This window comes from Cajanus cajan, chromosome 2 (genome assembly GCF_000230855.2).
Source record: "Cajanus cajan strain Asha chromosome 2, NIPB_CcT2T_4, whole genome shotgun sequence".
NCBI classification, from domain to species: domain Eukaryota; kingdom Viridiplantae; phylum Streptophyta; class Magnoliopsida; order Fabales; family Fabaceae; genus Cajanus; species Cajanus cajan.
This window is the reverse complement of record NC_138518.1, coordinates 71486659-71558747: the sequence shown is the minus strand read 5'-3', so window position 1 is coordinate 71558747 and position 72089 is coordinate 71486659. Positions and strand designations below refer to the sequence as shown.

Sequence of the window (72089 nt, the reverse complement as noted above, 5' to 3'; positions counted from 1 at the left end):
TGAGATTTGAGATGGAAGACTTGAATGTTGTAGGTTTTGGTGTTTCTTGAGTGTGTTAAGAGAATGGTTGATTTGAAATAAATGTTTGTTGCATGTGATTTCTAATGAAAAATGGAGCTAGATGAGGTATATATGTTTTGTTTGGTGTTGCATGTTGTAAATTTTTTATGTTTCAGATGGATTGAACAATTTTGTGATTTTTCTAAGTGCACAAATCACCATCGCATCAACACAAAAGATTGATGGCACTGGATGTGAGGAAAGAATTGTCTCTCACTAAAATAGGGACAGGCGTGGAAGTTGCCATGCTAAGCATAAGGGTAATAGAGAATCTTTGTCTTATCCATGTCGAGCGCATGTTGAGTTGTATCAGGTGTGGACGAGCTTGAGAACTCTCTCCCTCAATGATGTCGGGTGCAAGTTGCATATTTACAATGTGTTGTTTTTGAGCTTAGTGTTGGCATCAACAAGTTTGAAAGGCAAACAACTCTAGTAATTCAAACTTACATCATAACCATGTCATTCAACAATATAATTACCAAAGCGTATGAACAACAAACACGTCACACCATATGCAATGCATACACTTTGACTAATGCGTCATCATGCATTTACCTATGAGGATCTCCTACAACACTTGAGTAATTTAAGTGGTTTGGCTCTACTGAACCAATCCAATTATTTTCACGCTTCACACGCCTACTAGATCGATAGCTAAATTAGGATATCAATCCTTACACGTGATTTTTTGGATGTCACCACTCAAATTAGGAAAGTCTAGTACCACTATCAAGTATAACATAGTTTGGGTGTGGACTTACCACGACATTGACATGCATTAACCAAGTTTCCCATGGATTACAGCCCAACTAACTATCCTTGTGATCTCTTCAGTAATCAATTAAGAATTGTAGCTCTCAACTTTATATCTTACTCTAACATTAATTAAGGATTTAGAGAAGACTCACTAATCAACTCCAAGAGTTTAACACCTACTTAAGGAGGGTTTTTCAACAACTAACCTCCTAAAGTGCCACACCAATATGCTCACAATGGGATATCCAACTTTCACAAACAATCTCTCTTTTGATCCTAAGTCAATCAACATGCCTAAATGTTTGTAGCACTATCAACATCAACACCTCAATAGGTCTGTAGACCCCTAAAATTGTACGGGTCGGAAATAAGACTCGAAGACTCTCGAAGACCGATGGAAAGTCAGCCGAAAGGACTCCTAGAAGACCCTGGAAGACCCTAGGATGATTCTTCATAGGTTTAGAAGTCTTAGAGTAGCTTAAAATAAGGATGTGGGAGGATTGGAGCTCAATACGGCCTCCTAGAAGTTCAGTACGGCCGTACTGAACAATTTGAACTACAATACGGCCGTACTGAAACCAATACGGCCGTACTGAAGTTTTTGAACTTCAGTACGGCCGTACCAAATTCAATACGGCCGTACTGTAGTTCAAAACTTCAGTACGGGCCGTATTGATGTCAGAGGCCGTACTGCGCCTCACTCCTATATATAGGACGTCATTTGGACGTCATTCCACACATTTGGACACTTTTTCCAGATTATTGGACCCTCTTGTTGAGCATTCTAGGGTTTTTGAGCAGTGTTCTGCCCTAGAAGTCTCTCCGAGAGCCGATCCGACGAAGTTCTTGAGTTCTGAGCATTTAGCTTGAGGATTCGAACTAGTCGAAGGGAAATCTTTTCGATTTCCATAGTAAAAATTAATTTTTAGGGAAGGAGCGAGCAAGCGTGTAGTGGGAAGGAGCGCCAAAAAGCCTCCTAACGTCTGTTTAAATATATAAAAGCACGCTTCAAAGGTTTCTTTTTCAAAATCCTTCCTTTTACTGCTTTCTGATTATTGCATTGCATATTTAGAATTTTCATCATGTAAATATTCCGCTTATAATCGTTTCTAATAAATAGGGGTAATTTAGTAATTTTACACTGTTATTTATGAAATAATCCGTCATAGGGAACCCGAAAGGGGCGTTGTGGGGTGCTAACACCTTCCCCGCACGTAACCGACTCCCTTACCCAACTCTGGTTGTAATGGCCAAGGTTGATTTGCGAAAATCAATTGCCTTATCCCTTTTTCCAATGTTTTGAGTAAAACATTGGTGGCGACTCCAAGAACCCTTCTTTTTGTAAACCACTAATCCATGGAGGGTCCCGCTTGGGATTAACATGGATTGGTGAATCATTTAATAAAATTGTTAGTTCGATGAGGTCTCAGTTTAAGAATAAGTCGTTCTAACAATCCATCATTTTTCAAAATTTAAAAAGAGTCCGACCATCGTCGCGAATGCCAAGGTCCGTTTCGGCGGGTGGCGACAGATGGCGACTCCGCTGGGGAAGCCTCGAGAGTCAGTCCCATTTAGTGATGGATTATTTCTAAAATAATAGTTTAAAATTACTTCATTACCCCTCGCTTGTATGATAATATGTTTTATCTAGCTGGCTTTAATAACTGTTGTATGTTTAAATTTTCGCAATTGTTTGAAATACAAACTGCACACAAACCTTTGCACACAACAGTTCCCTCTATACCCGGGGGCATGAGTGGAAAGCCATAGGGAGTGGATGTTAGTACGGCCGGTTGTCGAATGGGTCTATAGGTGCCCGTAGACCGTTGTCGGAAAGCATCACTCAAGGTGAAAACCATGAACTCAAGTCCGACAGTGCGTTGGAACTTTCCATCGACTTACGACGAGAGGAATTGGGTCCCTATAATGGGGGCACCTTGGGGGCCTCAGACCAGTGAGAACAGTTAGAACCTCCTTGAATATGCACTTTTCTGCAGGATACCCCTACCTCGTGATTCGCTCGTGACTGTTCGTGGATGAGTGAATTGTATGTGCATTGTTTATGTGACATTGTTTGAGCATACATTGCATTCTTTAAACATACAACATTCCATTTTTTTTTTAAAAAAAATAATAATAATAAATAGGAATAAGAATCTTCCCTTACATGGTGTTAACATCTACCTTCATCACATTCATATAGGTAGTTTCCATTTTCACCCAAAAATAAATAAATACAAAAACAAAATACCCAAGAAAAAGAAAAAAGGGTTATTTATCCAAACCAAGCGATATCATGCATCATCTTAGGAACATCCTAAAAACATGATAATGCTTAGTTGAATAAACACAATGCATGCATATTCAACGCCATCATCTCATATCATGCATTCTTATCAAAGATCATGGAGGGATCTAGGTTTGCATTTCATACATCCCTCCTAGTAATTCATTAATAAACATAAATAAAAAGAAAGGATTAAATCGATGCGTATGTTCAGAATGGATCGCACGCCATTTGTTATTAAGTGTAAGCCAACAACCGCGCCAAGCGAACGCACATCAACTCCGTTGTTGGTAATCAAGACGAATAAAGGGGAAGGTCCGACACCGTTAAGGATCACTGCTCCAAGACCTTTTCCCTACGAATCGAATAAGGCTGTGCCATGGATATACGACATCCATTCTTCTGCCGACAACGATATCTCTAACATCGCTGGACTTGGGGGCATGACTAGGAGTGGCAGGATCTACACTCCCGAAGATCTTCATGATAAAGCTCCCAAGAATAAAGGAAAAGAAAAAAAAAAAAAAAAAAAAAAAACCGAGGAAAATAAAGAATCCGAGGAGGAGACTAACGAGCTGTTAAAATATATCCGACAGAGCGAGTACTCCATCATGGATCAACTTCATAAGACGCCATCAAAGATTACTCTGTTGTCGTTGATCCTATGCTCCGAACCGCATCGGCAAGCTCTGTTGAAAGTCTTGAACGAGGCATACGTGTCGCACACTATCTCCCAAGACAAATTTGAGGGGATTGTTAGTCACATCACGGCTAATGATCACCTCACTTTTACCGATGAAGAAATCCCCGCTGAGGGACCGAACCACAACAAGCCCTTGCACATCTCTGTAAAGTGCAAGGAGTATCACATCGCTAAAGTCTTGGTGGATAACGGATCTTCCTTGAATGTGATGCCAAAAAGAACGTTTGATCAAATGGCAATCAAGGGAATCCAAATGCGCCCGAGCAATATGATCGTCCGAGCTTTCGATGGTTCTAAAAGAGAAGTGGTGGGAGAAGTCAATCTTCCAATCCAAATTGGACCCACCATCTTCAACGTCGAATTTCAAGTGATGGACATTACTCCCGCATACAGCTGTCTCCTCGGCCGACCTTGGATTCATGATGCGAAAGCTGTTCCCTCTACGCTCCACCAGAAAGTCAAATCCATAGTGGGTGACAAGCTGGTGACTGTACAAGCTGAAGATGACATACTCATCAGCAAGCCATCTGCCATACCTTATGTGGATGCAGCAGAAGAAGCTCTAGAAATCGCCTTCCAAGCATTGGAGATTGCCAATGTTGAAACGTTTCCCCGAGAAATGAAGAAGGTAGCCCATATGCTCACCAAGAATGGATACTTGCCCGGACAAGGACTTGGCAAGGATTCCCAAGGGATTCCCGAGCTACCCATCATCAAGGATAATCCGGGGAAACAAGGGTTAGGATACAACCCTAATAAAGATCAAAGGACGAAGAGGAACCAAGACCCTTCTCGACGTTCTTTAAGCTAGATCTTTAGGAAGGCCGGTTCACAAGCGTCAAGGCCGGTCGTCGTCATCAAGTGCTCTTCTCCTTCCGATAGGGATGTATAGACCTGATGACTGTTAGAGATCACTCCTCGGGGACAGCCCGACCCCCGAGCCTCGATAGGGCACATGTTTCCATTATGATTATAATAAAATTGTTCTTTATTCTTTTTCATTGCTTCTTTTCTCGCTTATAATAAAATTCTAAAGCACATTATTTTTAACCCTGTTTGAATAAACATGAATGAGGTTAAAATCGTCTTAATAACAATAAACCCGCATCATTTTATGTGGAAGTGTGTGTGACAACTTGGAGCACATTTCCTTGGCCTCGACAAGTGCCATCATGGATAAAAAGAAATCCTTTAAAATAAAAGAAAGCTCGGCAGGAAACCCAAAAAGGGGGCTGTGCAAAAATAAGAGCAAAAGACCCGCTAGGAATCCCACGAAAGGGTGACCTAGGCAAAAATTAGGGTTGCAAAAATGAACAAAAATAAAGGTCCGCTGAGACACCACAAAGGGGTGTTTTAGGCAAAAATAAGGACAATCAAAAAGCAAAAGAAATCCATGATGGTACCTTGAGCCGAATTCAAAAAGAAAGGTTCAAGGAAAGCTATCTAAGTTGTCAAATCACAACGTCAAATAACAAGACTTTCTTAACTTCATAAGTGTTTAATCAAACAAGCCTAAACACATGAGCCTACCATGGCCAGCCATTCTTACAAAAACCATTTTCAAAAATAATCCCCTCTAAAACACAAACTTTTGAACAAAAATATCTTTCCCTTCTTTTCTCTTGTCCCAAACGATTTTAGAGTAATCTAGCGGAAACATGGAGATATAGTGGTCAATAGGAGGGTTGATACATCTTCTAAAGGAAGAGAAGGATCATTGGGTCGATGACACCAATCTCGATATAACACGCATCATTCCTCGGTTACAGAAATCGGCAGCGCACAGCCCGTCTAGAGGAATGGCAAAAATCCAAGCAAAGAAACGCATCGGTTAATTCTTTTGAAAAAATAAATCAAATAGAATTAGGTGCATCATACCGCATACATGCATACAGATGATAGGTGTACTGGAAGATCACTTATTCTCTATTTATTGAAAAAACCAAAAATCAAAAAAAATCAAACTTCAGAAAAAACAATGCGCCCGTACCATGTTCAGTACGCCCGTACTAAAATTAGGGTTATGAACAAATTTTTAACTCAATACAGGCGTACTGAAATGGATACAGCCGTATTGGCCTTTAGTTGCACATTTAAAGACCTTATCATGAGGCAATCGCATAAAATAGAAAAATAGAAAAAAAAAATTGCTTGTGTATGACAGCAGTCAACAAAAAAAGCCAAAAAACGACAAAAAAGGCAAAAATTCAGAAAATCAACCGCATCACACAGAATAACTGAGCCTGGAGAGGCTTGCCGAAATAATACTCCCCCATCGTACAGAATAACTGAGCCTGGAGAGGCTTGCCGAAATAATACTCCCTCATCATACAGAATAACTGAGCCTGGAGAGGCTTGCCGAAATAATACTCCCCAATCGTACAGAATAGCTGAGCCTGGAGAGGCTTGCCGAAATAATACTCCCCAACCGTACAGAATAACTGAGCCTGGAGAGGCTTGCCGAAATAATACTCCTCAGAGACATCTCAGCTCACACTCTTGGACCAAATCCCCAGTAAGAGCTATCAAAGCAAGATCAGTAAGATCCCCCAATGGAAGCAATGATCATCCAAACGAAATATCCGAGTCAAAGGACTCAGACTTCCTCAGTGGAAGATAGCTTTCCAACTCGAGCGACGAGTGAAGCTAAGCCTGAAGAGGCTTTCTAAATAATACTCTGGGATACATAAGATCTTCAATCCCCATTCGCCTACTCAGAGGCACTCCTTCAAAAAAACAAAAAAAATCCAAAAAGATCAATAACCATTCCCCAAGCGGAATCCGGCACTCAGCCGAACACCAAACATAAAGATAATTCGCCTACTCAGAGGCACTCCTTCAAAAAGACAAAAATCAAAAAGATCAATAACCATTCCCCAAACGGAATCCGGCACTCAGCCGAACACCAAACATCAAGATAATTCGCCTACTTAGAGGCACTCCTTCAAAAAGAGAAAAATCAAAAAGATCAATAACCATTCCCCAAGCGGAATCCGGCACTCAGCCGAACACCGAACATCAAGATCATTCGCCTACTCAGAGGCACTCCTTCAAAAAGAGAAAAATCAAAAAACATCAATAACCATTCCCCAAACGGAATTCGGCATTCAACCAAACACCGAACGTCAAGATAATCCGCCTAACAGAAGAGGCCAATCAAAATCAACACGACAGAATCCCCCAGCGGATAACAGCCTACACAAAGGCAACAAAACCAGAAAATCAAAAAGACTCACCCGAATAAGGATAACCGGGATACTCCACCAACGTCGAAAGGACGTCAGCCAATCATAAGGCATCGCTCACCTCAGGAAGAGCATCTTTGTGTCTGCATCCCCACGGAATCAGAATTTCCCAGTGGGCACCAACTACGCAATAGAGAGTTGGGACACAAGAACCTATGAGTAACTGCACATCCCCTAGACGGATCCCTGCGTTATCCAGCCCTCAGCGGCATCAAAATCAAAAACAACCGTCGAAGCAGCATCGTGGACTGTGGAGACAAAATCATCACAATAGAAACCCCCAGCGGATAACAGCCTACGCAGAGGCAATAAAACCAGAAAATCAAAAAGAGTCACCCGAATAAGGATAACCGGGATACTCCACCACCGTCGAAAGGACGTCAGCCAACCATAAGGCACCGCTCACATCAGAAAGAGCATCTTTGTGTCTACACCCCCAAGGAATCAGAAATTCCCCAGTGGGCACCAACTACGCAATGGAAAGTTGGGACACAAGAACCTATGAGTAACTGCACATCCCCTAGACGGATCCCTGCGTTATCCAGCCCTCAGTGGCACAAAAATCAAAAACAATCGTCGAAGCAGCATCGTGGACTGTGGAGACAAAATCATCACAAATCCCTGGAGAGGGCAAACTCACACTGCCAACGTCGTCAGAAACACGGAGGCAGACCCTGGGGAGGGCAAACCGCAAACCCTGGAGAGGGCAAACTCACACTGCCAACGTCGTCAGAAACACGGAGGCAGACCCTAGGGAGGGCAAACCGCAGACCCTAGAGATGGCAAACTCAGCTGCCAAGGTTGTCAGAAACACCGAGGCAGAGCCTGGAGAGGCGGTACTCAGCTACCCCGACGTCAGAAACAACGGAGGTATGCAACTGTCAAGGTTGTCAGAAACACCGAGACAGAGCCTAGAGAGGCGGTACTCAGCTACCCCGTCGTCAGAAACAACGGAGGTATGCAACTGCCAATGTCGTCAGAAACACAGAGGCAGAGCCTGGAGAGGCGGTACTCAGCCACCAACGTCGTCAGAAACACGGAGGTGTGCAACTGCTAACGTCGTCAGAAACACGGAGGCAGAGCCTGGAGAGGCGGTACTCAGCTACCGAGGTTGTCAGAAACACCGAGGTATGCACGAGCCTGGAGAGGCGATGACTAATACTCAACCTGGAGAGGCTACTCAACAATTTTCCACCAAAAGACACTACAAGTCGGAAGGATGGCTTATTCCCCGGACAATTGGGTCAACTCCTTTACTTGTCAACCGGTACACCAAAAATCCGTTTGACTAAGTAAAGGGGGGGCAGCTGTAGACCCCTAAAATTGTCCGGGTCTGAAATAAGACTCGAAGACTCTCGAAGACCGAAGGAAAGTCAGCCGAAAGGACTCCTGGAAGACCCTGGAAGACCCTAGGATGATTCTTCATAGGTTTAGAAGTCTTAGAGTAGCTTAAAATAAGGATGTGGGAGGACTGGAGCTCAATACGGCCTCCTAGAAGTTCAGTACGGCCGTACTGAACAATTTGAACTACAATACGGCCGTACTGAAACCAATACGGCCGTACTGAAGTTTTTGAACTTCAGTACGGCCGTACCAAATTCAATACGGCCGTACTGTAGTTCAAAAAACTTCAGTACGGGCCGTAGTGAAATCAATACGGCCGTACTGAAGTTTTTGAACTTCAGTACGGCCGTACCAAATTCAATACGGCCGTACTGTAGTTCAAAACTTCAGTACGGGCCGTATTTATATATAGGACGTCATTTGGACGTCATTCCACACATTTGGACACTTTTTCCAGATTATTGGACCCTCTTGTTGAGCATTCTGGGGTTTTTGAGCAGTGTTCTGCCCTAGAAGTCTCTCCGAGAGCCGATCCGACGAAGTTCTTGAGTTCTGAGCATTTAGCTTGAGGATTCGAACTAGTCGAAGGGAAATCTTTTCGATTTCCATAGTAAAAATTAATTTTTAGGGAAGGAGCGAGCAAGCGTGTAGTGGGAAGGAGCGCCAAAAAGCCTCCTAACGTCTGTTTAAATATATAAAAGCACGCTTAAGGTTTCTTTTTCAAAATCCTTCCTTTTACTGCTTTCTGATTGTTGCATTGCATATTTAGAATTTTCATCATGTAAATATTCCGCTTATAATCGTTTCTAATAAATAGGGGTAATTTAGTAATTTTACACTGTTATTTATGAAATAATCCGTCATAGGGAACCCGAAAGGGGCGTTGTGGGGTGCTAACACCTTCCCCGCACGTAACCGACTCCCTTACCCAACTCTGGTTGTAATGGCCAAGGTTGATTTGCAAAAATCAATTGCCTTATCCCTTTTTCCAATGTTTTGAGTAAAACATTGGTGGCGACTCCAAGAACCCTTCTTTTTGTAAACCACTAATCCATGGAGGGTCCCGCTTGGGATTAACATGGATTGGTGAATCATTTAATAAAATTGTTAGTTCGATGAGGTCTCAGTTTGAGAATAAGTCGTTCTAACAATCCATCATTTTTCAAAACTTAAAAAGAGTCCGACCATCGTCGCGAATGCCAAGGTCCGTTTCGGCGGGTGGCGACAAGGTCAACAAAGCATGTCTAAATGCTTGTAGCACTCTCAGCATCACATCTCAACAACATATAACTATATACATTATCCTAGGTCAATGTAAATAGAACTATCAACAAAAATCAATTTATGGCATACCAATGCATCTCAACAATCCAACTATACAATCATTTATATATGTTAACCTTGATTAATGTACATAGAACAATTATCACTAATCAACATACAACATGTAATAGATTCACCTAACATATCCATGTTCACCATTTAACTCATCAAACAACAAGATAACATCCAGCAATTTATGCCCAACACCAAACACCCTATGCCTAGTGACATCAAGACAGGGAACTTTTTACCTTACCCCATGTTCAGTGTCATACAACTCATGCTTGATGTGGATTAGGTGGAGAACCCCTAGGTCCTCACACCTAGCATGCCAAGGTTCTACACCCAACCCCAAACCAACTTGAGACAATTATCTTTTCTCATGTCTGATTCCAATCCTTTAACACTTGATGCCAATCCAAACAAAGTGAATTCTCTCACCTCACACCCAATGCCATTTAAAACACGCTTGGTATGACCAAGTTATAGGTTATTCTTTCTCTTCATGTATAATGCTACCAATCCTACGCTTATCGTGAGCAAGACAGAGGCCCCTAATTTGAGCCACACTATACCATGAAGGCGTGTCCGACACGAGGGTGAGTTCTACACTTGCAAAGTCACAAATTTGGCTCAAACCACTTGAAAAATAGAAAATTCCAAGCATGCAAAACACAATAACACTTATATACATCATCCACAACTCAAATAAATAACCAAGATTCACCTTCATGAACTCAAACTACCTAAGTTAAACAAACAACAATCCATACCTTTGAATCATTCTTACAATCAAGCATTAAACAAATTCAAGGCACATACAACTCATCAATCCATTGAAGATCCAAATTCTAGCTTCCCCTACCTCACCAATCTGAGAGGGAGAAGGAAGAAGAACTTCAAGCTCTCGTCATGAGAACTTTGCACCAAAAGAAGAAGAAAAAGAAGAATCAGTACTCCAGAGTCTCTCTCTCTCTAGTATCTCTATAAGATTTTGAAAAACTAAATTTATATATGAGACTAAATTCTCAATAGAAATCTTATATATTTCTCCTCTAAAGATCAAATTGAACCTCTACCTAGAAAAACCCTCTAAAACATTCTAAGACTCCTCATAAGTTTCTTAACTTTCAAAATCTCTCAATCACGTCTCAAAACAACTCAACGCATAATTATTACTAAAAAAACATATTAATTAACAAAAAATTTCGATGTTATACAATACATAACCATTAAAATTAATCCTAAATATATAGTTATTATTACAAAAATAAATAATCTTAAATTCATGATTAAAAATAATAGGATAAAAAATCTTTATATTATTAGTGTATTCTAATTAATTTTTTATTCACTATATAGAAAAATAAGTTTTAAAATTAATATATGTAAATAATATACATATACATATACGTTATCCTTTCCCCAATCATATAAGCAATATTTTACCGAAGAACAAAATTTAGATGAAATATTATAAGTACTTTTGTAACTTTGTTTTTGTTTTTAACTAAAATTTAACTTAATAATCTACATCCTGTCAAAAGAAAACGTATTAAAAATAGTTAATTAAACAAATAAATTTTAATTGAAATGTTAAAAATATTGAGCGTATTACATCAACATTTTATCCTAACAAAAAGAGAAAATAATGGGAATTCAACAGTCTTAATGCAAAAGTGACTGTTTGCCTTTTGATTTTTCTGCATCTAGAGTGTTTTGACCGAATCTCATCTAAACCAAAAAGTTTAGTAAACCACTCATGATTTATGTATGGCCTTTCCTTTTTCATTGTCTCCTTCATACCTAATGACTTCTCTAACTTTTATGCTTGTTGACGGTCAACTTAATTTTTAAGAAATTCATAATACGAATTTAACTCTTATAAAGCAAGGAGAGTTACAAAATACTTTTTCTTATAAACAAACCAAAAAAACTAATTTTATAAATATTTTAAAAAATCAGTTAACTGCATTAAAGTTTATTAATATCATAATATTTTTTAAAATTATCCTTATTATAAATTTCTTAGAAGTGGTGTAATTAAAGAATAGACATTAAAAAAATTGTTTTATAAGAAAATTAATTAATGAAAAAAAAGTAATGAAAGAAGTAAAAAAATATAATGATGATAACAAAGCAAAAACATAATTGTTTTTTTACTTATTATTTCAATTCTTAACATTAGCTAATCCTATAATAATGTAAAAATAGTTAAAATTTATTTATAAAATAATTAATTTTATAATATATTTTAATTAAAATTATTGATATAAATTTAAATTTTCCAACTTTATTTTCTCTTTGTTTAAGAAACATAAATTTCAAATAATTTGGATCATTTGATTTGATGGGATATTAAATATATATTGTACATATAAAAAGGAGTATTATTTTTGGTTTCTACTTTTCTTAAGACTCATTTATCATTTAACTTATTTATCTATATTCATTTAAACTATTTTTATGTTTACCTATATTTGTCATTCTAACAAGATATTTGGTGAAGGATTTTTTCACTCTTGGCAAGCGGACCAAGCTTCGTTGTAATAATTTGATATCGTCCTCAGGGATTTGGGGATACTAGTAATTTCCTTTCTTGTTTACAGAGAACATGAATGAAATATTGATTTAAGTTTAAATTAGAGCAATTAAAAGCAAAAGTATGAATGTAACAGAAAACCTTATATGAGAAATAGATTGGATTCAAATGTACTTTCTAACTCTTTTAATCTTCATCAAATAAATATGACTTCACTTCTATCACTTCCATGTTCAATAATTAGCTCAACCAGATTCCTCAAAATTGAGCCCTAAGGTGGTTAACCCTAAACATGATTCCTCTATGATTTAAGATTAACACCTTGCATTAAGACAATAACTTGAACCAAAATGGCTAATAAAATCAAGTCTATTCCTAGAACAAGAGATTATTAGGTGAATGATTCAGTTCGGGTTTTGAAAATGTTTCCCAACAAAGTTCAAAAACCTAAAATCATAAAACGGGTGATCAAACCGTATTAAGCATTAAGAGAAGAATCAAACACAAGTAATAGAACTGAATATCATATAGATCTAAGAAGAAATAGAGTTAGTAGTTACATTGAATCCAACCCAAGAGAAACTAGCCACTCATGGTGAGGGCCATAGCAAATAACAAGATGAGATTACACAATAGAAGAGAAGAAATGAAGATGGATCCTCGTTCCCAAGCAAGCCAATCTTCAAGTCTAATCTTCAAGCTCTCCTCTTCTCCTGGGCGATCTTTCTCTCTATTCTTTTCTTTTCATTTCGTTCTGTTTCAATCGGTCCCCCTTTTTCCTTCCTTTCGTGCCCTAAAAATACCTCCTGTCCAAGTAAAAGTTGAGATTTTTAACCCAAGGCTGCAGCTCTGGATTGGGGGCTGTAGCTCTGAATTTCTGGACTGCCCAAAATGTTCCAAGGCTGGAGCTCTGGTTTCATGGCTAAAGCTTCAACTCTCTGGAATACCTCTTTGTTTCGAGGCTGCAGCTTTGGCTTAAGGGCTATAGCCTTGGATTTCCAACTTCATCAAAACCTATACAAAAAGGAAATATTTTCAGCCAAAGAAACTACACTCTTGTAACTCCTTAGATTAATCTTAGTTCATCTATTTGAAGGGTCAAATACAACCAAAATTACTTACATCTCTCCCAAAAAGAGTGCCAAATTAAGCATAAAAATATGCAATTTGAGCACTTATCAATATTCTATTTCAGTAACTACACATTATCTTCTCTAATAACAATCACTGTTGAATAGAGGTATCAAATAGGTTAGACGATCGATCTAACCTAGCTTAACCTATATTTTTTTTAGGCTTCCAATTTTTGCTCCAACCTAGCTCATGTCAAGCTATCAAGACAAATTGACCTAGTTAAAAAAATACATTTAAAAAAATTAAATCTATTTTTCTATAATGAAAAAAATTATAACATTATTATGAAACACCTAATAGCTTTACATGCATAGAACTTCTCACATCCATTGCATTTGTATTTATCCACCTCATCAACTAGATCAATTTTTTCATAATAATTTCATATCTCGAGGTATTAGGCTTAATTTTCTTAACTTTTTCAGCATCTTGGTCTTCATCATTAATATCCCTACTCTTACTTTTATTGTGACTATATGTGAGCACATGAATGAGTGTGATTGTGTCTTTGCCTTCTTCAACAAATAGAATAGAGATGACGAGTCACGATCAAGTCATCAAGGACATCACCAGAGTAACGAAACTCTTATACAAGTTAAGCCTAACTCTAAGCTTGTAACCACAATTCTATAAGTAAACATAAAAAAAAGTGAAAAACTCTTACTATTATTATTTTATTTTATTATTTTATAATACATCACATTTTTACATATTGAAAATAGTCCAAATTATTTTACTTATTAATTTAATGTGCCAACTTGTAAGCATGCGTGTCAAGCTAACCTAGGCTCATTTGGCTTGTTGGACTTAGTTCGCTAGGCCAAAATGACTTGGTTCTATTTAAGTCATCCTTTTTAAGATCCAACCTAGCCTTATTTGCGGGTTTACCGGGTCGGCTCATTAGAATAGTCCTAAATTGACAGCTTTACTATTGAATAATTGTCTTCTCCCACTAAATCATCATTATATTTTTAATAACTTTTTTATTTTATTTATTTTAAATAAATATGTAGAAAAACAAAGTGACCTTTTTACTATTTTATTCCATTTAAAAAATAGATAGAAAATATCATTCGTATTTATTCTATTGTAACTGTTATAATACATGAATTAGAGGTGGTAAAATGGGCCATGACCCATTGGCCATTAAAAATTGGTGGCAAAATGGGCCATGACCCGTTGGCCCTTTAAAAATTGGTGGCATCAGGTGTGAGGAGCGAGAATTGTCTTGGGTTGAAGCCACATTGGATGAGGAGAGATAATTAAATCGAGTTGGATTGGTGCCAAGCACCAAAGGAGTGGCATTGGGTGTGAGGAGAGAGAATCATCTCGGATTAATTAGGGGTCAGGCATGGAACTTTGTCATGCCAGGTATGAGGGTCTTGGGGTCTTTTCCTAATCCATGTCGAGCATAGGTTGTATGGTATCGAGTGTGGGCAAGGCAAAAAGTTCACTACCTCAATGGTGTTATGCTTCGAGTATGGCATCAAGCGTAGATTTCTTTGAAAATATTTATTATTTATATGATTAAATGGTAAGCATGGATAGGTTATGTGAATCTATTGAATTTTGTATATTATTTGATGATGTTGTTCTATGTATATTGATTTGAGATAATATATGTAGATGATTGTATGGTTGAATTGTAGAGATGCATTAGTATACTATGAATTAATTATGTTGTTAGATCTCTATATTCATTGACTTGGGGTAATGCATATAAATGATGGTTGTTGAGGTGTTGATGCTAAGAATGCTATAGGCATTAAAGCATGTTGATTGACTTAGGGCTAAATGAGAGAATGTTTTTAAAAATTGAATATTCCATTGAGGGGATATTGGTGTGGCATTATGGAAAGCCAATTGTTGAAAAAACTCTCATTTGTAGGTGTTAAACTCTTAGAAGGTGAGTCTCTTTTAAATCCTTAGTCAATGTTGAAGTAAGGTATGAAGTTAACAGTTGCAATCTTTAACTAATTACTAAAGAGGTGCATGGTATCGCTAGGATATAGTCAGTAAGTTAATCCTATAAGTGACTTGGTTAATGCATGTCAATATTATGGTAGGCCCACACCCAAGTTATACTATACCTAATGGTGATACTTGTTGAGATTTCCGTTGAAACACTTTTGTTAATATTTGTAAATTCGTTTAATTCTATCAACGGTCTCAAACACGGCAAGTATACCGGCCGTTCAAGTAGTAAAAATATCGTATCCACAGGGATTAGAAGGTAATATAAGCATTTATTGACTATTCGTGACTAAAGAATAATTCCAATTTCATAGTTTGTGCAGTGAATTCAAAGTTGTGACTATTGGAATGAAAGCTGTAAATAAATATTGTTTTGTGAGTGGAAAGGGTAAGGAATGGTATTGTGGTATTGTGAGGTTGTGGGGGTCAGATTTCACCAAACGTAACACTAATGTATCCTTAATCTCTTGTTGAATTCATTGCTTAGTCAACCCAAGAGTTTACTCAAACCTAATCCCTTAGAGAAAGAGCCTAGGTGCGGATATTGAATATCAATCCCTTGAGTACCCAATATCTACACCCGCATTACGGGCTAGGGTTTAAGACTACTAATGGGTCAAGCTCTATCCCTAGATACAATCACCACTAGGCATATGTTTCAGAACTAGTTTCAAAGGTTATTTTCCAATACCCATGGAACCTTAAATCATGCAAAGGGTGATCAATCCAAAGCAAGCATTACGAATAGAAACAAACACAACAAAGAATAAAACAACATGTATATATATCATTAAAACCGTAAAGATTACAATAGAGTACGTTGGTTACATCTAACCCCACAAAATGGGTGAAACCACTCAACATAGAGGGCAAATACAAAATAGAGATGGAAGAGGAAGTGAAGAACCGAAGGAAAGATCCGCACACGGACGATCCCAAGCCCTGGGAATCCCTTTCGCAGCTCCTGGAGGCGCCCAATGTGAGAATGGAGAGAAAGATCCCCAAAAATGGCTTCAAATACGAGCCTGGGAGATCAGATTAGGGTTCCGCGCCCGGCGCACAATTCTTCGCGCCCGGCGCAAGTTCTTCCAGAGAAGTCAAGCACTCTCTGTCTCAACACAAGCCCGGCGCAATTCCTTTTGCGCCCGACTTAATTCCTTTTGCGCCCGGCTTAATTCCTTTTGCGCCCGGCGCAATATAACTGGCAGAGATGAAATACTCTGTTTTTGTCACGCCCAGCGCAGGTTATATTGAGCCCGGCGCAGAACCTCTTCTCTGCTCCTTAGCTTCTTAGGTTTCCAATCCTAAGAATCTTCAATCCTCAAGTCACTAGCTCAATACCTGCACAAAAAAATGAGGTATATTAAGGTATTGTTAGCTGAATTTGGGTTAGTTATATCTGCACACAAAATGAACCAAAAAGAGAACAATTATATTGCAATGGTTCAAAGGATGAGTGGAATTTGTTCAATAAGTCTCATCCAAAAAGAGGTAAAATTGAGACTTAACAACTCCCCCAAACTTAGAACCTTGCTTGTCCTCAAGAAAAAGGTAATTAATCTAGCAGATAACAAGCAATGCAAGTGAGTCAATTTCTACATCCTAGTTTACTTGTATCTTCTTTTCGCAAGCATGAACCTCAGATGAATTTCCAATCACAATTATTGCAATAGAACATGACAAGGTGCAAACAAAGGTTTCAAAAGAGATCAAAGAGCTGAGAAGAGTAATGACTATATGTGTATGCATCCTCACTAGGAAAATGTTTCTCTCTATGCACACTAGTGTATCAGGGTGAGTGTTTCTCTCTAGTCTACTACTCACGCCACATAATTCAACTTTGCTCTTCGTTTCCAAATGAAACCAGTGGTAAAACAAATGCAGACACTTATCACAAGGTCTTTATTAGGGCAATCTGGGTCAAGCAGGGTCAAGCGGTAGCAGTTTTATGGTTTTTCAAGGATTGAAGGTGCTATAGCTTAAGAGAGCAAATAAGATTTTACAATGATGTCCCTCTCCATACCCCATTACAACAATTTGGCACATGCCCTTTACCTGATCCAAGCCATTAGCCTTTATGAGATGCATATTTATATTTTTGCATCTTAATATTTTTGTTTTTGTATTGCTTTGTTTTTCTCTTTTTTTTTTTTTTTTTTGTAATGGCTGACCACATACTTTCTTCTTCCCAAAATTCCCCATTCTTCAACTCCCCCAAACTTATTTGATGTCATCAGTTTGCTCTCTTAACCAAAGCAAGGGTTATGGTTAATTTTTCATGGTTTGGGACAAGTGGAAGGTGTGGTGTTTAGGCTTAGAAAGGTATGGGTCAAGTGAAGAGTGGAGATGGCTTTTTGGCTTAGATGGTTACAAAATAGAGGAGTATGAATGCCTTGATCATATAGGTGCACAACATAAGCAAACCACCAGGGAAACTCAAGCAAAGTCTATCATGCAACTTAAGCGTAGTTCACTCATAAGTGTTTTAGGCTCAAACCTCACCCGGCTATGCATCCATAAATTATCAAACTCAGCTCAGTTCTATGATCAACATTGAAACCCGTATGCAACTAGTCATGAACTAAAGATCTAATGTGACTTGAAAATGTCTAAGGTACACACAACATAAACATCAAGCAAACTATAATCCAGAATCGACCACAAGCAAAACAAGTATCAACAAGATTAAAAACCATGCTAAGGCAGACTATTCACAAAAGAACCAACAAAGTAATCGTCAAAAAGACTATATATAAAAACAGTTAAATACTTAAAATAAAAGACAGAAGAATAAATTGCAATAGACAAAGGTAAACTAAGGTAGGCTCCATCTGCTTCCATCTATGGGGTCTGGTCATCATCATCTCCAAGAGCTGCTCCACCATCATCAACTCCATCAACCTCAGCAGCTCCACTCCCCCAAACTTAGGAGCCTGGTCCCCAGGCCAACCAGTATACGCCTGAAAGTCCTGGTAACCAGAAGTGATTGCAGAGTGTACTCATGAAAGAACATGGTGAGCACAAAAATTATACACAGTGATGACCAAGCAAATATAGCAAAAATGGAGAATATCCTTAGACCAAAATTAAGCACAACATGCATGCACACGGAAATGAACTATAACAATGCAACATAAAGCACACAAACATACAACATACAACAGAACATAAAGAAACATGATTGAAAACAGATAAATATGGGCTGTCAGGAATGTGGTGCGTCGGGCTTAACACAGATGCGCCGGGCTTCATATCAGTAAAAATCAACGAGGTTTCAAAATCTGATATCACGCCGGGCGTGCGTTAAACGCGCCCGGCGTGGTGGTTCCAGAGACCAAAAATTGAGTATTAGGCCGGGCGCAAAAGAGTCACGCCCGGCGCGTAGTCACTTTAAAAGGTCAATTTGCCCAGGTTTTAAATTAGGATCAGGCCTTATTTCCACCTAGACACAGAATTGCCTCATTCCTCACATTCCAAACAAAATGTACCCTATATTTACCCATTCAAACATGATTCTAACAACTAACACATAACACAAACAACATATACCACAAAACATATAACACAAAACACAACACATAATACAAAACAACACTTATAACACAGAACAACATGCAACAAAAATCTAAAACACAGTTCAGATCTCTGGGTTGCCTCCCAGGAAGCGCTTGTTTACTGTCCCGAGCCTGACGGTGGCCAACTTGAAGTGCTCTACTCTCCTTCTCCTCCTGTTGCTCTTGTTCCTTCTTGCTTTGTGCTCAATCTGAGGATTGCTCAGCAACTGCTCAGATGAATTGGTCAATCTAGTTCACAGTTCCTTGCATACAAGAGAAAGCAGAGGATTAGAGCGCACAGGTTAGCTTCAACAATTCATTACCAACACACAAATAAAAATAACAATAAAAACAAAGAATAAGTCACAAATAGCTACAAATACTAAATCGCCATTCTAATCCCCGGCAACGGCGCCAAAAACTTGTTGAGATTTCCGTTGAAACACTTTTGTTAATATTTGTAAATTCGTTTAATTCTATCAACGGTCTCAAACACGGCAAGTATACCGGCCGTTCAAGTAGTAAAAATATCGTATCCACAGGGATTAGAAGGTAATATAAGCATTTATTGACTATTCGTGACTAAAGAATAATTCCAATTTCATAGTTTGTGCAGTGAATTCAAAGTTGTGACTATTGGAATGAAAGCTGTAAATAAATATTGTTTTGTGAGTGGAAAGGGTAAGGAATGGTATTGTGGTATTGTGAGGTTGTGGGGGTCAGATTTCACCAAACGTAACACTAATGTATCCTTAATCTCTTGTTGAATTCATTGCTTAGTCAACCCAAGAGTTTACTCAAACCTAATCCCTTAGAGAAAGAGCCTAGGTGCGGATATTGAATATCAATCCCTTGAGTACCCAATATCTACACCCGCATTACGGGCTAGGGTTTAAGACTACTAATGGGTCAAGCTTTATCCCTAGATACAATCACCACTAGGCATATGTTTCAGAACTAGTTTCAAAGGTTATTTTCCAATACCCATGGAACCTTAAATCATGCAAAGGGTGATCAATCCAAAGCAAGCATTACGAATAGAAACAAACACAACAAAGAATAAAACAACATGTATATATATCATTAAAACCGTAAAGATTACAATAGAGTACGTTGGTTACATCTAACCCCACAAAATGGGTGAAACCACTCAACAAAGAGGGCAAATACAAAATAGAGATGGAAGAGGAAGTGAAGAACCGAAGGAAAGATCCGCACACGGACGATCCCAAGCCCTGGGAATCCCTTTCGCAGCTCCTGGAGGCGCCCAATGTGAGAATGGAGAGAAAGATCCCCGAAAATGGCTTCAAATACGAGCCTGGGAGATCAGATTAGGGTTCCGCACCCGGCGCACAATTCTTCGCGCCCGGCGCAAGTTCTTCCAGAGAAGTCAAGCACTCTCTGTCTCAACACAAGCCCGGCGCAATTCCTTTTGCGCCCGACTTAATTCCTTTTGCGCCCGGCTTAATTCCTTTTGCGCCCGGCGCAATATAACTGGCAGAGATGAAATACTCTGTTTTTGTCACGCCCAGCGCAGGTTATATTGAGCCCGGCGCAGAACCTCTTCTCTGCTCCTTAGCTTCTTAGGTTTCCAATCTTAAGAGTCTTCAATCCTCAAGTCACTAGCTCAATACCTGCACAAAAAAATGAGGTGTATTAAGGTATTGTTAGCTGAATTTGGGTTAGTTATATCTGCACACAAAATGAACCAAAAAGAGAACAATTATATTGCAATGGTTCAAAGGATGAGTGGAATTTGTTCAATAAGTCTCATCCAAAAAGAGGTAAAATTGAAACTTAACAATACTGGACTTTCGTCATTTAAGTGGCGACATTCAAGAAATCATGTGATAGGGATTAGTATCCCAATTTAGTTATCGATCTAGCAAGTGTGTAAGGCATAAAAATGATCGACTGGTTTGGTAGGATTAATCCACTTCAACTGCTTATATCTTGGTGTACGAGATCTTCATAAGTGAATGCATGACAACTAGAGCTGTCAAAGTGGGCCGGGACCCGTGGGCCAACCCGGCCCACCTTGAAAACGGGCCGGGCCGGGCCAAAAAAAATTGAAGTTTTATAGTAGGTGGGTATATTTCAACCCGGCCCACTTTGACCCGGCCCACCCGGGCTAAACCCGTGGTGGGCCGGGTGGCCCACCAACCCACCATTTTTTTTTTCAATAAAAATTTGAATATGATTTGTAGTTTATTTTGTATGATGATATATTGAAAATTTTTATTTTAAACTTTTATCATGATTTGTATTTAATTTTGTATGATGAATTATGACTTATAACTATTAATGATGTTAATTTTATGACTATTATGTTAATTTATAATTAATTTAAAATTTTGAATTTTGTTAATAATTTTTTTTTAATTTTTGGTGGGCTGGTGGGCTGGCCCGTATAACCCACCAACCCGTGGTGGGCCGGGCCGGGCCAAATTTTTTTTGAAAAAATTACAAGTGGGCCAGGTTGGGTTGGCTCGTTTTTAAAGTGGGTCAAGGTGGGCCGGCCCACATGGGCCGGGTTGGCCCGTTTTGACAGCTCTAATGACAACGCATTAGTTAAGGTGTATGCATATGATGGCGGTATTCTTTGGTATTGCTCATATGCTTTGTTGAGGATGTTCTTAAATGGAATTGACGTTGTGATATATGAATGTTCATGTGTTTGAATTGCTTACTCTTGTAAGGTGTTGAATGCCAAGTTGAAGTGTTAAGTTGTGGACCATAGTGTGATTTTGTTGTATGGCTTACATGTTGAGGTTGTTGATAGTATAGATGCATTTTCCTTCTATATTGGCTATATGGTTGTTTCTTTTGAAATCTAGTTTACCCTTGCATATTTTCCTGATAGTTAGACTGTGATGATCATATTTTTCATGAGAGTAAGGCAAGGTTAGCTAGAGTCAGGCAGTGGTCTTAGTGAGGCGATATTAGTGGCTTGTTTTGCTACTTTTTGGTTGGGTTACTCTAACTTAATCGGATGTTTAGATGTTTCTTGACCAGCAACCTAAGTTTTATAATTTTCATTACTGAATTAATGTACATATATATATTTTAGTTTAGTTTATATATATATATATATATATATATATACACTATAATGTACATATTCAGGTATTGTGACTATATTAATCTTAGGTGTGTTAGTTATTTTCCGCTACTAGCCTACTAGTTAGTGATTTGTACGTGAAATGATCATTGTAAATCGTTACATTAATATAAAGTTAAAAAATGGCTAAATAACTCAAATTCAAACATGCAAATAATGTAGTTTAATATACCAATTAACTTGGCCACTTAATCAAGTGGCTAGTATTCGAATTCTTAGTACTATTATGTTCGTAGAAAATTCAAGATAAGAGTTGATGCTAAAAAAAATAGCCTAATACCAAAAATTAGTAATAATTCCTTAAATTAAATGATTTTTAATCTTTGAAATGTTTTTTAACATTATTTTTAAATTTTTAAAAATTAAACTTCAAACTTATTATTTCTAGTTCTTGATGAAAATTTAATTTTTTTAAAAAATTTATTTTTTAGGTAATTATAATATAAGTATAAAACATCCACATCGAAAACAACTGATCTTTGTCGAGAACTATGAACACATATAAAATAAGTATTTCTTTCCTAACCTAATTTATTTCATACATAATATCAATATTCAAATCTTAAACAATTTGAAAACACGTGTTATATTTAATATATTTTTTGATGAAATTTTTTTATTTAATATAAAGAATAAAAGTAAATAAAATTAATAATAAAAAAATTAAATAAATTATTTATTTAATATAAATATTTTTTTATACGAAAATTGAGCTTAAATTTTATTAAATTCATTTCTTGTTATGAAAAAAAAAATATTTTGCTCCTAATTTTTTGCCACAGTCGACAAGATTGGCTTTTGCTAGCCTTAGTGGGAAAGAGTCATGTTAACGGGATTAAAATGTTATTTAATAATTTTAAGCACTCTTTAATTAAGCTTTTGCAAAAGAAGACTAGATTATCTATATTTATAATATACATTTTTTACGGCATCAAAATTCAAACTTAAAATCACATATTATTTCCATCTCTACACTAAATTAAGCTTAGTGATTTTTCTTATTCTATAATATGATAGTGCTAATTAAAAGATCACACTACTTTGAATTTGGAAAAAATTTCACTGCACCAAGGATATTACTAAGAAATTATCATAAAAAGAAAATGCTACAACTATATCTTTAAAAGAACCATAAATAATCTCCATAAAAATAAGAACCATAATTAATAGAGTTGAATCCATGTCCCGTACACATATTCCAATGAATTATTCAAACTTTTGAAGTACTTCCTTAATTAATTGTGGTGGTGGTAAGGACATCAAGATCGAAACTCCCTTTCATCTTCTCTCTCTCTGTATAGTATTCTTTTATTCATTCTCTTTCTCTCTGTTTGTAGTATTATTTTTAAAATAAAAAATAAAAAATTTTCTGTCTCTCTCTATGGTATATCACAACGTCAAAAAACCTTTTGACAGGTTGACTTTATAATTTGTTTTGAAATATCAAGTTGACTCTTGTTAAGGTTATGTTGGACATGTTGTATTGTATAAATAATTGTGAAATAAATCAGGCTAGGTCTTTATAGACTTCAAAATAAGCAAAGTTCCGGTGATAAATAGCAAGAAATGTGGTGTGTATTAACTTAACTATTTTAAAAATGAATAAATATAAACAAATTATACTAAGGCTTAACTTGAATTAAAATATTTCAGAAATTTAATTTAAGTATTTTAAATCAACAATAAATATATTTTTACTTTCTTATTTCAAAAGAGTCAAATTCGTATAATGTTATTAAACATCAATTTTATAGCAAACCAATCAAAGATAAAATACTATCCCCAAATGCAAATGCAGTGTGAAAGTTTGAGTTATGACAACCAGAACAATTGGTCTAATTAAATGAACCAAGGCATAGATATGCATAAGATGTAACTTTAGTTTATAAATTTCTATATAAAAACTTTTGGAACAAGTTTTGATATCCTTCTTTTCCTTATTTTGCATGTTTACCCGGATTAAAGTAAGAGGCACAAAATATTTGTACATGATCATAAAATCAATGTGTTGTAAAATGTAAAAATATATAAAATCAACTTTTGTCCAAAATTTTGCGCTTTTTTTCTGAATACTATAAGAAATTAAAAAAGATAAAGAAAAAAAACTTACATTATAGACGTTTGATTAATTAGTATATAAGTAAATGGCTCGATAAACAATTTGATAGCTTACGAGACATAATTGAATATATATCATAGTCAAGCTTAAGTTCAACTTTGAATTCTGTTTTGATTATATTCTTATAAAAATTAACAATAGAGATTACCTTTAAAAACAACAAAGATTTAGAGTCAGCTTGTTTAAATTAAAAAAAAAAATGTTTCTAAAAATTACTTTTTTTAAAAAAATATTTTTTTAAGAATTAAATAATTGTCTTTAAACAAACGGTCCTCAATTAACAGAATTTTTTTTATATATTAACATTCAATGATGTTGCAAAATATATTATTTATAATTTTAACTTTATTTATTATTTTATTCATTATGTGGATAGTCATAATGGTGTGCATATATAGAGAGAGGAAAAAATTATAAAAGTACACTATTAAATATTAATTAAATGGTTAAAAATTTAAATTAAAAATGCCTCTAATTTTTTTAAGTGGTCATATTACTATTAAATATATCTTTTTTAATTTTGACCATTAATTTATATATAGAGAGACAGAGAGCAATTCAAATAAAAACATTTATTAATATAAAAACATAAAAAAAAAAAAATTAATATTAATTTTTAAATTAAAATAAAAATTTAGATTATAAAATTATATATAATGTTCTCAATGATAACTTTATAAATAATTTTATAATCTAAATTTTTTATTTTAATATAAAGATTATATATATATATATATATATATATATATATATATATATATATATATATGTATGTATGTATGACTTGTATTTAAAATTCTTATAAAATGAAATTTGTTCTCACTTGATACATCCTCCTCTCCCTCTTTTTATGTATCTCTTTATATAGAGAGATAAATATAGATGAAGAGACGTATTAAATAGGAGTTAATCTTATTACGAAAAGAAATAGAACAATAAATATGACCATTAGATTATATATTTAGATTATCAAATTTAAACTAAAAAATATACACAATTTTTCAGATATTCACATGATTACTAGTTATATATTTTTTTTAAGTATGATCGTATGATCTATATTTATAATTTTATTTCTTACATTAAGAGAATTCTCACTTTAATTATATATTACATATATTCATAATTAAGCTGAAAAGCTTGTATATAATATTTAATTTTCTTATTTTTTGTCTATTCCATTTTTTGTCAATTAATGAAAACAAAACTACAGATATGTACATTTGAGAGAATTAATTGGTCTAATATCATCAAAAAAAATTCAAACCCTAATAATCAAGGTAGATAAGTATCTCTAACTACTACTTTAATCCCTCAACTTTCTTGCCGCAAATTTGGGAGAACTGATTAAATTAATTAAAACATGATAAAATCTTGACTCTTCTATCTAAAACACTATTTTTAATTTCTCAATTTTTTGTGTGGGATTAATCACATGAATATAATATTTTAAGATATAGAATGATCAAAACAATAACTTTTGAACTTCTTAAAATTTTAAGGCTTATTAAAATATATTTTGGGTCATAAAGAATAGTTTAAAGTTGTAGTATTTGTGCATGAAGCTTTTATTTTCTAAGGAGGGGAGGGGGGAGGTAAAAAAATATAGTGAATAGAGATGTAATTTGAAGCTAAGTATAAATAACAATGGTTGGTACAGAAAATATAATTTCTGAAGGAAGTAATGGCTATCGGAACAACCGTGCACCATATAATTGTTTTTGGGTACGTACACGTATTTTTCTTGCAAAAGCGTTAATTAGATCGTTATATCATATCTAACACTATAATTAATATAAGAGCGAGTTCTCTAGAAGCGATAATATGCGGCACTGAAATTCAATGTGTGGTTGTACAGTCTAACGCTATACAGCTTATGAAATTAAATACCATCGACTATGAATGGCTAAACAAAATAATAAAAAAATAAAAAGTAGACTCTTTGATAGATGAGTATAGCTAGTTTAATTAAGACACCCATATGACTTGTATATAAACGAATTCAAATGAATCCAAGACAAATTATATAGTGCCACAAAGTTTTTCCAAAGCATTAATCCATATATATATATGTTGTTCTAGATTGCAATGCATATAGTACTAGTTAGTGCTTAATCATTGTGTTTGCATCTATTTCAATATTGTCCCTTTTATTTATTTTGGTACATATATGGAGAGATTGAAGGGGAGGATAACGTGCATCAACCGTACAATAATCTCCATCTAGGTACCATCACTATAATAAAATTTATTCAATAAATTAATTGTTTTATTTTATTATTTAATAAAAATATTAATGAGCTATTAAAAATTGTAATTATATCACACCAAAATTTACTATTAGCGATAATTATTTATTTAGAAAAATTTAAGTCCTACATCAACCAGAAGTAAAATAATTAAAGAGTATATAAATGGATAATAACTCTCATCTTACAAGTTTGTTTTGTAGGGTTAAGTTAGACCTATAACTTACTATTCTAAATTAGCATCAGATTACCCGTCATTTTTAAACTCAATAGTCCCTAAACTTGAGGGGGTGTATTGGAAAAAATTCAAATCTCATATTGAATATTGATAAAATAATTAATTAGGAAATAAGACAATTAAAAAATATATAAGTAAGACAATCATCATCTTATAAGTCCCACATCGAGTAGAAAGTAAAAAATGTCACAAAAAGTTATACACTTTTTTTTATCATTATAAGAATTTTTACTAGTATTCAGAATAATTATCACTAAATATTTTAGCGACACTGCATATAATGGCTATTGTAAAAATGCTACTAAAAGATTTTGTAGCAATTTTTATTATCACTAAAAATCATATTAAATGTCACTAAAAATCTATTCTAGTGCATATTCCACCATCTTCACTCATTTGTGCTATGGACATATATTTACAAAATAAGTTAATTAATTATTGACATTGGATTAGGTGAAAGGAGGAATTTAAGTCATTTTCGAAATGTCGTATATGTTTAAATATGTAGTTCAATACTTTTCTTAGATGATCTTAATAAAGAGTTCGCTTCTCGCGTGCATTCCCTAGGATAAATACTTTGATTATACTGTATTGTACAAGGTTTTAACCCAAATTTAAAAAGAGTTCAATTTTATTTTTTTACAAAATTTATAGTGTACTATTATTAAAAATCATCGTTGATATTATTTTTAAAATAATTATTATAAAAATTAACAAGTTATTACTCTACATAGCAATTTATAGTTGAAAGATAATGTAAAGTTTATATTATCAATATATAAACTAAGAGTTAGTCATCCATACACTGTTAGTGTAAAAAAATTTACATTGACAACCAATCATATCTTTTGATAGGTTTTATTTTATTTTTATTTCATTAAATAAGCAAATGAGATGACAGTATTAAAAGATATGATTGATTGCCGGTATAAAAAAAACTTTACACTACCATTGTATAGGTGATTAACTCATAAAGTAATTACTCTTAAAAAAATATATTGTATCACTAATCATATTAAGAGTGTGCTTAAGTGAATAGTTTAAATAAGATGTTATTGCATAAGATAAGAGATTATTATAAATTTCATGATGAAATTTATTGAAATAATAAATTTTAAATGAATTTATTTTAATAAGTTTTATAAAAAAAACCATTTAAATAAGTTAGAAAGAACTTATTGATAAGTTAATGATACCATTGAATATGTAGATTAATTATAATGTAATTACATGTATCGAAAATTAGAAGAGAGGAAAAACTTAATATGGTGCCCAAATATGATTATTTTAGATAAAATTATTTTTGTAAGTCTAGACAAATTATGCAAAATCTCTTCTGAACTTCAAAGTTTTTTTTTTATTTTTTATTTATGAATACTTCAAAGTTATATATATATGTGCCGTGACAGGAATCAGGAAAATAAAAATAATAATAATATTTGTGGGACATAGTTAAAGAGCATACGGAAGTCATCTTCCCAAATCACGATTCTAACTTATTGACTAACAAGTTCATGATGCATGGCTTGTAATTATGTAATTCGTATATGAGACCTAACTTGGAATGTTTGTGTGGATCAAGTTCATCGAACACGAATGAGAGTGAAAAGCTCACCAAATTTAATTATAATTAGGCAGGGATCCGCTTTAGCAGGTGTTTGAAAAGATTAATTATCTTTTAAGAGATTGGATCATATAAATAATTTTTTTTAATAACTTTTTTTTTGCAATACTCTTAGATGAGAAGTATAATATTGTTTTCATTCCTATATATATGAAATAAATATTTAATTCATTAAAATTAATGAAAATAGTTAAATTATTTAGTTAATTGTCATAAAAGTTTATTCTAAAAATACTCATAGAATTAAATAGTATTAATAGTAATTATATTTAATAACATTACTCAAATGTCAAATACTAATTTTTTTCAACCAGCATAACTTATAATATTATACAATTTTTTAATACTCAAATAAATTTAGTGTAAAAGTAATCATCAATTAATGCATTTAAAAATAATATTTTGTTATAATTAGAACTAAAATAAAACACTTTATACAATACGTTATAATTCATACAATATAAACGTTTAACCCCAATTAAATACGCAGAGAGCATAATTTCGAATTCATATATAGCTACTAAGACTATAAAATTAAAGAAAATGGTAGGGACCAATGCAAAAGCAGATGTGTGAAAAATCTCCATTTGTGTATAATTATATCCCAAAAGATCAAAGGTGCCTTCATTGTAAAGGGCTCATTTGCCAATCTAATAAGAACAATGACATCCAATTTTAAAGAAGATCCAAGGCCATGAGCGAAATTTAATAATGTCTCTTCCATACCTAAGATCAAAATGAGAATGCTTTTGCTTGAAAATCATGTCATTCCTGTGGGTCCAAACGAACAAGAGGCTATAAATCCAAATCGATCTTTTTTAACTTGTTTGCATTATTCACTAGTTCGTGGTGCTGAATGAAGTGATGATTACAATTTTCAAGAACATCATACCCCAAGGCAGCATAGCAATAGGACCAAGTCAAAGAAGAGTACCAACACGAGGGTGAGTCATTACAAACACAGTTCAAAAGGTGATGGTCCCGAATCATATTCCTCCAAGCAAGATTCATATTTTAGCTCCTAATCTTTCCATAATTAATTGCCAAGAGAACACCAAGATGATCTTCATGGGATAGCACATGTACAACACCAAAAAAAATTTTATTAAATAAACGTTTTATGTAGGACTGAAATTTAGAGGCAAGGCACTCTTTTTATATATTTAGCAAAAAAGAAAGATACGTATAGCAGTTGTTCTTGACTATGATCCAGAGTTATCAAGTGTCCACACCCATTCAATCCTGTTACCTTTTCATTCTTGCATTAAGAAATTTGGTAGAGAGCTAAAAATATTATAAATTATCATGACCGGCTCAGGTTTGGAAGCCGAAAAGGAGTATTACAATTTGTTTCCAATCTGCTTAATTTGTTATTGCAAAAGAGAAGCAGCCAGAAGATGCTAGAACAATTTGCAGCTTGCATGTCTTTCCACCAATGGGAATCAAAAGAATGGTTTATTTATTTAAGCCAAAATTTAGAATTATATACCCCCACGTCTCAAGGGAAAAATCAAGTTAAATAATCGTATGGGAAAAATTTTGTTGGTTATAGGGACTGTGAGTATAGGTGACAAATATATGCCATAAATATATGAATCGAATAATTTTTCAATTATAATGAATTTGATAAAAAATAATTTATTTAAATTTATTAAAAAATTACTTTAAAAAATCAATCTATTCATTAACAGTTTGTTTAAAAAAAACTGAAAAAATTAAATTATTTTAATAATTAATTATTATTATTATTAATTATAATTAGAATGGTCAATATCATGGTTAAAAAAATATAATCAAAACAGATTTTTTTAGGATAAATTTATTGAAAACGATTTTGAAATGTCTATATTCGTTTGAATACAATAACAAACAAACAATTTTTATGTAGTTAATTAATTATAAGATAAAAAAATTGTTAAAAAATAATCACTAATTTCAAATTTTCATATTCATAAAAATAGGTTATTTTTTTTAAGAAAAAAGTTGTTTAAAAAATTATGCTATTGTGCAAAACAACTAGCTTATTTCATAAACAACTCCTTTTCTTCTTTTCTAGAAAAAAAAAATAACAACTAAAAGTTGGGAAACAAGTTTTCTCAAGCACACTAACAATTTTTTATGGATGAATATTCAATCCATCCATGAAAATAATGATGAATGTTCAATTTGTCCATAAAAATAATCTTTTAAAATTAAATATTTTATTTCTTTGTCCTTTCTTTATGAATCATTACATTCTTATAGCCTTTTAAAATTTACATGATTTTTATTTGTATCAAACATCCCATATTAGAATCTAATGAATTTTGAAAAAGTAGTGAATAAATTACTTATCATCCATAAAATTAAATTAATAAATTAGAGATTTAATCCACTATTTATTTTTATTATAATATATGAATTGGATAAACTTTCTTGCAGATAAATATCAAACAAATGATAAGTAAATGGATTTTTTTGTCATTTCTAACTATGAGTATATAACTCACTTTCTGCGTATTATTTTAGTTTTAACTACAACACAATAATTCTTCATAGTTGTAATTGTTTTAGTTACACTTTTGTAACCAACCCGTAGCTGAGCCTTTATATAAATATGTCATTGTAATAAGTGACTTAGTGTCTTTTGTACATTTACTCATTTTCATAATGTGCAATTTTTCTTTTCTATATATATGATAACCATAACTCTTTGATCCTCTCTCGTGACTTTCCTCACAAATGAAGAATCGATTTTAGTGGTTGTTCCAACTTTCTCCCCAATCACGGAAAAACTCGATGAGAAGAATATTTAATTGTGGCATTGACAAACCGAACATGTTAACATGTTAATCATAACTAGTTCGAGGAAGATTGCGATCAAAATCATGAAAATCCTGATTCTTATGCTTGGGGAAATCAAGATCAATTACTTCTCCCGTAATCGTCACTCTCAACCTTCATGCATGCTCTTGTATTTAATCATTCCTATAAATTTTGGGACAAAATTCACTCCTACTTTCATTATGAAACTCATACCAAAGCCAAACAACTTTGATCTAACTTTGTCATTCGTCACTAGACAATTGAAGAGTACCTACTTTGCATCAAAGCACTTGTTGCTCTTGCCTCCATTGATGATTGATAATTGTCAAATTTGTTAATATCTGATATTTAATTTAGGTAATTATCTAGCATATCTTATATTTTAGAATTTTTTGTCAAAAAATTAATATTCTAATTTTGTCCAATTAATTAGTAGAGTTCTTTTAGTTTTAAGTATTTTTTTATTTTTTTTGTTAAGTTTTGACGTACAGGGAGGAAGAGCTAATGACAAAGGAACTAATGTTGGAAGCATTCACTCAAACCAAGAGGGAAGCGCTTTCTAAGCGACTTCATGCTCGCACAAAGCTAGCCTTTTAGACACTCTTAAAACACCATAAAAAACTCACTCAAACAAACCATTTGAGCGCTCTAAACGAGCTAATATAGTAATGCAATTGTGGATACGTCATTAAACTCACTTGAGTGAGTCAACCTGTTGCTCAACCAGGCTTGTGCAAAAAAAAGGCCACTTAAGACTATAAAATTAGAGCTTGAGGGATGTAGTGACTAACTTCAGCTTTTAGTATTACTCATAAAGATCAGAGAGAATGAGTGTGATAGCCTTGCAATCATGGATCCTTTAACAATCTTTGTTTGTATCTGTGAGCGAACTCCTTAATCATTTTGTTGTTTGGGATTGACGTAGTTACCTTACTCCATGTAACTCTTTCTTGTTCTATCCAATAAAAAATTTTATTTAGTTAAGCGAGCCATTTGAGTGCTCTAAACGAGCTAATATAACAATGTAATTGTGGATACATCATTAAGCTCACTTAAGTGAGCCATGTTGCTTAAGCGGACTTGTATGAAAAAAGCCCACTTGAGCTGGAGGGATGTAACAACTAATTTCATTTTTTACTATTACTCATAAAAATTAGAGAGAGAGAGAGAGAGTGATAGCCTTGCAATCATGGATCCTTCAACGATCTCTATTTGTATTTATGAGCAAATTTCTTAGTCCTTTTATTGTTTAGGATTGATGTAGCTATCTTACTCCATATAATTCTTTCTTGTTCTAATCCAATAAAAGTTTTTATTTAGTTAGTTGTTGTTCTTCTATCCTTAATCCAATAAAGGTCTTAACATGATCTTGTAAAATTAATTGAGATTTGGAAACCCCTTTAGAACTACGATTTGAAGAGTACAATAATAGTGCTTATTACAAAGAATAAGATAAGTTTTATTAGTCAATTTTTATACCTTTGATCTTAACGTAGATTGCTTAATAAACTTCACTAAAGAATTGATAATTCTCTTAAATAACCTAGAATTTATGGCCTAAGAGATTAGGATTAAAATATTTTTATTGGCTATTGAATTAACCTAATAATTATTGAAATTGGATAATAATTAGAAAAAATATGTGTGAGGAAGATTAGTGAAATCAATTCTGACACCTTTTATTCATTAATTTTTAATTCTTATTTTTAATCTATTTTTTATTCTTGAAACTATAAAATTACGTTCTTTATTTTTTGTGTTCTTAAAACAAATATTTCTCTTTATTCTCCTTAATTAGCATTAAATTAGATTAACCAATCGTAACGCAAGTCCTTGTGAATTTAATACTTGAACTTCTCCATGCGACAATTAGTATCCTTATCAAAAGCCTATTATAATGATTCTGCTTTACATTGCAAACACTTGGATTTTATTCTTATTATCGATGAATTATTATTATTATTATTATTATTATTATTATTATTATTATTATTATTATTATTATTATTATTATTATTATTATTATTATTATTATTATAGTTTTCATATTTTTATTTAAATTTAAAGATATTGATGCGTAGGAATTTATTTTGTTTGGGGTTAAATGTTGGAGTTGGGATGAGAAAAGTATTAATATTTGTGTGGACTTTTGATATTATAATTTGTTTGGGGTCTCCATTAGTCACTGAAGATTCTCCCCAGGTATTTACATCTTGTAAGCACTTGCTTGTCTTTTATTTTAATTTTTTGGGTCAAACAAGCACTTGCTTGCAGTGGACTCTTCAATTTTCTCTCATTCCATGGGTCAGTGAAGAGTGAAGACGAACAAGGAAGCGCAGCGCAGGTAACTACAAATCGCACGAAGGATCGATGCATGCGGCAACAACAAAAATAAGTAATTAATAAGTGTGTAACAATATTCGTGATAAGGTTAATATCGTTATTAATGGTTAATTAGGTGCATGAACAAAATGAGCTGTCAATATAAATTAAAATAATGTTTAATTAATTAACTGGCATGGAAGGAGAAAGGAGAAAACATAAGATTAAATAAAATAGGGTTGGTATTAGTTACAATAGCCTTAAGTAAGTGATGAAGATAACCGTTGATATATTCTTGGAATGTGACCTTATAAGACTTTCTCCATATACGAGCGTCACTATTAATTGGACTGTGCCCCCAACTTAATTGCAAACTGCACTATCATCTCTATCTATCTTCTCCGGCATCTATGGCAAACAAACATACGATACTCACACCAAGTATGGATCAACATATATGCTAGCTTTCAATTTGAATTTTTATGTAAAGGTAGCCTTCAAAAGTTTGATTATTATTATTGGACCAACCAAGCATAGTGTTAGATTGCCTTTACGTAAAGCATGTGTACTAGAAAAAGAAAAACAAAGAGAGTGAAAAGGAAAGGACTAAAAAGGAGATGATGAAATCCAAATTAAGGAGAACAAGGGATGAGACACGCCATGGCCATGCAATAATAATGTTAAATGTTATGTTCATTGCCAAACCTCAATAGTAGCAATGCCATAAATTGCAGATGCTGACGTTGTCACCTCGTCATCACACACCGTCTACGCCACGTGCCTACCACTGTGTCGGCTACGGTCAAAAGCCGGTGCCACTCCCAAACACGTGTGACCTTTCTATTATCCCCAAACCAAAATTTGTATTTTCTAATTTATAAGTCCAAAAGTTTGAATCATTGACTTCAACAGTCACTAATCTCACCCTCACTCCACGCGCCCTGGCACCACCTCCAACCATACGCGCCAATTTTAATTCGAACCTTTTCACACGTGATATATATATATATACATATATACATTGTGATGTGTGAATATTGTTGCCTAACCAAACCTAATTTAACTTTTACACGTTCTTATTGTAAAATTGATATTCTACATTAGAAATAAAATGATACGAAATTTAATGAGAAATAATTTATTACATGAACGGAGAGTTTGATATAATCAAAGTAAAAAGTTTAAAGTAATAAATTTTATAATTAAATTGTTAAAATGGAATTAATCACCAACTATATATGTTCCTTGTCAACACTGCAGAAATTTTACAGGATTGAAAAGTGTTTAATTGCAACATCCACTTGCACATGTCTAGAAAAGAAGAGATGAGAATCACGTAAAAACAAGATCGATATCACAGTCAACCATGCTTTATTTGACTATTCTTTTCCTAATCAACCCAAAAATTGGAAACACAGACCAGCGGCTAAAGATTTTAACTGGGTGGGGACACCTTGGATTCTAATGTATTTTATTTTTTACACATACAATTAGTGGTTTCATGGATTTCGGCAAACAAGGAGAACATAGACAAACTTTTTTTCTTTTTTCTTCTTATTTTTTTTTTATCTGGGGTTTGAAAAGAAAAGTTATTGTTTTGTAGAAGACTCCCAATTGGACTGAATAGTCAAGCAAATTTAAAAAATGAATCACATTTTTATTGCCAACTCTTTGAGTTTCAAAAGGCTAAAGATTCTTCCTGCCAAATATTATTAATTGAGATTACAAGAGTAAATTTATATATATAATTAATACCTATTATATACCAAATACTACATATTTTGTCTTGAGCAGAGAATTCCTAAACTATATTTTAATAGGTAGCTGATGAGAGTGATTTAATGAATTGGTCATGAGGTTAATTATAAAAAAACGTATTAATATTTAATTAACTAATTACTAGGTATGGTTTGTTTTCCATATTTTGTTAATTTATTTATCTTGTAGACTTAACAATAGACATTTGATTTTATTTATTTATATAGGCCAGGCTCCAGTGACAATCACCCTGTCTGCATAACTAATACGGATCAGTTTCCTTAATGGAAGTAACATGGACTGAAAATGTTTCCATATGAGAAAGCACTTTCTGGTCTTCTGATTGGAAGGTATTTTGTCAACCTCCTTTTAAAAGTGACCATAGCAGCTCTCCATTCAAACCCAAAGACTTTTTTTTATTTTTATTTTTATTTTTTTTAATCTTATAAATACAGATACACATTAATAACTCCAAGAGATAAGCTACAAAGTAAGTCCCTACGACCTCACACTACTCTTTTCTTGTGCTGCTTCATTCTCCTCCTCTCTCTCTCTCTTCATGTCTGTTGAACCTAAAGAACTTTACTACCAGGACCTTGTCCTAGACCACAACCAACAAGGCACAGGAGGATCCAATAGTAACACCATGTTCCAAAAGCACTTTTCCTCTTCCTTGATTCCTTCAGGTTCAACACCCTATGAGTCACAAGCCTTTGATCCCTCTTATTTGAGCTTCACCGAGTGTTTGCAAGGGGGCATGGACTACAATTCACTTGCAACATCTTTTGGCCTTTCTCCTTCTTCATCTGAGGTTTTTTCATCTGTTGAAGGCAACCAAAAGGTAGCAGCAACAGAAGGAGGAGATGTAGGTAGAGGTGGTGGTAGTGGTGCCAGTGAAACCCTTGCGACCCTTAACTCGTCTATCTCTTCTTCATCTTCTGAAGCTGGGGCTGAGGAAGATTCAGGAAAGAGCAAAAAAGATAGGCAAGTGAAAGCAGAAGATCAAGGAGGAGAAAACTCTAATAAGAAAGGGTAAGTAATTTTTTTCTCTTCTCATTTTCACATGAAACCCTTTTCTTCCTTTTTTCTTATTTTGGCTTAAATGGTGCAACTTAGAATCTGTTTGGGGGTAATTTTATAACAGGAACAAGGATAAGAAGAAAGGAGAGAAGAAGCAGAAGGAGCCAAGGTTTGCCTTCATGACCAAGAGTGAGGTTGATCACCTTGAAGATGGATACAGATGGAGAAAATATGGACAAAAAGCTGTCAAAAATAGCCCTTACCCGAGGTATATATATATTTATATAAAACAACTTTTTCTCCTTTAATTTCTTTGGACCTAATTAAGATCAAAGTCAAGTTCACACACAAATTCTCCCTTTGCTTCTTTCTACAAGAAGGATGATGTTAGTTCCATCAAACTCATAGATCCTTACATTTCAGATGAATCTGTTTCTAACATGACTTAATTACTGGATGAGACATTATTAATATTCCACCTCCTTGTGAAAATCAACAAATGAAACTACACAATGGCTTGAATATTGTCTTTATTTAGAAAATGTAGTAATTAATAAGCAAAGTGAAAAATGGTACTTAGAAGTGGGAAAGTTTGATGATGATTGTGGATGAAAAATGCAGGAGCTACTACAGGTGCACTACCCAGAAGTGCACAGTGAAGAAACGCGTGGAGAGGTCCTTTCAAGACCCAACCACTGTGATAACAACGTATGAAGGTCAGCACAACCATCCGGTCCCCACATCGCTGAGAGGGAATGCGGGCGCAGGAATGTTCACACCTTCTTTGCTAGCCGCACCAACTCCACTCGCAGCCGGGTCAAACTTCCCTCAAGATCTCTTCCTTCACATGCATCACCATCATCACATTCACAACACTCTCTTCAACACACAATCAACAAACCCTACTACTATTACTACTACTCCCTCCAACATTTACTCTTCACACCCCAGTAACATTGTTAACAACTCTCTTCTTCAAAACCAGTTTCTTCCTGATCAATATGGCCTCCTTCAAGACATAGTCCCTTCCATCTTCCACAACAAGACCCACCACAATTAATGTTCCATATCCATGCATGTAACTCCATCTCTCTCTATGGCTATATATATTTATATATCATCATATCTATATATATCGGTTTTGGACTTGTTTTTGGTCCACTTTGTAAATATATATAGTTAATTTGCTGAGATAGTTTTGTTGATTAGTTATGTGATTCTGATTCTGACTCTTCACGATACGTGTTTAATTAGGCGCACAAGTACTACTTGTTAGAAACAAGATCTTTTAGTATCATCATATGTGTGTCCATGCAGACCATTTGGGATTTTCGCATCCAATGGCTACTGTGACGATATTGATCTCATTGCAATATATAACTTGATGATGATGAGTTGGAAGACATTAAATTATTAATATAACTCTCCATTTTGTTTTCCTCTTGAATGCTAGTTCTCGGGAGATTAATTCTAGAGAAGTTGTAGAATTGTTGAAATGCATGTTTTGACTCTATGTGAACATACACATGCAATTATATATGTAAAGATTTGATCATAAGGATTCTTGAGGCACCATCATATAAAGTTTTATTTAGAGATAAAATTCTTTATAGGCATTTATGGAAATTTTTTGAAAAACAAACCTGATGACATTAACTTATGTATAACATATAAATCAATTTTTAGAGGAACTAATGCAAGAAAAATTGTACATATATATTAGTTTAGACATAATAAGTTAATTCAAGCTAATGTTGTAAGCTAATTTAATTTTTATTTTTTACTTTATTTTCTTATAAGTGATTATGAAAAAAAAAATATTTGAATATAACAATAAATAAAGAAAAATAAAAGATATTCCACTATTTGTGAGGTGATCAGCTTTTACTTATAAATCAAAAATTCAAATTAAAGATTAACCTATTATATATAGATGAAGATTTGTTAATAATTTTTATAATGTATCATTAAAATATATAACCTCTTCAAACTAGGACCCTTATATGTGCATATAAACTCACCAAGTTGTGCTGAAATTTTTTTATTATTATTAAAAAGATGAGAACTCAAGTTATGCTCGAGGCCAGTAAATTAAGATACATGTTTTTTTAATTACATTTAAAACAAATTTAATTTAATGAAAAGTTGAAAACTACTGACCTTGCTTCCCCTTAGAAGAATCTATAGTTGTCCATGAAATTATGATTTTTATGCTTGCCTAACTATATCTTGAATTGTCAAAGTAAAACAAAGCTGCTAAATTTTGTGAAATGGGAATTTTCTTCTTCGCTATCCTTTTTCTTTTTTGGAGCCAATAGAGCATGATCTATTTATGTATGTATGCTTGATAGTACTCGTTATAAATGAAAGATTAACTGGAAATTTCATAAAGGTAGAATTTGTCTAAATTGATCGAAGCCATGGCTTAGAAAGTACCTTCACGTGAATAGAATTGTATTTCGTAAGTGATGGACCTAAAATCAAATTCATTCGGAATCTCTGATGGATGAGATTTTGGAATGATGATCTATTTTAATTTGGGCACTACCCGTTGATAATTCATTATATTCATGGAGATGAATCTAAATCCAATGTAAAAAGAACTTAGGCTTATCGAAAAAAGAAAAAGGGAAAAAGGTAGCATGATTAAAAAGAATTCACGTGAGATCAGAGAGAAAAAAAAATTGTGGTTGACAAATTGCCAAGATGCTGTGAACTTAGCCATATGTAAGGATGAAAATAGGTAGGAAGATTTCTATGTAGTGACTAGATTTAAAAAAAAAATTAAAAAGAAAACTTATTCAGCCTATATCAGCTAGCTTATTTGTTTTATCCATACAAAATTAAAATTTTATGATATATTTGTATAACTTAATATTTGTAAATTAGCATAACATGTTAATTTTATACAATTATTTTATTAAAAATTGCACAAATTTAGACACTAAAATAGATAAGTTTTTTTAAAAAAATTTAAAGGCCTTAATTAATACAATTTAAGCGCCTAAAAAAACTTTATCATCAAATCAGATTAGGCTATCATATTTTTATGAAGAAAAAAAGTTAGGTAGAACTTCAAAAAAAAAATTATGCAAATGGCTAATACATATGTCAACCACAGACAATATTATAAATGGTATTAATTCTTAAGATTAGAAGCATAAGGAACCTAAGCCTATTTAAGTGATTGGTAACCTTGAAAACCTCTCATATTAATTCCAGAAATAGTAAAAGCTACTCATTTTTCTTCTTGACTTTAATTATAAAATTATCTTTAAGCATATAATTTTATACAATGTTATTCCCTCTATATTTATTTATTTTTAACAACATTGTTTACTTTTGAGAGTAAATGATATTTTGTAAAGTTTTAACTATTAGGCATTAAATTAATAATTTTGTAAAGTTAAAAATTAGAGTGATCAATACTTTTAATCTCAAACTAATTAATAGTGTGAGGGTTTATTCTAATTTTACAAATAACCATATTCAATATTACAATTTTGTAGGTCAATTATAGCGGAAGAGCTTTTTTGTATTAAAGCTATATATGTGTGATGATAGAGATGTAATTTAAAATTATTTATATTTCTTTACTTCATTTTAAACGTTTAGAAAGGTTTGTTAATGGCATGATGTTAGAATTTCTGTAGCCTAATATTCTAGAGTTCAATACTGTTCATGAGGGGTGGGTGTCAAATATATGCAATATATATATATTAATTAATATATATACCTAAACATTTTAAATTATTGTTTGGTTTATGACAGTAATTCGGGAGAATGATTAGTAAGGACAGAGCCACATTATAATTAGGGGTAGTCATTAGAGATAGCTATGACTACCTAAATATTTTTATTTATTTATATACTACCAATAAAAAATTTAAAACCTTTGGAGTAGCTAAGATAAATATTAGTTATCCCAAAACTTTACTAATATTATCATGTCTCTTTTTTTTTATAGTTTTCCTTAATCTTATGATTTGATATAGTCAAATGTAAAATGTTATCCTTATTCAATATTGTTAAGTAGCGATGATTCTATAATAAAAAAACGTGGTTACTAATTTAAAAGATGATGAATTATTAAATATATATTGACCCCTTCATATGGCATGCATTAATTTCCACAAACTCGCCAATCTCTGAACCCTCTTTTCACGAATCTAACAAATTTGGTCCATTAAACAGGAAGGACGTACGTGTAGAGATGATAATCTTTTTTGGCTCTTCCGTTAAGTTAAATAATTTTTTTCCTTTTTGACCAAAACAAAAACAACAAAATTTCCTTTTACTTTTTCTTGTCTTTTCAGAAACGACATCGTATTGTTTCCTCTAGCACTAAAGATAAATACAAAGAATACAAGAAATTAAAGAAAACATGAAATTAATTAACGTGACGCAAAAATGAGGTTTTGAAGATATATTCGTGGAGAATGGGGGTATTAAGAAGAATGATACTACGATGCATTTTGCATAGCCATAATATTGGTCCAACTTTTAAACACTTTAAGCTTCAATTTATACTAATCCCATTTTTGAGACATAACTCTACTGTAACAAAGTCTTATTCTTGGAAGTGCTAGCTAATTGCATTTCAACACTGTATTATTTATATTATGGAAAATTCATTATCATAATAATGATATACATATTCATCCTTTTCTTTTTCACAAATGTCGTCTCTTTTTTTTTTTAATTTATTTACTTATCATCGTGTAACTATTTTTTTTTTTCAAAGTAAAGTTTGCATGCATTATCCTTATTCCTTCTCGTTTCGATAACTGTCCAGTGGTCCTACAAGTAATGCAACCATTTACTATTTTTATTTGATAAATAAATAAGTGTAAATAGTTTTTAAATTATAAGCAAGTATAATTGACCTGTATATTCGTTAAGTATAAGTCAATTATTTATATTTATTGATTACAAAACAAAAGATTATTGACAATAGCATAACAAATTAACCAAAAATATTAAATCTTATTGTTTCTTTTCTGAATTTAACATCACATATGTATTTTAATTGAAAGTGGAGATTGAGTAAACCACAAGTTTACATCTGGCCTAGTTTTTTTCTTTTTTAAAATATATTTTAAAGTTTATGTTTAGTATCATTATTTTAAAATAAAAGACTTTTTTTATGGTTTTAACTTTAAATCTCATTTTAAACTAAGGAGGGTAAACAATACACACTCTAATAACCTATTATTTATTATAGGTTTTTTTTTACAAGGTTAAAACCTATTAAAAACTACAAACTATACAATGGTAAAATATTCCTTTGATAAATTAATTCAAATTTAATTAAGAACATATGCAAATTTTTTAAGTGAAATATTGCATTCATTTCTAACTCTTAATAAAATTCTTCCACTACACGCTATACACAATGATAACAATTCAGCAGTTTAGCCTTTAGAAAGAAAAATAAACTGCATTTTCGTGAAAGCAATTACTATAAACTATAAAAATACATTAAAAATTAAAGTTCCACTATTTGCATTTTGTTAAAATCTTAAATGTACACAAGGATATAATTTTGATTTTCCTTTTTAAAAGATCTCACTTTTTTCGTTCTCCATAAATCTCTTCCGTGCATGCGTTATATATATATATGTAGATTCTATATATCGCGGTAACAAAATTCGTAGAGAAATAAATTCCCAAGTTTTATTTATATAAATTAATGGATAATAACTTAGGACCACACAGGCCACTTTGGAAGCAAATACTTCTTCAACTTGTAAATCATTTGCACATTTAATCCATCACTTTATTTTTATATATTATTTTTTAGCACGTGAATTTAATACTTATATATTTTTCTCTTTCTCCAGACAATTTATTCTGTAAGAAATTGTGCAAAATTAAGGTAGAATACAATGAACATTTTTCTTATCTTTTCAAGTCTACTTCCTAATTATTATAGATATTGAACTATCAACTACTCCCCAACAATTTCACACACGCAATCTTATTTTTCCTTCTAACCTCCTATCCCTATCTCATAGAATAGGTATAACATTTAAATTATAATAGGGAATCCTTTCCTTTAATTAACAACGTTGTGATGGTAAAGATCATAGCTAGATAGATAGCCAACGTCTACAAGACCGAAGTAGCTTGTTCATTTTTTTAATCAATTTTTAAGTTAATCTAATTAATAAAACGAATTAAAAATTAGATATTCATCAGTAGTCAGTACATTAATAATATCCCTTCATGTGATTGATAATTTACTTGCTTTTTTAATCTAAAAGTATAATATGCTTATTGAAAGTAGTTTTGTCTTCCAGCTAGTATAGATCAATTATTTTTATCTGTATGCCAGTCTCAAATAGACTAGGATAGTATAGAAGTAACATTAATTTGGTATATCCCTCTAATGAACATAAACATAACTTGTGAATAATATAATGAGATCCAGAATTTTTATAGTTAATTTTGAATTAATTGTTGGTTGTGTTTAAGAGTTTTCATTTTACTGCCTAATGAATGGTAACAAAAAGAATTAAAGTAAATTACACTTTATTTTTCATAAGAGATATAAATATTATATTATTCTTTTTTTCTATTAGAATTTACATTTTTCTCTCTTCACAAATTATAGTTTGTGACATTTTGCTTTTTTTTTTTTTTGAATTTTCATTAACTTTTCATTAAGAAAAACATTTCCATTTTTTTTTGCATTATTATTCCCTCGTATCTTATCGACACACCTTTCTATCTTATTATGTTAAAATACACAATTTTTTCTTTTAACAAATACAATTACATTTTTAAGAAAGTTCATAATTATGTTTTAATTAGTTAAAATTTATTGAAATCATAAATTTTGCGAATAAAGTATCTCATACATAATGATTCTCTCTCTTAACTCGGTAGTAGGACTCTCATCAAAATCCGTGATTTTTCAACCAATATAGTAAAGAAATAATCAAAGAGAATATAATATATTTGTTTTAAAGAAAAAAAAAAAATATATATATATATATTGAATAAAAGGTTGAATCACTTTAAATTGTTAGGGGAAAAAATAGTGTTCATCAATAGAATAAACTTGTGCATTTATACGACTATATTAAATCTAGTTTTCAAGGTTATTCCCCAATGTTAACATAGATAGCATATTCTAGAAAGTCATGTGTAATGTGACACCTTCTATCTCATATACTAACATATGCGTATAAAATAACAAAGATGGATAAGCGATCAAAAATATACTTTATTAATTAAACAAAGATTCACAAATCATCTCGAATATAGGTAACACATAATAATATATTATTAAAAAGAACTAAAACAAATATCCAATATAGTAATTGCAAAACAAAATCTAACATGAAGTTCTAAACTTAAAGAAATCAACAACATGAAAATCCTAACTAAACCTCGATGTTACGTATTATTAGAGCACAACACCCACACAGGGGACAAGCCTCATCTCCAACCTCATCATCCACATGATGATCCTCAACACATACACAAGAGTACCAACAAAAGAAAAAGGGAATGAAAAATATCACTTTAGTTCATGATGTAGAATATAGTCAAATAGTCAAACACACAATAACAATATAGTAGCTAGCAACAATAGGAATAACAATATCAAGGCATAGTATTGACAATTGATAATAATAACAAGGCACAACATAGAAAATAATATAACATGTTCCATCACGGAGATATCAATGATTAACTACACAATTTCACTTCACACACATAATATTATGGACACAAACTTCGCGATGCATGCTTGTGGTACTAGTAAAAATCACATTATGGTACATTGTCATAAGGCACACATAGAGTAGTTTAGGAGATCATGTCAGGTCACACCCTCATCACACTTTACACTACGAAGAAATACACTAGGATGTATCGAGACAACAATATTGTACAAGTTACACTCCATGCATACAAACAAACAAAACTAGAGTTCCCAAACCCGACTATCCCTAAGTTCATGAATCCCCAAATTTTTATACAAGAGGGACCTTCCCTAGCAGCGCGTATTTTGTATCGAGTCTATCAAAAATACTTATGCATATGATGCATGTCACACTAAATCCGATGCAATATCATGTTATCACATTATCATAAGTACACAACATACATGCATTACTCATATCATTGCTAGGCCAACATGCCCAGTTTTTATTCCTATTAAGCCTCAACTTAGACTTTACATCACGTGACCATCACATGGTCCACACACAAGTACAACACATTATATTTCACAAGAATTACATGCTCATGGTTCAAATACATAATGTTCACAATATCACCTAATATTACCTCAATCATAATCATTAGGAGATTAACATCAAACTAAGTATTTAAATTAATAACTTAATAAGTCTCGCAACGTATTAATATCACACATTAATAATCGCACATTATAAATCCAAAACTTCAAATCAATCAGTAAAAATCTTGATTAAAACTTAATACTACTTTATTATACTATCAATTACTCAAATCCAACAACAACTTCACACTCCCACATGTTCATCTCAATTATCCCATATTAACTCAACACGTTTATTCCCTAGGATTCTCACAAGAAATCATAGGTAATATAAGATCCACAATTAATTACATGCAATTAAATGCACATATATATTGACAATATTAATTAGAGCACTGAGAAATCATATGAGAAGTAGAAACACAAGTTAAGTCAAAGTTTGATATCTTTCCCTTATATAATACATACAATAAATAAAATATTAGGGTCAATCTCACTACTCAACATACATCTCACGTCTAAAGTGATACTACTCACTTCCCTCCTTATCATGATGAACACAACATGAAGGATGTGGATCTTCATGTATCTCCAACAAATCCTAATTCTCTCAGTTCTTCAGAGCACAAGTGTAAAGAGAAAAATGAAAGCGTAAGAATGAAAATGACGTAAGTCCTCTTAATTAACTTCTTAACCCACTTTTAACCTCATTAGTAAAACACTTCAACCATAATCAATTTTCCTTTCCTCAAATATTAAAACTTGTAAATAATATATAAAATAAACATATTTCTCCCAACACAATTATGAATAAAATAAAATATATAAAATAATTATAAAAAAATAATTTTATCCAAATACTTATTATAACAAAATATTATAAGAACACATATTTCTCCAATAAATGTTGTACAAAATAATTTCGCAAACATTATTATTTAATTAAAAACACTCATAATAATTAAAAATTTCTAAAAATATTTATAAAACTCATTTAATTAATTAAAATATCTGTTTAATAATTATAGAAAATTCAAGGTGCTACATGTAATGAAGTTTTACAAAAAATTTGTCATTAATATATAGAAAAAATATTAAAATAAAATGAAAAATGAAGAAATAGGATTTTTTTTTCTATTTGCTCGAACTTATATAGAAAATGCAATCTTTCAATTCAATAGCCAGCCGTCGGTAATGGTAATATAATATTAATTTTAATTAACAACTATAAATAATATTAAATTTAAAATAATTTTATTCATTATTTTAATATCATTAAATAATAATTAATATAATTAAATTCATCAAATCTTAATTATTTACTCCATTAAAATTACAAATACAAAAAAAAAATCATTCATTCATTAAAGTTGATGTTTTCAATAATTAATTCGGCTTACTAATAATTTTGTCAAAAAATTAACATATAATTCATTTTTTATGTACTATTAATATGCATATAAAGTTGATGTACATATTAATGCAACTTTCTTAATTAATTTTAATTATTATAGTTTGTGAAATATATTTTAAAACAACTATTTAAAAAAAAATAGCACAAATAACAATACAATAAAGTTCATTCAATTTGATTACATCCTAAAAACGGCTTTGTAAAGTTATAGTTTACCTATAAAAGCATATTATATTGTATATAAAAAGAATATAGAAATAAATATATATTATAAACACTTCTAGCATATCAAATAAGAGAAGTAATTCCAATATGAGGGTGTGATAGTGTTTATACTTTATAATGAGTTAAATGAATTTAAGTAATTAAAAAATTAAATATACATATTAATTATATTTATTATACAATCTTGATGATTTTAATTTAATAATATATATTTGAAAACTGATAGAAAAAGTTAGGTATATAAATATTATAATAATAACAATAAATATTATATTAATAATTATGGTTTTTTTTACATAAGCTACTTTGAATATATTTCCTCAATAATAATAATTAAAAGTAATAATTTTATATATATTAAAATTTTCAATAATTTATAAAATTTGATTTTACTTAATAATTAAGGATATAAATTAAGAAATAAACTATCATCATATATATATATCAACACGGTTCATTTTTTAAATTTAATTATTAAAATACATTTCACAAAAAATAATATTTAAAATAATACTTTATAAATATGTAGTTAAATATAAAATAAATATTTATCTATTTTTCCATGTTATCGTTGAATACCTTATAAATCCCAACATCTATATATAGTTTTATGATCGAGATTTACTCTTCACACCCTCTTGTTATATACACTTCTTTTACTTGGTATGTCACTTACCTATAGATATAGAGACCTAAATACAAATTTTGATAGATTCAATAGGATGAAACTATTTCCTTTGCTTTATCTCCAATAATTGACTTTTAATGTTCAAGGTCGATTTCTAGGAATTTGGTACACTCGAGGCTATTCCTCCCCAAATGTAATATTTTGATAGACATTTTGGGCTTATTTCATTGCATACGAGACCTTACCATTGGTTAAAAGAAAGTTGGGCATAGTCTTCTCATGTTTTGTTTGGGTCATTGGGTGGGTCTAGACAAATTGGGTCGTGAGATCTAAAAGTTTTGGACTGTATCTTGTCAAACTTATGGTCCTTAAGCTCACAAACTGTGTTATCTAGGGAATCCTCCCACGTTGGCAATAATAGAGTGTTGTTCATATTTGATGAATAAACTAGAAAATGTGTTAGCTAGGAAATCCTCCCCCACCCACTTATCTTCCCAATGGCCACTACCAACTCTTTATTGTACCAAATTGTCAAACCATCTTGATTGACTATCCTCCCAACATATCTTCCAAAGCTCCCTCCACCAAATAGACATTGATGTGTTATTTCCATCTTCAAGAAGACGCCACAAACTGACCAAGTAACAATGTAATATGCGATTCAGAACCAATTTTGGCTAACCAATCAACACATCTATCTTTTTCCCTGAAAATATAAGTGAAAAGGACATTAATTCCAATTTCTATTGACAATTAACTGAATCCAACAAATAATGGTGAGAGAATATTGTTCCAGTTTGCACAAGCAAAGTGCAAATTTAGAATCAGATGAGAGTCCTAATGCCTTTAGACCACGCTAGTTCAAGACCATGCATGATGACAAAAAGTTTAGCATTTAGTCAGATTGTGAATATATCTACATGAACATTGAAAACCAGCTGTCCAGGATTGCCAAAGGAGTTGCTATCAGTCTTCAGTTTCAAAATTTTCTCACAATGCCAACCAACTTTTCTTCATGCTTGATTAACAAAATTATAATTCAAAGAATAGATATCTTTAAAAAAAAAATCTGATGATTTACAAAGGATGTATTTTATTATTTAGAAAATTAAAATTTCCTCTAACAATAAGTTAATACGAGTATTATCCTATATTTTTCCTTTTTTGTATATATTAATAATGTACGATTTAATTTATTTGACTTAATATTTTTAAAATAAATTATTGTTTCCTCCATAATACAAATAAAAATTACCGTACATAACAAATTATAATTAGTTAAAAATAAACATATTATAATTAAATAACAATTTAAAAAATTGTATACGATATGCAGATATATTATTTATTATTATTTTTATTGTTTTTGTAGCGGTGCGGCGATACATCGATCACGCCCAAAGTGTCGGCGGTGAAGGGGGGCATATAACATTAAAAAATTTCATGGGATGATCCAATTAAGTTTCGGTGCTCTACACCTTACAACATCATCTTAGGGCTGTAAAAAAAATCTAAACCGATCTAAAATCTGTTTTGGGAAAAAATTTGAAGTAATTCATTTTGTAAAATGGATTATCTGATTCGTTTTCTATAAAATGGATGAATTTGATTCGATTAATTTTTTTTAAAAGAATTATTTATATATGAATATAAAAGTGAATAATAGCATTTTATCAAATTGATTTAGTTTAACCTCAAGTGTGTGGTTTAGCAGTAGGGGTTGATCCACGCTTAAGTAAGGTCAAGGATTCGAATCCTACCTTATGTATACAGCCGCGTTAAATCTTGAGACCAGCTATTCCACCCCTCCAACGTAGTGAGGAGATTAGTCATTACTCCATAGACGAACCAAAAAAATTGATTTAATTTCAAAAAAAAAATTCATTTTTTTAAAAAGTTGAACACAATTTATAAAAAAAAACAGATTAATTAACCGATAAAATTAATTCGTTCAATTTGAATTGAGTTTTTAAAAACTCCCATTATTGAACACCCCTACTTGATATATCATGTATTTTATTGTATTTTCTTTTATAGTTTTTAAATCTTACATTCAATTGTGATAATGGTCAAATTAAGTTTTATATATTAAATATAAAAATTTTATTTTATTTTAAAATAATTTTAGATTATTTTTACAAGAAAGTTTATAGAAATTTTTTTAGAGAGATATACTAAATTATAATTTTAATAATTTTTTTAAAAAATATTAAAAAAAAGTCTTGTTGTATTTAATCAATATTTTTTTTAATACAAAAATGTTATGTGACAATCAAAACTATAAGACCCGCAACACCCAAAAACTCACATTCTTTCTCATTTTCCTTTCTTCTTTCACTTCCATTTTCTTTGAAGTCTCTAAACCTTGATTCTCATTTCTTTCCTATAAGGCTGAGGCGATGAGCACCAAGGTGGTCCATCAACCCTTCTTCATCTCCTTCAAACTCAAAGACGTGCGGAGTTCGTCGTTTACCCCATTCCAAGGTAAGGGAAGTTAGATTGCATGCGGATGGGTCGTAAGTGCGTTTAGGAACTTAAGTGATGCTTGATTTCAGAAGATTAATGGTTGGAAAAGAAAGTTGTTCATTTTCGGGGTTTCAAGGAAAATTGGGAAAATGGTGATTTTGATGCGTTTGATGGTTGCATGTTGAAATAGAGCTTGTTCTTGAGTTGTATGATGTAAATGTAGTTCATTTCATGGATTGCATGTGTTTGAGCTGGCTGATTTGTAGGTTTTTGTTTGAAATTTTCGAAGTTGTTAGGGTTGCGGTTTGAAATTGCACCAGGCGTAATTCTTGGCATCGGGCGTGTGTTCATTAGGGAACTCCATTGTCCAAGCACGTCGGGCGCTAGGTTGGTTGCGCCGGGCGAGGTTGAAAATGGAAGTCCCTGGATGAATCACGTCGGGCGTGGGGAGAACCGCGTTGGGTGTGATATCAGATAGTGGCTCAAAAATTTGGGTTACTGGCATGGCGCCGGGTGCGATTCGATCTTGCCAGGTATCGAGACTCCGTGGGGGTCTCTGCCTAGGGTGGCGCTGGGTGCAGAATGAGCGCGCCGGGCGTGAGACCTTGGTGAGGTCTCTACCTTATTTGTGCCGAGCACGAGCTTGGTACGCTGGGCTTGAGAGACTTTTGAAAGTCTCTACCTCCTATTGCGCCGGGCGTAATGAGGATATGCCAGGCATGTAAGAGCTTTAGAGCTCTCGGGTTGGGTTCACGCCGAGCGTGAGTTTAATTGCGCCGGGCTTGGAAGTGTTTTACACTATGACTTAGAAAATGTTGAATTTTGAATATGATGGGAAGATGTTAAGTTGAGTTGTGTTGTATGTTGATTATGTTGTTAAAGATGTTAAGTTGAGTTGTGCTGTATGTTGATTATGCTATTAAAGATGTTAAGTTGAGCTGCTGTATGTTGACTATGTTGTGATGATGACAAAGTCTCAGAAATCGTTATCGTGCTGTGGATTGACATCCAAATTTACTGTTTACCTAGCAAGCCCAAAAAGGTTCTTTGTTGTTGGTTCGATAGGACCTAGCTACTTAAACTACTCACCCATGTTGTAGGAGATCTCCGAGTTGGAATGCGTGACGACACATAAGCTGTTGTTGTGTTGATTTGATGTTGATATGAGTTGTATATGTGCAGTGTGTTGTGTAGCTATGATTGAGTTGTATGTTGTTATGTGTTGTATGTTAAATCTGTTGAGGATGATGATGTTGCTGTTAAGTTGAAAGTTGCTTATTATTTAACTATATGTTGATTCTTTTTCACTAGCTTACCCTTGCCTGTTTCCATGTGGGTTGGACTGCAATGATCATACTATGTATGGGAGCAGAGCAGGGATAGGCTAGAGAGTAGTAGCAGGGCTACAGGTGGTAGCAGGAGCTGACTTTTGGTGTGGGCTACTCGGTGTAGCAATTTTTGTTAGTTTTAGATACTGACTTGTTGAGCCCTAGACTAGACATATGTATATATATTTACTCCATTATAGGCATACTCTACTTCTATGCGGTGTTGTTTTGTTATGTGACGGCTAGGCGGGTTGTTATAAAAACAATAAGAGTTTCTTTTATTTTTTTTCTTTTTTTTAAATCTTTTCTCTCACATTTCTCGTTTCTCTTACATATTTTTTTTCTCTGTTATTCTCTCACTATTCTTACTTTTCTTTTTTTTTTTCTTCTTTATCTCATTTTCTTATTTTCTTTTTATTCGTCTCTCATTTATTTCTTCTTCTCATATTATTTTTTTCTCTCGCCTTTCTTTCTTTTCTTCCTCTTTCTTTCTTTCTTTCTCTCTCTCTCTCTCTCTCTCTCTCTCTCTCTCTTTCTTTTCTATCTCTTTTCTCTTTCTCTTTTTTTATCCATTTCTCTCATTTATCTCTTTTTTTATTTTATTTTTTGTTTTCTTCTCTTATTTTTTTATCTATCAATTGATGTAAATTTATTTATCATTAAATATTTAAAATAACTTCTATATTATTAAATACTATATATTGTTAAACTTTTTAAATTATTAAAATTTAACAGTTTATTTTTAACAAAATTAAATATTAAAATATGAAAATTTGAAATATATATTAACCCGTAAATGAAAATGAAGATTTTAATTTATACTATACATCCTTAAGAAATGTAATTGAGAGAATATTTAGTATTGTTAAATCATGTTTCATAATTTTTAAGTTAGGATCTTTATTTCTATTTAAGACAAAAATTTAAACTTGTATTAGTATGTAGTACTACATAACCTTTTTCATAAAGAATGTCGTTCTGATGAGTATTCAATTGAATTAGTGGATAAGTTCTCATTTTTAATACTATTAGTTAATGAAAACTATAATTTTAAACACATTGTTCAATTTCAAATGTATGAAAGAAAATGTGTTAATGCATTGAGAGCTAATATAACTTAAGATATGTGAATAAATGTTAGTTAGAAAGACATTAAAATCAAATATTTATCAAAAAATAAATAATTATTTGCCAAAAGTTAGAAAAGTTGTGTTAAATTTATTTTTTTATTTGTTATAGCATTTGAGCCACCAAGCTAACACTGTTTTATTTTCATGCCAAGTATAGTTATTATAGTTTAATCATAAGAAAAAAAAGGTAAACTTATTGAAAAATCAACATCATAATAATATAAGAAATACAACTCCATCAAATAAGCTCAACTTAAACAACAACAAGCTAGTTCTTAGTATAACATCAACTTATCATAATTAATTACAACTTACAACACAATACAACTTAACAACTTTTCAACTTGCCAATAACACGAGAACAATTGAACAACTTACAATGCAAACAACATTCTCAACATGAATAATATTAAACAATTAATGTTTCATTACACGTATAAACCTATTGAGATCTCCTATAACAAAAGTGAACAATGACCATGTCAAATCACTACAACTAACCTTTCACAATCACATTAGGTAGATACAATGTTAGGCCTCTCAAAGTACCTAGTAAACAACTTAAATTGATTTATTAAATTTCGATACTTAAATTAAAAAAGTCTAATACTACTTTTAGGGTAAAACAACTTGGGTGTAAATCTACCATGACCTTAGTATGCATATCTAAGATTCATAGAATTAGTCTATCAACTACCCTCTAAATACTATGCATCTTCTTAGCAATCAGTTTAGAATTTTACCCCTCAACTTCACACTTTATTCAATTAATCACTTTATACATATATGACTCGGCCTTATCCTCGTACAAATCAACATTTTGGTCACTTTATAATCAATATGACTCGACCCGACTCCCATATTATTTTCACATAAAATTAAGAGGAGACAACTTAAAAAATAATTATCCACTTATAAGCCAATTTACTTGTTGAAAGGTTCTTAACTTTGGGTTCTTAGAGCACCACAACTTATATTCACATGATGAAATATTTTAAATTTTAAAACAACTTTACTCTCTTATAGTTTTCATGTATCTCAATACCACATGATTATACAACTTAAAGAAACTTATTGCATACAACTCAAAAACAACACACATCTTAAGGCTTAATCAATTTCATCAATTATCATCCATAAACAACTTACAACTAAAACATCTTTAAACATCACCATACATTATCCTAAAAAATGTGTAATGATCTATAATTGCACCACATCATTTATATAAATGAATCATCATACTTTAATAGTTAGATAACTTAGAACATCAAATTTTATTTCACTAAACCATGCTTAGCGTCATCTTTCTCGCATCCAGCGTCATTGAGACAGAGAGCCTTGTGCTTGCCCGCACTTGGTGCCAACCCACCTACGCTTGGTAATGATGAGGTAGAGTGTCTTTAAGTGAATCATGTTTATATTTTAGTTTAAAAAAGTTAAATATTTTTTGCTTATATATGGGTCCAGAGGGAAGACATTTTAAGAGATAGAAGGCTTAAATAAGTTTTTAATTCCTTAAATTTAAAATTGATCTTTTTAATCCCTATAATTTCTATAAAAATTGTTTTAATCCTTATACTAAAATATTGTCGTATAAAATCTACTTATTAATATCATTGTTAATAAAAACATCACATTAAATTTATATGATACTACGTAATTGTCTCAATCTATTACTTTCAGATATGTTATTGGTGACTTAATAAATTAAAATAATTTTTTTAAAAATTACAAAGATTAAAAAAGTAAATTTAAATTTTAAAAATTTAAAAATAAATTCACCTTAAACTTGAGTGATTAACAACATATTTAAATCAAAATAAAATAAAAAAAAATGATTTCTCAAAGCTGGGTACACAATCAAAACTCATATTATTAGAATAATTGGTAGAACATAAATGACATATTAGTTGTGACCGAAATTGAAGTTGAGGCCAATATCCAAAACTAAAGATAAAAACATAAAAGACATTTTAACCCAAGATGATAATGATTGCCATGTGTAATAAACTCAAAAGATTAGATCGATTAAAATTAATATAAATAATAATGTTTGGTAAAGTAAAAAAGATACAATTAAGCGATATTTAATGTTTCTTAAGTACTTTAAAATTGAATATTTACTTGAATGTTAGATCAACTTTTAATATGTATCTTATATGATAAAACCAAATCACGGATGTAAAATAAAATGGTTTTTGTATAAGGTAATTAAATAAATCATTTCTATTATTGAATATAAAAAATTGACAGCATTTGGATACTGTACATAACTTTTTATATCTTATTTACATTTTTATACACACATATTTTAAAAGTATATAAAAAAAATTATACAAAGCAACAACTTATATTGTATATTTTTAAAAACACAAACATAAATCACTTGATAAAGTTCGTACATTTTGTTGGAAAGGACGGAAGGTACAAATCTTTGCCACTTGACTTGAAAAGAATAATTCATTTGTGTTGTTGACTTCTAGGTAGATTGAAGTTAGAACCTAGTAATCTAATCGTAAATCGTAAAAGCATTTATTTCATGTCTTCAACGGTGTGTTAGAGAATCAAAATTAAGGACAAGTACACACAAGGAATGTAGGATGAGTGAAAAATAGTTTTTAATTAAAGCAAAACAAAAAAAAAAAAAGAATATTTAATATTTTGTTGTCTTAATTAGTATTTAATATTTCATATTTCGTTACTCATTTTAACACTAAATTAATTTGAATTACTAAAAAAATAGACAAATGTCAAAAATTTAAAATAATAAAAAATTAACATGAAGAAAAAAAAATCGTAATGTTTATAAAGATCTAATACATATTTGAGCCTTAATTTGTGGCAATGTTGAATCTTCCATCTTTGAGTTTTTTTTCTTCTTCTTTTTCCTTTATCTACAATTTCGTACATGAACACTAGGTAGCATTAATGGAAATCCAAATAAATAAATAAATAAATAAATAAACCACTGATTGGTGCATTCAGCTATTTCCTCGACTTCACACAGAAACACAGATGTATAAAAAATAACATATTTCATTGCATGAAATAAATAATATAATTTTAATAAATTTAGAAAAGATGTATCACATTTTCATTTAATTTATTTTAATGTTACTGTATATTATTAATAAAATATTATCATAATAAATTAAATCTTATATGTAGTTTATTTTTATTAATATATTACTAATTTTATTTTTGAATAATACCTTTTTCCGTGTATATTTATTGTATATTATGTCATACTGAACAATAAATTTATTTAAAATAAATTGATAAAAATAATATATAAAAAACAAACAATTAAGAATATAGTCATATATTTGTTAAAATATAAAAATGATAAAATAATATTTTTAATTTATCTACAAAAATATTATATATATATATATATAAATTAACTTTTTGAATTTTTTTAATTATGAGCCCTGAATCGTTGTATCTTTAGATTAGAATTGAACTGGCTTAACTATAACAATAATTAATAACTTAATTATTGATATACTTATTTTCTTTCGAATCTCGTGCTTAAGAAAAACATGCTAGTGACTTTGATGACAAGGACGAAATATTTACGTTTTAATTTTTCCTCTTTTCTTAATTACATAAGTTGTGTTCGAAGAGGCCAAGAAAAAAACATTTTTTAATTAAGAATGTTAGTTGAAACATGTTTAATAATCATTTCTAACATATTTTTACCGTAGATAATCTCATCATACAAAAAAAAAAAAAAAACGCGAACCATATTAGTGAGATTATTTAATTTAATAAATACTTTTGGGTTGTAGTTATAAATTTGTAATTGCGTTAGCTTAATTTTTTTTTTGTCAATTATAGTAATTCTATATGATTTCAACATAATTATTTTTGGTAAAAAAAATTAAATGATGTCCAAAAATAATTAGAATGAAATTTGCACTTATTTTTATTATATAATCATTGAAAAGTATTGTTTTGTTGAATTATTGGTCTTGTCTCATTCTATTATTCCTACTGCCACCTCATATAACAAGTGACATCCACTCAAACGGCATTTGCAGATTTTCATTGGCCAAATCATATAATAAAAAAAAATATAGTGAAACTCACAAAATTACTTTACTTAGAGGAGAGATAACAAAATAACGAGTTAATTACATAAATATAATTACACTAAACCATTTGACCTATAAAGTTTCGGTTTCAGATTTTCTTTACTGCATTGTATGGAATCGTTCACTAGTGATTTCCATTCTTCGGAAGCAACGGTTTAAGGCTGTGTTTGTGAAAAAATTATCTTCGACATAACTTGCTTTTTGATCAAGAGTTAATTTTACGTTTTGTGTATTAAAATACATGAAAATTCATCAAATATATGAAACATTATTTTAAAAAATATAATTGTATTAGGTGTGTTGTCTACGACTCAATGCACCACCGACAGTGAAATTATTCTGGATTGCATGTCAGTCATTAACTAATTTTTATTACAACATTGTGTTAGTGAAAACGAATGCTAGCTAATGTAAAAATAATTTTATTAACTCAAAAGTAAACAATTTTATCTCATAATAATTAGATTATCCCCCCTTTCCCTCTATTTCTATGTAAGTTAGTCACTTAAGTCTTAATCGTATCCGGTAATAACTGTTTTGGTACTTTTTCTTTTATTGAAGTAATTCCGATATTTTACTATAAATACATGTAATTTATGTATTTCCCTAGTGAAAATCTCTCTATATATAATAAATACATGATTAAAAGGGACGTATGAATAGTATTAAGAAAATGAATAATATAATAGGTGAAAGTAATTAAAGAGTATAGTGATGAGATTAGTTGTTGGATTGAGAAGTGATTAAGTGTGTTAGTTAAGTATGCATTTTATTGGAAGCAAGAGGAAGAGGAGAAAAGCAAGTGGCAACCAACAATAACGTAATGTGAGAGACACACAACATAGGGAAATAGAAGAGCATTTGTTTTCTTCATCTCATCTAATGTGTCTCATTTGAAAGAGGAAAAAAGAAATAATAAAAAAGAAATAATAAAAAAAAAGAAAAAAGGGTTCTTCGAATTTCCAAATGTTGAACCACTGAGAGAGAGACATCCCCTCCGACATTTTCTCTATTCTTGAAGCAAACTCCTCGTCTCAGATCTCTCTCTAGGGTTTCCGTTTCTCTCTCTGCTATTTATGATCACTCTCTGAGGCGATTCTCTTCCCAAATCAGCTCTTCCGTCTCTTCGTCGTCTCTGGTACGCTTTTTCCGATTCCCAATCTTCCATTTCCAATGCGCCTTCTTTTTCCTTCACTCAGATCCTTCTTTTGCAGATTGGAGCGGATTCCTCTCCTTCCAGATGGTGGTTTCGGGGCCAATCACGCCGGGCCAGGTGCGTCCTTACTCGCATTCTTCAATTCCTAACTGTTTTTTCTAGTCGCTGCTCAATGGATTCTGGGACTCGTAACTTGCGATTACTCTCGCGATCTGCTTGCGTGTTCCGTTCTTTAAATCTCGTTCTTCACGAGTGGCGGGATTGTTCTATCTGGATGTGGATGGTGTGGATGGAAAGTGGGGGGAATTCGTTTTATTCAGTTCAAATGAGCGCAATTGTGCGGGTTTCAGTTGCTCAATCTGTTGTTTTTGTGATCTGAAGCAGTGTGTTAAGCCTAGATGTGGTTGGGGGAAAACCGTTTCTGAATCAGAGAGTATGATTTGTTGGCAAACTTCTATGCCGTTATCTGAGCTTGCTGACGTGTGCTGTAAGGAAATAAATGTGTAGTTTCTGTTCGTTGAAGGATGCATTTATGGTTGATGGCTCTATTCTGTTGGATTATAATGGGATTGGATTCTTTTGCTGCTGCTTTCGATTTTGCGCGAGTTAGGAATATTTATGCTAATTTTTGGGAGGCAGTTTCTGATGGAGCTTTGCTTTATGTCTTCAGGTGTCTTTCTTGCTGGGGGTTATTCCAGTTTTTGTTTCATGGATATATTCGGAGTACTTAGAATACAAGAAAACCTCGTCTCCTCCCAAAGTGTAAGTTTCTTTCACTGTCACGACAAAGCAAATTATATTGACTTTAGCTGCTTGGGTTTTATCAAAGCGTTAGAGTGTATTAGTGGAATATAGGTATCAAGTGTAAGTTTCATCTCTACTATTTGACCATTTCTTCTTGTGATTGGGTAGACGTAGTTGAAGAGGGTGATTATGATGAAGAATAAATATAACTACGATATTTTACACATAAATCTTGGGATGACACTTGATGTTATTACAATAACGATCTAATTTGTTTTGGTAAAGGGAAAATCTTTAAAATAGGTATTAATGTAATCATGTAAGGTATTTGGGGATAGATAGTGGTCCAGAAATCAAGTAGCAGCATTTAATCATCAAATTGATGATATGGATAAAATATATATATATATTTTATGATACTCCACTTTACTTGGAGATCTGAAACCATGCTGGGACCTTTATTTTGAACACATGATAGTACCTAAATCAGTGAATGGATACTTCACACACTCACACATATATATACAATAAATAATTAGATGCTGCCTCTAAAGCTTTGAACTGTTTGGACTTTGGATCCCAGTGTTTGCAGTACATCTGTGAACACTTAATGACTCTTGTGGCATTCAACTCTGTGTCATGCAAACAAAACTGCTATTGAGAATTTAGTATTGTTGGAAAATTGCATTTTGAACATAAACACCTAGTATGGGTGATTGGGTGGTATCTTTCCATCTCTACTTTTGATCTATTTTAAGTTTTCATTTAAACAACTAAATTTGATTTGTGTTATCACTTTTTTTGTTGATCAAAGATGTACTTTTGTTTTTTGTTCATGCTACTTTCAAAACTGAGTTTCCTAATCTAAAGTTTTTTTACATATGGGAAGCATAAAATAATTTATCAAATATTTTTTGATGCTTAATTAATTTTCATTGGGAACTGCAGTCATTCAGATACTAGTCTTGAAGAGTTGGGAAAAGATGCGATTAAGGAAGATGATCGGGCCATTTTGCTGGAATCAGGGCTTTCAAGATCAACATCAGCAAAATTCCATTCTTCATCTGTCAAATTGAATTTGATTCGGTCATTTTCTATGATATGCAATGTCATGGTGTTCTTTCTCTTTTCTACTTTTATATATAAAGATTCTTACCTTTTTACTTTTCATGTGTAGGTTTTTGACCATGGATGATTCTTTCTTGCTAGAAAACAGAGCAACTTTGAGGGCAATGTATGTCATCATTTTGTGAATGACCAAATATAATCTGTTCCACTCTTTCTGAATTCTGAAAATGTATTTAAAATTTTTATAGGGCTGAATTTGGGTTGATTCTATTTTATTTCTACATATGTGATCGAACCAACATACTTGGAGATTCCACCAAGGTACTTGTATACCACTTATTATGTTTCCACTTGTTTTTTTCATTTGAGCTACAACATGAAATATTGTTTTCAAGTGATGTATTCTCTCTGGACTCGAATATAAATAAAATTAACTAACTTATTCACTAAGTAAGAAAGTTAGTTATCATCGGTTAATTTTACTAATCTCGATTAAAATTAAAGTTTTTTCCTATATTTCCCTTCATTGGAACTTGATATCAAGAATAAAAAAGATCATTGGAAATAGAATCTCATTTAAGTGAAGGATATTTTGGAGATAATATCATGAAATTAGTTATAATTTGCTTATATTTTGGTCAATCATTCATGAGATCTTTTGTTTTGCTTTATTTTGAGTCCCGAGGCTTACATAAAGTAACTTTTTCTTGTAAGACATCCTCAGATTTTGTATGCTTCTTTATAATTATTTTCTTTTTAGTTTTCACACTTTTTTCTTGTTATTAATGTTTTTATTTTTCCTTTGAATATTTATATGTAAATCATATCCCTTTTGAGATATGTATGGTGGTTATGAATGCCTGCAAACTAACTATACAAGTAATTGAAAAACATGCTATATTGTAAACTGCTTCACCTTCAGGATAATTTTCACTTTGGTAGTTTTTTCAATTACATGTTTTGCTATTTATGATATCTTAGCTCAATGTGCTTTTATGTTCAATTTTTCTCTCCCTATAATTGCTTATCAATAGATTGGTAAGATTTATTCTTTGATAGAGGTTTGACTTAAGAAGATTCTTATAACATGTTTTACTTGTAGATTTTTTGCATTTTTTTTGTTTAGATATGCACTGTGACACAGGCTTGATTTGGCAATACTTATTTCTTTGTCTAAAGATGTGTTTGTATCTGCAGTTGTGTTCTATATATTTAAGTCATTATATATTTATATGATTTCAAACTATTGCCATTTGTAAATTGAAATAAATTTTTTTATTTGCTTGACCATCCTTTTTTTTTTTTTTTACAGAGTTATAGTCGGGATCTTTTCATCTTCCTTTTCCTTCTTCTGATTATAGTTTCAGCTCTGAGTTCTTTAAAGAAACATAATGACACATCAACATTTTCGGGAAAAAGCATGCTTTACCTTAATCGGTATCAAACAGAGGAATGGAAAGGATGGATGCAGGTGAGCTCTCCCTTTTGGCTGATGTAAAAAACTTGTAAATAAAAATGCTGTATTTTCTGCTTGCCTCTAAAAGAAATATTGTTTAAAAGTATTTACTTGACCTTTTTTTTATTTGACATTTTACTTTAAAACTAACATTGTATACCTGCTTCAACTTGCCTACTTATTCCACTCGATGAGATTGATTACATCAATTGCATGACACCATTGAGGTCGATTAAAGATCAATTTCTCAATGATATTATTCACTAAGATCCCTCGTAACAATCTCTTTCAATGTCTTTCTTGCTCTGTTTCCTTTTTCACATTACAAAAAACCATGTAATCTACTTTCACCACTAGTGCTTCGAGTGATCTTTGCACATGTTGAAACCACCTTAACTGATTTTTGTTTTCATTTCCTCAATTAGTGTCACCCTAATATCTCCTTGAATAAAATTATTTTGTATCCTATCCTTTCTTGTGTGACCATACATTCATCTTAACATTCTTGCTTTTGCTACTCTCACTTTTTTCTCTTGTTGTCCCTTTAAAGTCTAACATTCACTACCATATAGTGTAGCTAGACATATAACAATACAATAAAATTCCCTTTGAGCATAATGGGTACTTTATGATTACAAATAACCCCTTATGCCTTTATCCATTTTAACCATCCAACTTGTATCTTATATTTGCATCTTCATAAAATTCTCCATCATTTTGTAATATTTATCCTAGACATTTGACCTTAGAAGCCTATGGTGCGACATCCTCCCATTTTTACTTCTATGCCATTTTTCTCTTGATTCCTACTAATTTGCAATACATATATTCTGTGGTTCTCCTACTCAAGCGAAAAAGTCTGTCTCCAAAGCCTAAGTTGACAATTAAGCTTGTTCCTTGATTCCTCAATCAAAGTCTACAAAAAGTATTCAATTAAGGATAATCTTTTTATGTCTTTGGTAAGCACATCTAAGACTGAATTAAACAAATAAGAACTCAAGGTAGAGCCCTGATGTAATTCTATCCTTAAAGGAAAGTTCTTAGTCTTGTTTCTTGGAGTTCTCACACTAGTAGTCACTTCATTATGCATGTCTTGTATAGCACAGATATAAGTCACAGTCACACAAATACCTTTCTTTTCCTAAGTCTTCCACAACACTTCAGTTGGCACTCAATCATGTGCTATTTCCAAGTCGATAAAAACCATATATAGGTCTTTTTCTTTACCTCAGTACCTTTCAATCAGCTTTTGTAAAAGATAAATTTCTTTTATTGTAGAGCTTTTTAGCATAAAACCAAATTGACTTTCTGCAATTCTAGGCACTTCTATTAATATATAGACTAATCACCTTTTCTTATAATTTCAGTGTGGCTTTCAAAGCAATGCCTAGAATAAACTGAAAATTGGAGCTATTTGATGATGTGTGTTTGTGATGGAAATTAAGGCTTGTAGTTATTGAAATAAATTCAAGTTGATGTGTCTCTATATAGTATTCTCGTATGTTGCTTTCAAAAGGCCATAATTCATCAGAAAGTTTTAATTTTGTCTGTTACTTCTAAGTAATGGTTCCTCCATTCAAGCTTTTGTTCCATTTGTTCAGGTCCTCTTTTTAATGTATCATTATTTTGCTGCCACGGAGATATACAATGCAATACGTGTTTTCATTGCTGCATATGTTTGGATGACTGGATTTGGCAACTTCTCCTATTATTATGTCAGAAAAGATTTTAGCCTTGCACGTTTTACTCAGGTAATATAGGGTCCTTGACCTCAAATACCATTTTTATTTTACTTGGTGTTCACTGTCTATCTTTTTCTTGTTACTCTTTTTTCATTAACAATATACCTAATTCGTTAAAATTCTATGCAGATGATGTGGCGGCTTAATTTTTTTGTGGTGTTCTGTTGTATTGTGCTTAACAATGACTATATGCTCTACTATATATGTCCAATGCACACGCTTTTCACTTTGATGGTGTATGGAGCATTGGGTATATATAACAAATATAATGAAGTTAGGTCCGTGATGGCTGCAAAGATTGTGGCATGCTTTCTTGTGGTGATCCTGATTTGGGAAATCCCTGGATTCTTTGACATATTTTGGAGCCCGTTTGCTTTCTTTTTGGGTGAGTAATATTTGTAGCTTGTACTTCTCTGTTATTAGTTTAACTTTTGGTTATATTCATTTTGCTGTGACTCTTCTCGCAATGTACTCACATAACTGAGCTTGCCACATGCTTATACTTTACAACTCAGCCTTGAGCCAGTTTTTTTCACCCCTGGCCCCTCAAAGCTGTGGGCTTTGAATTGAATGCCTTTATTGTCCTTAAAATTGTGGAAATCCCCTTCCTCTTTTAACCGTAATTACTGTCAACTTGATAAAATAATTCTTATAATTTGGGCCTAGTTCATTCCTACAAATCAGCTGTAAGCTGAGGAGTGCCTAAGCCTTGTAAGCTCTTATCAGGCACTATTTATAGTCAATGTGGTACATGAATTTTTCCCAATAATAATGTTATTGTCAAAATGACAGTAATATGCATTTATTTATTAGATACTATATTCTATCAAAAAATTCTATAGATATGCTCTCCTCCAATTCCTAAGTGGTTGCTTTTTGAATGTAGTCTGTTTGCAGTTTCCTAGTTGATTTGCTAATATGAGCTTACATGCTGTTTGCTGCAAATGCATAATTGTAATTTTTTGTGGCAGGTTATACCGATCCTGCAAAGCCTGATCTCCCTCGAATGCATGAGTGGCATTTCAGATCTGGGCTTGATCGCTACATCTGGATAATTGGAATGATTTATGCCTACTTTCATCCAAATGTAATCTCACATACTAGCTTGTGTGGTGGTCATTGGGTATTTTTTCCCCTTTTGATAATATTCAGTCCAGCTGTTTTATATTTGAAAATTCACCATCTCAGGTTGAGAAATGGATGGAAAAATTGGAAGAGAGTGAAACGAAGAGAAGAGTTACCATCAAAACCATCATTGTATCAGTTTCATTATTTGTGAGTTGCATATCTTACAATAAGATTATTTCCTAAGATTATCCATGGTTTTCTCTTCTTTTATGTTATTACTCCAATATTCTTTGATGTAGACCAAAAAGGGTAAACATGAACATCTCTTTTTCATCTTTCTTTTCCAGGTTGGGTACTTATGGTATGAATACATATACAAGCTTGACAAGGTCTCATACAACAAGCTCCACCCCTACACCTCATGGATTCCAATTACGTAGGTGTTATCTATTTCTTTTATTCCTTTTGTTGTTCTTAATGTTTTCGTTGTTTCCTTTCTTTAAGCTTGAAAGATAGCAATCCTAGAGTAATATGTGGAATGTATTTATATTTTTCTTTTCAGATCCTTCTATTGATCCTTTTACTTATTATTTTTCAGTGTATACATTTGCTTGAGGAATTTCAGTCAGCGGCTACGAAATTTCTCTTTGACCCTCTTTGCGTATGTGTTCTTTACCTTAATCATTAAAATTCCATGTTGATTGGTTTTGACCCATTTTCTTTATATTTGGTGACCGCTATCTATTTTTTGTTTCTTAATTTCCCCAATTTTGTATCAGGTGGCTTGGCAAGATTACTTTGGAGACATACATTTCCCAGTTTCATATTTGGTTAAGGTGTGTGTGTACTGAGCCCTTCTCTCCGTGTTATTCATTGAGAGGACTTCATGATGCATTAATACCGTAATTAACAATTTTAAGAGATTTATTCTGGTCTGATGGATATGCGCTCAAATGAATGATGCATCATATATTTTTCATTTGTTTCGTATTTTCATTACCGAAGATCCTTGAATTGGAAATATTTATGTTAAGCAATGACCCAGCTCAATAGATAATAGTGCATAGTTAAATTCGTAGATCATGATTTAGTTTCAGTTGTAGCTGTAGTCAGTCATGGTTTGAGAGACTGGAATTGGCATGTTTATTTAAATCTTAGTATATTGGGTCTAGATTAAACATCGGAAAATATTATAATGGAATGGAACTTTTGAACGAACTTCAACTCAGTTAAGAGTTACTTGATAATTTCCTCTTTGTATACAGGTCTAACATGCCAAACGGACAACCCAAGTGGCTTCTTTCTCTTATCCCCGAGTATCCTATGCTCAACTTCATGCTCACAACTGCTATATACGTATTTGTAAGGATCTTTCTTCTTTCTTTCATTTGTTTGTTTTTCTTATTTATATTCAAGTCCCATCATACTAAGTTACACATTTTGTATGCACTGCTATCTTGACATGGTTTGCAGGTATCTCATCGACTTTTTGAATTAACAAATACACTTAAGACAGTGTTCATACCTACAAAAGACAATCGGCGGCTGCTACATAATTTTATTACTGGGGTTATCCTTTCCCTATCTGTGTATTGCATCTCACTCATTCTGATTCAGATTCCTCATTCAACGGTAAATGTCTATTTGCTTTGTAAAGGGTTTATACTTGATAATCTTGGGAAAGGATAATTACATATAAGATGTCTGGGTGCTCAGGTGCCTGTTACTTGTTGCTTAAAGCTTCAATAATGAATACCAAATGAAGTTTTATAATGCTTTGTTTTAAACAAAAGAGGGGGTGGGTGGATCAAATATGTCTTTTCATTTTCTTAAATATATATATTAATTGGAAATTTGTTTGATACTGATAGGTTTGAAGGTCAAGACATCAAAGAGAGTTTACATACCTTTGGATTGGCTGTCTGAGAGGAAACTAGGAAATGTGGATTAAAATAAGGGTACACGGAAATGTGGGATCGTTTTTGGAGCAGTGTTTCTATAGTTGCGGAAGTAGTATCTTCAATGACAGCATCCAATATATACGTTGAGTGTTGGTTTGTATCAGAGGTTGGCAGATGAAAAGGGGGATTAACCCTGAAGGAATTTGAACCAATTTTCTATAAATTCATTTGTGCTCACACATAAAAGGAGGAAAAGGTAGGATCATGATACAAATCCTTTTCTTGGCTTCGAAGAAATTCAAGATTCATTTCATTACCTGTTCCTTTTCAATTTTCATTGTCATTTTTTGACTTTGTTCGTCTGTGAAGGATAAGGAAATATATGTATATTCATTTTTACAATCTTACTAGAAACGCATTGTCATACTCTTGTAACAATAGTTTTGTTTAATGGCTATAAGTGCAAGTATAGTGATCTTTTTTTTTTCTTTCTCGGTCATTGGGGTAGTATTGAGGGAATTTTACGACTGCAGGGTTCGAACCTGTTGCTCATTAAACTTAGTCCTGTTGGCTCTAACTAGTGAGTTATCTGGGCAAGGGCGATTATAGTGCCACCATTTAATTGCAGAGAATGTTTGGCACTTTAGCACACTGTAGCAACGATGTCCCCCCACAAAGTTTAGAAATAATGTTGTTTAATTAGCACTCAACCAGAACATCCACACTGAAATGTTCTCAATCGCTTCTTTAAACTCTGGACCAGCGATAATACGTTCGAATTTGCATGACACGAGTCATTTCGTTGCATTGCTAACTATTGTCATTTGCTCGGAGGGATTTAGGGTTCAACTTTGGAGTGAGCTATAATTTTAAATGTCCGATAATGCAAGCAAAGTTATAAATATTTAATTGTTGTGCCTAGAAAGTATATCTGTGGCAAAGGATTGATCTTTAAGGAGTAATATATCAAATTACTTAATGAAATTGAAATTTAGAATCATTAGGTGACTTCAAGAATCAAAGTAACATTATTGCAATATTAGGAACGAAGTACTCATAACTTTAGAGACTAATTTAGTGCATTATTAGATGGTTAGGTAGCAGCCTTAAAATTACATTTAATTTTAACATTATTCGTGGACCCATAATTTTGTCATTGATGGAAAAGTTGGTACGTTAAAAACCTGAAATTTTGTTTCCTATGTAGGGCGTGGGGATGGTCCCCCTTTAATCTGTCCCTGTTGTTAACTCACATGATGGTGATAGTATTCTCCACAAATTCCAGGTGTCAGGCACAAACCTTTTCATTTATTCTTTGACAAAAGAATAGCAAATCTTGACGGAATAAAGAATTTGTTTCAAAGCGTGAATTAATAAGGGAGTATAATTTTGTTTTAAAAAATTTGAAAAAACTTCGTTATATAATAATTTAAATATAAAATATTATCCATGAATTTGGATTAATAAAAATGAACTATTAAATAATTTTAATTTTTTTAAATTTATAAATTTGATTTATATATTAAAAAAATCCTAATTTAATAGTTAAATTTTTTAATTTTGATATAAAAAAAATGAATTAAATATAATAAATCTACTAAAATTTATTAAAAAAAAATTAATTAAATGATTAAATCGTTAAAAATATTAAATTATTAAATAGAATACCTTCATAAAGACTTAGTTCAAAAGTAAATGAATTTATTTTATATATATAAAATTAAGTTTTGAGAAAATAATAAAACTATTGCTTATTCATAACCCATAATTCAACACTTCGCTCATGCCTTTTTTTTTTCTCGTTGAACTTACACTCATGGCTTTGTAAAGCACAAAGGCGTTAATTTTATCAAGAATAAATAGTAAGAATAGAATTAGGCTTTTCAATTCGTATTTTTGTGAATAATTTGAACAAAAATTAAGCAGTATCGTTATTTATTGTTGGACAGAAATACTGAAAATAGAGTGAATTAAAAGGTGGGTTCCATGAAAGAGATAAATATTCCTATCTTACCAAATTCAATTACTAGAGTGATATTGAAGCGTTCCATAGTTCATCGCATTCACTTTTGACTCTTCCGTTCAATTCTGCCATAAATTTCAAGCTCCAAAAAAACGAGTTGGCGGTGTTCTATTTCTTCTACATGTTGATATGAAAGAGTCGTGCAAGTTTTCTAGCTGTCTCCAAAAGGCAAAGATATTTGTACCTTCCTGCTCTAATCAATGCTCTTATAATCTCATTTATTCTTTTCTTAAATGTCTTTATCTTAAAAAATGTCACAACTTTTTAATTTATATAGAAAAAAAAATACTGCATTTATTTTTAGAAAGGTGGGTTGTTTACTTGATATTAGACGGAGTCATCTCATATTAATTTAAATTTTTTTATAAAAAGTATTCTACATTCAATAAAATATGGAAATTAGTTTCTAATGAAAAACTAAAATCTTTTCATTTTATTAAATATAGAAATTAAAAATACATTAATTTTTATAACAACTAAAACAAAAAAAATCATGATATTTTTAAAGATAAAATATTTAATTTTGATTTTGTATTTTTAAATAATTGTTTAAAAATATCTTATATTTAATTTTAATTTTCTATTTTTAAATAATGTTTTAAAAATATCTTCTTATATTTTGTTTTAAAAAGAATCGTGATATATTATGTAAATTGAGAGAATATATATTAAGTTAATTAAAAAATATATATCAAATTTATTTAAATTTAAAAAAAGTGTAAGTAATTTTTTGAGCGCATATCTTTTTTTTTTTTTTTTTTTTTCTTTACTCACCAATAAATAATTCATTGAACAATTGAGAAAGAATAATGGGTTTCCCTGAGTGTTCATATCATATCAGCATTCAGTTAAATATACAAATGGTTTTTTAATCGATTAAAACTGAATATAATATAACGAAGAATGTAACTATGTATGCATCGCACAATTAATTTTACGTTATTTAATTTACTTACTTTTATGCTATAATAATACCAAATAATACATTTTTTATTCATCCCAAACGACTTTATGTCATAGTTGTAAAGTTCTTTTCGCAATTTTTTTACGAGAAAAAACTGTCCATAAATGAGAAGTCTTTTCATGAAGATTTAATTAGACACTTTAAATTACAGCCACATAGAAGATTCTACTGTTTTACTGAATAAGTCAAAGATATAAGATTAGAAGTAAAGCTTAGTAAAACAAATCAAGATAGTGCATAAATGACAATAGTATATGCAAAAACTGAATGTGTTTTATCCTCTATTTTGAGGGTCTTGATCCATGTACATTTGTTACTCACTTTTCCTTGTTCAACTGGTGTGGTTTAGTTACATGTGTATTTAGTTATCCATCACTCGGACACTTACTGTTTTAACTCGGCTTTATAGTAAAAAAAGTTTGAGTAGTATGTGAATGGTCTTATAGATAAAAGAAAAATCATTGAAGATTTACAAAGTTAAAAACCATTTTACTATTTTGTTAATTTCAAGACCAAATTTACTAACCCCTACAATTTTGGGACCAAATTTGTAATCCGCTCTTATTTTTAAGATGTCTAACCGGTGTTTTGCGAAGGAAAAGCTCCTTCACAAATCCACCGCAAACTAATTGGGATAAAAGCTTTTTTTTTTTCTTTTCATTCTTTCATGTTATATAAAGCATGTAAAAGCTCCAAGGAATATGCTGCACAGTCATGTCAAAAATAAATCCACCCCAAACTAACCATTTTTTATTTAAAGGGAAATCTCCATCACAGATCCACCACAAACTAATTCGAATAAGTATTTATTTTTTAGTCACTATTTCATTCATGTGTTATATACTGCATGTAAAAGCTCGAGTCTCCAAGGTATATGCGGCACAAATATATGTGATATGGAAAAATTAAAATTAGAACATAATTTCAGTTACAATTTGTTTTACTTATTATTGTACTTGTACTTCAGTTTAATTATTATTCAAGATCCATTATACTAATCTCTCAATCATATGTTAATGATCATTTTTTCCCCTTTTTGGATAGTTTTTGTGACAATTAACTAGATCTAGATGATAGAAAAATGTACATTAAAAACAGATAATAACCCGATGAATTAACTAGTGATTAGGCATTCTGGGACAATCAATTTAACGGAAAATCTCGTTTTCAATTTCCACCTAGGCAAAGACATATACAATCTCCCGAAACCTCAGTGCAATTTACTCTGACAAAAGTTGTCATAGAATCATGCCTCACTTTCTTTGCAAACCAAATGCTAGATAAGGGGAACATACCCATGCTCTTGCAGAACCGCTGTCAACGAATTTAAGCCAGCATAAATAAAGTCAGTTTGGGGATGTGTCCTGTCACCCGTTATAAAAACATGCACACCATTCACAAGTTCAATCCAGCTACATCCCGGTCTCTTCTTCACATTCTGTTGCTTCATTATATGCCTCACCTCAGATACTTCCTCATATCGACCAACAACTCCATAAACATTCGACATCAACACATAATTTCCACAATGGCCTGGTTCAAGTTCAATCACCTTACTAGCAGCAATCTCAGCCAAGTCTGTGTCCTTGTGGAGACGGCATGCTGCTAGCAAAGACCTCCATCCTACAGCATCGGCCTTGAACGGCATCGTTAGCACCAAATCGTAAGCCTCCACGAGCTTCCCTGCCCGGCAAAGCATGTCAATCACACAGGTGTAGTGTTCAATGGATGGAGAAACACCATATTTTGACTCCATTTCTGACAAAAACTCAAGCCCCTCCTTCACCATGCCTGCATGGCTGCATGCAGATAACAAACCAACAAAACTGATTTCATTAGGTTTCATTTGAGCTTCACACATACGAGAAAAAGTATCCAATGCCTCATCACCATAACCATGCATTCCATAACCCGTGATCATGATGTTCCACGAGGCCACATCCTTCTCTTTCATGTTGTCAAAAACCATGAGAGCATCTCTCATGTTTCCACACTTTGCATACATGTCCATCAAAGCATTGTTCAACAAAACATAATCAAAATCACTCTGACTTCCCTCCTTCCCCATCTCATTTACAACCATATACCCATGTATCTCTCTACCATGCATCAACGCCGCCAGATGAGTACAAGCTGGCAGAACCGTCGTAACAGTAACCAAATCAGGCTGAACCCCAGTTCCCAACATTCTATCAAAAAGCCTCAAGGTTCCATAATGATCACCACACTGTTCATGAACCGACATGATCGAGTTCCACGAGAAAACATCTCTCTCACTCATCACCTCAAACACACTCAACGCATCACCAACACATTTACATTTCCCATACATATCAATCAACGCATTAGAAACAACAACACTTAATTCATAACCCATTTTCATCACAAACCCATGCACAGCTCGTCCATTGTCAAAGTCCCCCATCACAGAAAATATCGACAAAACCCCGGTAACAGAGTATCTACAAGGAACCACCCCATTTCCCCACATCCTCCTAAACACCCCGAGAGCCTCCTCAAACCTCCCAATCTGCGCATACCCATTAACCATCGCATTCCAAAGCACCACATCTCTCACAGGCAATTCCTCAAACACCTCGTGTGCCTCCCCCACCAACCCGAATTTCAAGTAAGTATTAACCAACGCACTGCCAACAAACACGTCCAACTCCAACCCAAGTTTGAACAACAACCCATGAATCTTCCTAATCTCCATAAGATCGCCACAGGCTCTGATAGCACACGGGAAAGTGAACTTGTCCGGGACAATACCCATATGCCTCATTTGGCTATAGAGAGCAAAACCACGTTGGGGAAGGGCGTTTGCGACGAAGCCAGCGATGAGGGCGTTGTAGGCGAAGACGTTTTTGTCGTGATGGGAGGGAAAGTTGAAGACTTTGAGGGAGTGGTCGATGAGGGTGCACTTGGAGTACATGTTGATGAGGCTTGTGACGGCAAGGGGGGATCCAAAGAAGGCGTTTTTGAGCAAGTGGGTGTGGAGTTCCTTGCCCTTGGAGAGGTTTGCGTTGTGGGCACATGATTGGAGGGTGGCAATGCAAGTTCCTATGTCGTAGGAGGACCAGCTTGAGAAACAGAGCAACCTGTGATGATGTTGTTTCGGGATGACACCTCTTATGATTCTTCTTCCATTCATCTAAGTGTGCCGTGCATGCATCATCAATCTTGCATGTTTTCGTCGAGAACAAAAGTTTTATAACCCATGCTAAATTATAAATTTAGTGACATACATTATAAAGAATAATTATATAAGTAAACAGAACCACTTTATCTTTAAACAACAATCTATGAACTTTAATAGAATCCATGATCTTATACTGCATATGATTACCAAAAATTTCTCACGGGTCTGCTATACAAATCAGCAATAAATTTTATAAGTAAATAAATAACAAATACATCTTATATAGCTAATTATTTTAATTATCTTATAAAATGAAAACTAATATATTCAAACCTTGAAAAAAAAAAAAAAGGGAACCGGAAGAACATGAATTATGAATACTTGAACCTGATCAGTGAGATAGCAATGTATTATGTATCCGTATGTGGACAATTGTTTGCTTATCACCCGAAAGAAGTTTTATGTTGATGACTTAGCTATTAGCAGGCAGGTAACTTGTAGATCAAATGACTACTATAATAGCAAATTCAAATAGAAATTTTAACATATGATTTATTCATGATAGAATGAGTTATTGTATCACAAATTATTTTCCTGATACCATTCTAGACGAAAGAAAATGAAAAGTGATAGCTTGAAAAGGATGAACGATATTATTGTTCACTCAATGGGCTGGAAGTCTATTTATACCAAGTACCAACTGTTAGATAAATAAAACTATCGACTAATTATCAAGCAATAACTGAAGATAAGTAAAATATAACTGCAAAAGTTAAGCGATAAAATGACAATTCAAAATATTTGGTTGAATACAATATATTTCGGTTACATAAATGTCTCTCTTTGAACCTTGTAATTTTGCTGCTCTTTGACCTGCGATATATGATAACTAGATGCAACGCAAGTAATTTGTAGTTAGAGACACAACTTGTTTTTAAAGACACCAATAACAAATATAATAGTAGTTATTCAATCTTATTAGCTTGACATAAATATATACAATTATAATCATGACAAAAGAGCAAATCTAAGAGATACATACTATAAAAAAAATACAGTTTTGTGATAATCTGAGTGGTTTATGACCTGATCATCAGGT

General features: G+C 32.1%; 3 protein-coding genes and 1 long non-coding RNA gene across 4 annotated transcripts; 3 read left to right on the top strand and 1 right to left on the bottom strand.

The window, feature by feature from the left end:
• The first annotated feature begins 35628 nt into the window (after positions 1-35628).
• On the top strand, positions 35629-37369 carry LOC109813236 (WRKY transcription factor 28). Its single transcript, XM_020377397.3, has 3 exons — positions 35629-36190; positions 36303-36446; positions 36800-37369. Exons 1-3 carry the CDS (start codon positions 35718-35720, stop codon positions 37236-37238), a joined length of 1056 nt encoding a protein of 351 aa, XP_020232986.1. The 5' UTR covers positions 35629-35717; the 3' UTR covers positions 37239-37369.
• Positions 37370-48816: 11447 nt separating this feature from the next.
• On the top strand, positions 48817-50789 carry LOC109813209 (uncharacterized). The gene is made up of 2 exons (XR_002240988.3): positions 48817-49186; positions 50541-50789. It is a non-coding gene; the product is annotated as an uncharacterized LOC109813209 (long non-coding RNA).
• A 5781-nt stretch (positions 50790-56570) lies between these two features.
• LOC109813218 (protein REDUCED WALL ACETYLATION 3) lies at positions 56571-65349 on the top strand. The gene is made up of 17 exons (XM_020377371.3): positions 56571-56864; positions 56941-56999; positions 57553-57644; positions 58575-58712; positions 58804-58860; positions 58943-59015; positions 60007-60165; positions 61752-61901; positions 62022-62277; positions 62864-62979; positions 63081-63167; positions 63308-63396; positions 63559-63621; positions 63740-63796; positions 64226-64322; positions 64434-64592; positions 64832-65349. The coding sequence occupies exons 2-17, from the start codon at positions 56967-56969 to the stop codon at positions 64835-64837; spliced, it is 1632 nt and encodes a 543-aa protein (XP_020232960.1). The 5' UTR covers positions 56571-56864; positions 56941-56966; the 3' UTR covers positions 64838-65349.
• A 3583-nt stretch (positions 65350-68932) lies between these two features.
• Positions 68933-71224, bottom strand: LOC109813239 (Pentatricopeptide repeat (PPR) superfamily protein). The gene has a single exon (XM_020377399.3). It carries the CDS (start codon positions 71000-71002, stop codon positions 69125-69127), a length of 1878 nt encoding a protein of 625 aa, XP_020232988.2. The 5' UTR covers positions 71003-71224; the 3' UTR covers positions 68933-69124.
• Between the last annotated feature and the right edge of the window lie 865 nt (positions 71225-72089).

What these genes read in the sequence shown, in the direction of transcription:
- LOC109813236 (XM_020377397.3), top strand. Translation starts at nt 35,718, where the DNA reads ATGTCTGTTGAACCTAAAGAACTTTACTACCAGGACCTTGTCCTAGAC. An exon ending in GAAAACTCTAATAAGAAAGG is followed by an intron (nt 36,191 to 36,302) that starts GTAAGTAATTTT and finishes ATTTTATAACAG; the next exon opens with GAACAAGGATAAGAAGAAAG. An exon ending in AAAAATAGCCCTTACCCGAG is followed by an intron (nt 36,447 to 36,799) that starts GTATATATATAT and finishes TGAAAAATGCAG; the next exon opens with GAGCTACTACAGGTGCACTA.
- LOC109813239 (XM_020377399.3), bottom strand. Translation starts at nt 71,002, where the DNA reads ATGAATGGAAGAAGAATCATAAGAGGTGTCATCCCGAAACAACATCAT.
- LOC109813218 (XM_020377371.3), top strand. Translation starts at nt 56,967, where the DNA reads ATGGTGGTTTCGGGGCCAATCACGCCGGGCCAG. An exon ending in AATGGAAAGGATGGATGCAG is followed by an intron (nt 60,166 to 61,751) that starts GTGAGCTCTCCC and finishes CCATTTGTTCAG; the next exon opens with GTCCTCTTTTTAATGTATCA. An exon ending in GCCTTGCACGTTTTACTCAG is followed by an intron (nt 61,902 to 62,021) that starts GTAATATAGGGT and finishes AATTCTATGCAG; the next exon opens with ATGATGTGGCGGCTTAATTT.